This window comes from Lathyrus oleraceus, chromosome 3 (assembly GCF_024323335.1).
Source record: "Lathyrus oleraceus cultivar Zhongwan6 chromosome 3, CAAS_Psat_ZW6_1.0, whole genome shotgun sequence".
In the NCBI taxonomy this organism is placed as follows: domain Eukaryota; kingdom Viridiplantae; phylum Streptophyta; class Magnoliopsida; order Fabales; family Fabaceae; genus Lathyrus; species Lathyrus oleraceus.
Window position 1 is genome coordinate 210813914 of NC_066581.1, and position 72089 is coordinate 210886002.

The following is a 72089-nucleotide window of genomic DNA, read 5'->3' on the forward strand; positions in this document are numbered from 1 at the left end:
CCATATCCCTTTAGAGGTTGAGGTCGCCACAAAAAAATACTAGTCGAGGGAACAATCAAGGTCATAACCATGTTCGCACCCGTTATGGGAGAACTAATCACACCGTTGAATATTGCTTTGCCAAACATGGTTATCCTACCAACTTCCAACAACGATCCAAGATTCCTTCAGTTAAATCTAATTTTACATAAGCTTTATCCCTCCCTCAATCTGCTCAACCTTCAACAAATTCTTTTATTGGGAACCTTCAAGACCAATACAACCAACTCATCAATCTCCTTCAGCAACATTTCATGAGAAACAATCATCAAGCTTTTACACCTCTAGATTTAAATGTCAACTTAGCTTTCTTTTAAAGTGGCAATGTCAATGTTATTTCATCACCTATGTGTATGTATTCTATACCCTGGATTATTGACACTGGTTCTACACACCATATTACCAATTTTAACCAACTTTTATCAATTTAACAATCTCTCACCCTTTACTATGAACACACCCAATGGTAGTACCACCAATGGCACTATTTCTAGAACTCTTATTCTCTCCAAATTTATTATCCTCCAAAATGTTTACTACATACCTGACTTTAACGTGAACTTGATTTATGTCACTCAATTAAGTTCTAATTATACTTGTTATTTCACTATCCAAAATGATAAATGTATGATCTTGCAGAATATGAACTAGAAAAGTATTGGTTTAGCTAAAAAAAATGGTGATCTATATGTTTTTTATGCTTAACCCACATCATGTAACTTTACTTTTGCTTCTACTTTTAATGTTAGATCTACCATAGACAATGATGCCAACATATGGCATATTAACTTAGGCTATGTATCTGATTCTGTTCACAAATATATTTATGTATAATTTCCTTTCATACCTTTTAATAAAACTGGCCCTTGTGATACTTTCGATTTTTCTAAACATAAAAAATTTCCATACCCTATTAGCACTAGTTATACATCTCATATTTTTATTCGGTTCATGGTGACATTTAGGGTACATACTCTACCCATCAATTGATGGTCACAAGTACTTACTAACTCTCATCGATGAATGTGTAAGACCCCAATTTTGACCCTGAGATCCCTCATGCTACATCATCATATGCATTAGCATTGGGATCATACCTTGGCATCCTCCTTAACCCACTTCCATTGGGTTTATTTTGGGAGAGATCACCAAGCACCATATGATTGTATCATACTTATTATTGTGTCCTTTACTAACCAAAATGCTAAAAACATGTCTTTGCATTTGTCTACCTCTTTTGTAGGTAAGGCATGATCACCATTGATCTATCAAGTTCACATCTAGGGTTCAAGAACCTCATTTCTAAAATCTCAATCAAGGAATGATGCAAAATGGATCTAAGCATCATATATGAGTCCCCATGATCTCTACATGTTATATTGATCAAGATTTCTTCAAGAGTTTGGAATTGGTTTGCATTGGAAACCCTAGTTCATCTAGGTATCTTGAGTAACTTCTTCAACAAACTTCCTCACTAATTGATAAAATATATCAAGGGACACTTCAAATTTCATTATCTTATGCATATATGACCTCCCATGAGCCTAAAAAGTCAAGAGAATTGCAAGTTAGCAAGTTGGTTGATGGTAGTTGGCTAGAATAATTCATTTGATCAAAACTGGGTCTCCCTAGACCATATCTCCTACAATGTTCATCATATGAAAATGATTCCAAGAGAAACGTTACTCTAAATGACATTACAAACAACTTTCATGTTGAGGACTAGAGCTAATTTTTCATGGAAAGTCATTTTTAATGTTGAAAGCTTATAGGTCATTTTGTCTAAACCCTAATTTGAAAGTCAACTTCCCAAGGCCATAACTTGCTCAATTTTTATGAGATGAAAGATTTCCAAGTTGCATAATCAAATTTAAGGTGTCTACTTCAACCTTGATGTTTGGAGTGAGGGCTAAATCAACTTTTATGAGCATGTGATATGAGGATATATTATAGATCATTTTGGACCAATACCATTGAACAAGTGATTTTTGTCAACTTCAAAAATTCATAACGCAATCATACCAAATCCAAATAATGTCAAATTGGTGACCATTTTGTAGGTAATTGAAATAGATACAACTTTGATGAAGACACCTTTCTCATTTGGAGTTCACATAAAAAGTTAGCCAAGGTGGAATAATTGAACATATGGCTTGACACTTAGAAAATATTTTGATATGTTGAAATTTCCAATCTTCCACCTCAAAATTCACCATGATACAAATTCCAAATGAAAAAGTGTTCAACTTAAGAGTTGTTCCTCTTGATCTAACCTTTCCAAAGAGTCCAAATTCATGCATTTTGGACACAGTTTGAGGGGTCTGTACATAGCTTGAACAGGGTTCTATCAGTTGGCAAGAATCATGCTTCAAACATTCAAATATTTTTGCCTTGCAATGCAATATTCACTCAGACCTCATTTCAGTTAATCTTCGACCTATTTGAGTTGTTTGATGGGCCTGCACATGCCCATGCAAGTGTGTACCTCACATTGCCAAATTTGGAAGCAATTTCAAATGTGCAAATAACACTAACCATTTGCTATAAATAGAGGTCCAATGCTTTAGTTTCAAGGACCTGGCGCGCCAGATTTGCCTCCAACCATTGAATCCCTCTCAAAATTCAAAGGAAAACCTAATAAACTTCAATTGAAATTTGAGTTTTAATCTCACTATTTGGAGTTTCAAAAACTCCAGGATCCAAAGCTTTACATCATTCTTAATCCAATTCTCCAAGCTCCATAAGCAAGATCAAGCACGAATTAAAGCAAGAGAGATCCAGTTCTGCACAACATTGAAGGTATTTTTCCAGATTTTTCTTTTCTTCGATTCTCTCTCAATTCTCATTAATTCTCTTGGATCCTTGGTTGTCTGAAGTCCTACCAATGTAGGCAAGAAGATTGAGTTGCTTTGAGGTTAAATCGAAGCAACTCAGTCCGACCATTTTTCGTTGATCTACGCCATTTTTTCTTTAAGATCATGTCCTCTTTTTTCATTTTTGTTATGGTGATGAAAGAACAAGTCCGGCCAGGGTCATCGGAGAAGATGGCCGGCCTTTCCATCCAGCGATGAGCTAGTAGTGTCTAGAGCCATTGGATGGATTCAAAATGTTTTAATCAGGGACGTTGCTTATGATGACCAAGTGTGTAGCGCGTTAACTAACACACACTATGGAACACGCGTTTCTCACCACTTGATTTGCCACCTCAATTAATGAGGGAGATCAAGTGGTCCACGGTTTTTTTGATTATCTGATTTTTATTTTTATTTCTCTTATTTTCATTAATTCATATTAAATTTAATATTGATCCAAAAAATATGAGAGTTTCACCAAAAAATCTTAAATAAAATCCTCTTTCATTTTCTGAATTAAAATTATTTTTTGGATCATTATTAATATTTTTCATGATTTAATTGATTTTGAGAATATTTTTAATTGTTTAAAAAGACTTTTAGGTTTCCAAAAATTCTGAAATTTTTTCTCCAAGGTCCTTTGACCATGCTTGACCTATGATAAATCTCATGGCCATTTCTTTGGTGTTTTAATGAGGTTTTAGGAAATTGACCAACCATATTTAATTTAATTTATTATTTTTATTATATTTAATTGATTAAATGCCAAATTAATTGTGTAGAGCTATTTTAATTGATCTTGTGAGTTTGACTTGTGTTGTTGGGCCTTGGTCAAGGTTGATTTGACTTTGCTAGGTTAAGATCATTTGATTTAAGGGATTGATGGAATGTACATTCCATCTCCCAAAATGAATGAATGATCTTAAGTTGGTAAAAGTCCTCCTTTGCCCAATTTGTATTTGATCCATTTCCCACCCCTCTTCATCTCATTATCCTTCTTTATGCATTCATGTCATGGACCTATGATATCTCTATATCCTAAGGCTAGTTGATTGCAAATCAACATAAGTATGGATGAGATTAGGTCCCCCACTTTACATATTCTTTTTGTGTGTGGTATGTTTCTCGAGCGTAGTTAGTCATACTATGTCTCTGACATGCATTAACACCAAAATTCTATTGCCCGGCCTCAAATAGTTATGAATTCTACATAAGTCCAATTACGATTGCTTAACATAGCACTAAATTTTGACACAAAAGGCATAGCATTCTAGTTAGTGAGATTATAAGTCTCCCCTCTTTCATGGTATTGTATGGAAACATGACCTTTTTTCCTTCCTTTGGAAGATGTCTTAGTTCAAGGATCCATGCTTGTGATAGGTCGGTTGGATGTTCTCCAAAGAATGACTTAAAACAAAAGCAAAAGCAATACCAACTTCTAACTCATTAACAACTAACATTAAATTTCAAGTCATTTAATTTCAATGCACTTTAATTTTTAAAGCTTTATTCATTTGCCATTATTCATACCACTCAAGTTGTTTATGTTAATGTCATTTTCACTTTGTCCACTTGGACCATATTTTGTGTATATTCTGATTGTTTTGGTGGTCTTTGACCATTAATGTACATAATTAGAACAAAAACCCTAAAAAATATCTTGTGTGGACTGTTGGTTTGATCTGAGACAACTAGACTTAGAATTTAGGCCACACTCCCTATGTAAAGGAATTGGCCAATGCCAACTTTCATGAAACCAAGTGCTTGTGAATTGAAACTTCATCTGATACATCATTGAAGATCCATTTGAGTTCATCTGCAACATGATCATAGTGAAGTTGTTATTTTGAACCTGTGACTTATGCCATCTTTGAAGTCATCTGACACATGGGGAATCTTGAAGAAGATCACGGGGTTGGTAAGCTTGGATGTCGTTATCTTTATTTGATGCCTTGCTCTTCCACTTGCTGATTGTATATTGATTGTTCTGTGATTCTAAAGTCCAAGGGAAATTGGGGTTTATAATTTACATTCTTGTCTATTGGATTGCAGTCCATTGGTCAGATATTTTCGACTCTTAACTTTTAAATTTATGCTTAGGACTAGTCTCTCCATCTCCTCCCCATTTCTTTAAATTCAAAATCTCTCCCTCCTTTTAAAATCTTCTTTGCTTGTGCTTGTTTTTTTTTCTAAACTTTGGCCATTTTTGCAAGCTATAAACTTTGGCCTTACGCCATTGCATTTTTAAACTCATTTTCTTAAATTAAACTTTGTAAATGAACTTAACCATACTTGACTTTAAATTTCAAAAGACAAAAAGAACTAACACTCATTCAAACCATTTTTTGGCCCTTATGCCTTTCAAACTTAAATTTTTGTTAAAAGCAATACATCCACTTTGAAATTGTTACCACGAACTACGAGGTTTTGATCCCTCATTTTTATGTTGGTACGTAGGGAAAAGTCTGAAGGTCTTGTCAAACACAAAAATATAATCAATAAATTCTTTCCTCATCCGCCCATTCTATTTGTTTGCAAACATCATTTTGTACAAAAATACAGATGCACACAAGAAAGGGATTCCTAGGAGTACCTAGGACACTTTGGGTGCTAACACCTTCCCTCTATGTAACCAACCCCCTTACCTATAATCTCTAGCATTTTATTAGTTTTGATTTGAAAACTTCTTATTTTTGGGTTTTGTTCGTACTTTTCCCTTTTCCCTTGGAAATAATAAAAGCGCGGTGGCGACTCTTATTTTATTGACGTCTAACTTATCCATAGCTTGATGATCATGAATTTACCGCTATAGAAATTAAGTGGCGACTCTGCTGGGGAGTAGTCTCCAGTAGGTTTAGCCTACAATTTTGTGTGTATATAATTGTATCTTTTATGTATGTATGTTTGTTTGTATGATATTATCTTCTTGTTGTGCTTGGTGATCTCTGAGTGGTGAGATAAGTTCTAACTCGAACTTGAGTGCAATTAAGATAGGAGGATGGTATAGTCATGTTCGACTTGTGTGGAGTAGTCCTTAACAAGTCGGCTTGAGACCCATCTACTCAGTGGAGACCCTTTTGGAGTTGGGAATGTCACACAAGTATTTATGGTTAGGCATTACTATCTCTGATTTGGGGTCCGAGAAACTGAGGATCGTAGAACATTTAACCCCTCTTGGCCTATTTAGGCCGTAGTGCGGAGACTGCTCAAGTGTAGACATGATAAGAGTTATTACGCGATACTACACTCAGACGAGTTTCTCTTGAGAATATTATAGGTTGATGAGCCAGTCATCCTAACCTGTAATATCCGATAGATGGAATTAAGACTCTGGGAACTTTTTAGAACATGATCTACATGTTTTTATCCTTAGTTCACTCCTTTGGGAAATTTCTTAACCTAGACTCCATGCTCATGACTCACAATAAACCCTTGATTCTTGGTTGATCCAATCAAGTCTTGTCAATATCAATGGAACTTGGGTGTTAATAAGGTGTCAACCATAATCCACCAAAATGGATGATTGATCTTGAAAATGACTCGATTCATCCCTTGACCTTTGTTTGTTTGCCTTGTGTGTGATCCCTTATTTGTGATTGTTGCAGTCATGCATTCATGCGCATCATAACATTCATCACACAAAAATTTCAAGGAACTGAGGTGTTATTTGCAAATATTTTCAAACCATGGATTGTGGACGAAGGAACACTAAGAAATACAGTTTCAGATGTCTTGAATTGAAGGAGCTAAGGAAGCTAGCATCTTTTGTATTAAATCCCTTAGACTTCAAACAACGCCATGGGAAGCTTCTGTCTATCTTGTCTGTTGATGTAGTTGAAGGACTTCTGAGTGTGTTGGTTCAGTTCTATGATCCTCTCTACCGTTGCTTCACTTTTCCTGATTATCAGCTTGTGCCTACTGTAGCACCTCAAATTTGCACCTATCATTGTACATGCATTTTCATATTAGGTCATAGCATAACATGGTCCATTGCATAGCATTGCATTGTCCCAGTTGCCTCAAATGCAAGCAAGTCAAGAAATTAGGTCAAACTGATCAAGAGATCAGTCAACCAAGCAAGCAAGGGTGTTTCTCAAGGAGCCAAGGCCCTAGGGTTTGTCCATTTTGTTCACATGACTTGGAGGTCCATTTGAAATGTTTAAGTCAAGGGTTGGATGTTCAGAAGGCATCAGTTCATGCACAATCAGTCAAAAACCCTAGAAAGTCAAACCTGGTCAACTGTGGTTGATTTTATGGTTTTGATGGATGGATTTGGTTTGAGAGAGCTTATTCATATCCCAATAGGCCTCATATATCATGGCAAACAACATCATTGAAGAAATTGAAGCCAATCAGAAAATTTCCCAAAATAGAAACTGGACCTGTAATTTTAACTGCCAAAAATGGAAACTTCTTGATCCTCAACTTGCATCATGATACAAGCTTCGAATGAATTTTTGCCCAACATGAAAGTTGAAGATCTTGTTCTCCCATTTCCAAAAAGTCCAAGAACTCTCAATTCTCATGTATGGTTGTCAAGATATGATCAAATCATTTTCACAAAATCTTGAACTTCAAAAGGCCATATCTCTCAAACCATTTGGCCAATTTTGGTGGGGTTTTTTCCTACAAACCACATTTCATCTCCTATTTCCAAAAATGTAAATTTCATGTGCTAAAACCTTGCCAATCAAAATGGCATTTTTGGACTTGTCTTATTTAAATTCAAGTGTGGACCAAAGTTGACTTTTTGAATTAGGCATTTTTACTCACTTTGGCCAATTAGAAATTGTTGGAAATGTTGTTTAAAACTTGCTTGAGGCCCAATTCGTGCAGACCTTCCACACCTCCATGTGCACATGTTCAAAATTAGCAAATTGGCATTTAGCTTCATTTAAGTTAATCTTTGTTAGCACATCATTAACCAAGCTTAAACAGAGATATTTAAAGACATTTTCAGCAAATTGCAACCCTAGCTGCAGCCTCAATCGAACAGAATACTCTCATTCTCTCATTTTTGCATTTTCACACCTTTGCATTTTTCTGCCAAAACTCTCAAAGAGCCCGAGCATCCTTTGGTTCTTTCATCACCTGGCCAACATTTGGAAGCATTGTGAAGCGTCAAATCCCTGCTGGAACAACATTTCAAGTTCTGTTTCTCCATGGCCCCTTCAATGGTGAAAATCGATTTGGACATTTCCAGGCCTTGCTGAGTTAGATTTCTTCAAGAATACATCAACATCAACCACCAGCTTCATCTGTTTGAGCTTGCATCCTCCAGAAAACCACTGTTTCTCAAGTTTCTTCACAACCAAGTAAGATTTCGATTCTCCTTTTTCTCTGATCCATGCCACGTTTCTGGTAGATTTTGCTTTGCTGTTTGTAATGCAACTTGAATCATGTAAAATAGTTGAGAAATGCATGAGATATCTGGATTTAAAATTTGTTGTTCATGATGATTTTTGCTCGATTCATGTTAACTAGATGGTTTCAATGCAAATGAGGTTTAGAATATGCATGCTGGATGTTTGTTGTGTTGATTGCCATGCTTATTTTCTGATTCTGGGCACTTTGATTTTCTTCGATTGATGGAGATGATGAAGCTTTACAGTAATGAAACCCTATGAATCTACCCAGAAAATTCACATGAATCGTGTTTGGTTTGTTGCTGTTTGATGTTGCACGAATATCATTGCCATGCTGTTTGAGTATTTATGTTTGAAATTCGTTTTTATGGTGATAACATGAGGTTGAAGCTGCTGTTTTAAAACCCTAAGTTTCCTTAAACCCTAATGGCCATTTTCCAGAAACACAATTGGCTGTTGTTGTTTGAATTTTCGCATGCTCCACTGTTCCATTGCCTAGGCCGAATTGCTGTTTGACACCTCACCAAATTGATACGCACCGTTTTGATTAATGAGGGTGTTATTACCAGCATGCCACTCGGTCAACCTTGTTGACCTAGTAAACCATGTCCATTTTGTTTATTTGTTCCAAATTGTTACTCAACTTCCAAAATTCACAATTCACTCATTTCAAATCCAAAATTCATGAAATTTTTTTCATCATGTTCACATGAATGTCTACTTTTTTATCATGATTTTTAATGATTTTTTGGATGGCTGGATTTTAATGGCACTAGGGTTCTTGACATGTATGCACATTTTGTACCTTTTGCCAATTCTTTTGTGAAATGATGAGGATTTATCCAATGACCCTGAAATTTTTTGTGGTTAATCTACACTCATTCATGTTTGTTTTGATGTAGAGTTTTTGAATTTATCATGTGTGGTTATTAAGATATGAATTTTTGAAGTAGGGTGTGACAATTTGTGTCACACCAATGTTATGCAATTTCATGATTTTTGTTGACATGCTTCCTGACCTCCAATTGATGTGAAGTTTCGCATGAACCTTATCTTATATGTCTAGTTTGTGTGTGAATTTTCTTGGATTGAATTATGCCATTTCCTATTTGTTTGAGATTTTTCTTCCCTGCCTAGTCAAATGTTGACTTTGTGTGATACATCTTGCCATTTCCTTTGTGAAATTCTCATATCTTATTGGATGATCATGAAATTTTACATGTGCATACTATACATCTTGAGCTTTGCATTGGTGTTGATCCCATTCATTTCTCATCTGTTTTCATTTAGTTATGATTTTTTGAAGTTGATACATGTTTGTTTGACTTCTTTGTGCATACTTGAAATTGTTTTGACTTCCTGATTTTAATTGACCATCTTCCCATGATCCAAATGAGCTGAAATTTTATATGTATGCCATGTTATGGGTTGTGATTGACCATGAATTATTTGATAATTTTTGGAATTGATTATGTTTGGTTTTGAGATAAGTCTTGATGTTGACTTCTATATGCTCTCATTTGCCATGCTTTGCATTCTTTTGTTTGTGAAATGATGATGATGCATGATATGAACATGAAACCAATTGGGTTTGCTCCTTAAATGTTTGAATTTGATTGTGATTGGATATTGCTTGCTGTCTTGGCTTTTATCATTTATTTTTGACCCTAGGCTTGTCCTAGTGGTCCTGTGGCTTATGTTTGAGTTCTTGTTTTCAGGTTAATCTACAAATGCTTCAAAGAGATCATTACAATTTGATTGAGTTCATTTGATTATCATGAGCTAACCTCTTTGTTTTGTAGGTGGCTTGGCTCTCAAGCCTTAAGCCTTGTGCCTTGCACATTCATTTGCTTCTGATTAACTGTTGATCTCTGTTTCCTTTTGTTTTGTTTGTGAACTGTGAACTGATTGGTTTGACTATTTCAGGTACCATTAGTTGCTTAAGTTCTTTGAACTTGCTTTGCTTTGCTATTTAGCAACTTGCTTGAGGTATAATTCCTTTTTCTTCATGTAGTCTGGAAGACCTGGCCTGTTACTTGGCCAGGCAACTGTCTGAAGTCCTCCTTAAGAGGCAATGTTTGTGTATGTTTAATTTGTCCTTGTACAGAGTCAAAGACCTCCTAAGTGAAGAGGCAATTGGCAGAACCAAGGGATAAGCAACCTATCCCCTGCTATTCAGTGTGTCTTCTGTTTTGCTCACACCACTGTGTTGATGCATTACAGATAAAAACCCAAGATCTTGTGCAATTGCACAGTTGAGTCAGTATCAAATGTGTAGAAGGGTTCCCACTTTCTGAACCCACACATTCTTGTCAAATGCTCTCCCTGGCCAGGGATAAGAGCAATGAGGCACACCCCTCATCTCCTTTCATCTGCTTCACCTTAGCCCCTCAATGGCAAGGTTAAGAGCAACACTCACCCCATTCCAGAGGTTTGTTTGTTGAGGTTGATATGACCCCTCGACTAAAACCTAACCCTTGTGTGAGCCCCTTGTGTGTATATAGTGTGTGCTACCTGTGCTTGTATGTTTGTTTGACTTGCTTCCTGTGCAAGTTAGGTTTAGTTTAGACTAATCCTTGTTTGCTTTCGCCCTCGTTGCGATCCTTTCTCTCGCCCTCGTTGCGATCGAGCCTTTTCCTTTCTCTTGCCCTCGTTGCGATCGAGCCTTTTCCTTTCTCTCGCCCTCGTTGCGATCGAGCCTTTTCCTTTCTCTCGCCCTCGTTGCGATCGAGACTTTCCCTTTCTCTTGCCCTAGTTGCAATCGAGACCTTTGTCCCTCCGTAGCCGAACTACGGCAACTCTGATTCTCATGTCCAGATGAGATACGTAGGCACGAGATGCGATGTCTTGTCGAGTTTGACTAACGACTAACAACTAATCCTTGCTTGTTTTCGCCCTCGTTGCGATCCTTTCTCTCGCCCTCGTTGCGATTGAGACCTCCCCTTTCTCTTGCCCTAGTTGCAATTGAGACCCTTGCTTCCTGTGCAAGTTAGGTTAGGTGTGGCTTGCTTCCTGTGCAAGTCATGTCTAGGATAGGTTGGCCCTTGTGCCAGTTAGCTAGAAACCTTAACTTAGGGTTGACTTTGCATGACAACATCTAGGCTCGAGTCGTAGTCTCCCTAGTGTTGTGTCTCCCTCTGTTATCTGGTTAGGCTAGTCCTTTTTCCCTGCGTAGGGGAACTACGTCGCCCTGATCCTCATACCAGATGAGGTACGTAGGCAGGAGATGAGCTGATCTCTCCGGGCGCCCTTTTTTCTTTTTGTGTGTGTTGTTTGACAGTTGCTAGGCTCGAGTGCCTGACTCCTTAGCAATTTGTTGTCTGTTTGTTTGAGTGTGTGTTTGACAGTTATAGGCTCGAGTCCCCGACTCCCTATTAACTTGTTGTGTTGTTGTGTGCTTGGAAGCTGATGTAAGTCCATCGAGTGGCATTCGGGTTCCAGTGTGGGTGTGTTTTTGGTTCGGATGCTGATGTAAGTGCAGCGATTGGCATTCAGGCTCCACGTTTGCCTTTGCCTGTGTTTGTTTGTGTGCGTGTCAGCCGAGCTACGAATGCTCTGATTCTTCTCTCGTCCGAGAAGATACGTATGCATAGGATGCGACATCCTAGCGAGCATGTGTCGTCTCCCCAGTCCGAACTACTTCGACTCTGATGTCTATGCCTGATAGACTAAGTAGGCCCAGGATGCGATATCCTGCCGAGTCAGTTTCAGTCAGTTTTCTTCTGTCTCTTTTCAGCCAGTGTGTGTGAGTGTGAGCAGTGTGTAGCAACCAATTTTCCTTCCTTTTGTGCGTGGATCCCGTCGAGTACGACGGATGCGTAGGGGTGCTAATACCTTCCCTTCGCATAACCGACTCCCGAACCCATCCTCTTTGGTCGCGAGACCATGTTCTTTCCTAGGTTTACTCTGAGCGTTTCCTTTCCCTATTTTGGGATAAATAACGCACGGTGGCGGCTCTGTTGTTTCTTTCTTTTCCCGCCGGTTTTTCGCGTAATGCGACAGCTGGCGACTCTGCTGGGGATTATAGAGAAGTTGACCTGTGCTGGTCCATCTTCCCTGAGCGAGTCTCTCCTAGCGCTCTCTAGGTTAGGGTTTTGGTTGCTTTGTGCTGTGTGTATTTATTGCTTTCATTATTTGTTCATTTCATTTATTGATTGCATTGATTGTGTGCATTAATGTTTGCATTCATATTCATTATTCATTCTGCCTTGCTGGTTGTCTGTTTTTCTTTGTGGGGTGGGAGTCAGTTGAGGTAAAAGGTCCAATACCCGAACTCGAGTGCACTCTAGGATAGGAGAATGGCATAGTCTTGTTGACTGGTGTGGAGTATTCCTTAGCCAGTTGACTTGCGAGACCATTCACTTGGTGGAGGTCATGTTGAACTAATAATGTCACACAAGTTATTTGTGGTTAGGCATTATTCTTTCAATCATGTGCCGCAGAAGCCAAGGACCTTAGTTTACCAAACCCATCTTGGCCTATTTTTTTAGGACCGTAGTGCGGAGGTCGTTCAGATGTCAGTTCTGATACGATTGTTACGCGATACTACACTCATAAGAGTTTCTCTTGAGAATATTCTTGGAATACGAGTATTCGTTCCTCCGATAATATTCGAGAGATGGAACGATGATTATGGGAACCTCTGATAGAACATGTCTGGCAGGTTTAAACCCTAGTACACTCCCTTTGGGTGGTTCTTAACTGAAACTCCATGCTCGTGACTCTCAACAAACCCATGATTCGTGGTTGAGTCGTTCAAACATTGTTAATATCAATGGATCCCGGATCAGGGGTAAAACCTAAAATCCACCAAAGCGGCTGGTTGATATTAAGGATGTTTGAGCTGGTTCATGTACCGTTAATATCAATGGAACTTGGGTGTCGATAAGGTGAAAACCTAAATCCACCAAAATGGATGATTGATATTAGGGATACAATGAGCTTTCCCACGACCTTTGTTTGGCGTGCTTTGCTTGACCCTTGAGTGTGTTTGTTGCATTCACGCATTCATGCATTCATCTGCATCCATATCATCAGAAAAAAAGAAAATTTTCAAGGAACTCAAAGGAGTTTATCTGCAAAAAATTTCAAAACATGAAAAAACCGGGAAAATTTTTTCACCTGATATATCTGATGAGATATTCTCATATATGATCAAAATGCTAAATATTTCAAAGTTTGCAAATAAAACCCTCGAGTTCCTTTGAAATAAAAACAAGCATATGCATAAACACTTCATGCATCATTTGCATCAGCGGGTGTTTTGTTCCGGTCTCCCGTCCTGTGGTCTGACCCTGCGATCTTCATTTATTTTGAGACGCACTTTGCCGGTATTATACCAGAGCCGACTCTGCCAGATTGATGGATCATCCTGAGCAAGAGAATTGTGAACTCGAGGGAGATTTTGCCAGACTTAGTGCTGTTGATGGATTTATTCCTGGTTAACCAATCCCGGGCTGGCATTGGCTACTGTTCTGGGGCACTTAAGGGGCAAGGTTTGTTTGCAAGTGGAGGATTCATCCATGACGATCAACCTGAAGAAGAGGATGCTGCTATCTTGGAAGAGGACGCAGAGGACTTGAACAATTTCATCATTCCTGGTGGTGTCTGTCACAATTGGGTCACTGTGGGCGTTCCTACAGTTGTTCATAAGTCAGAGTAACAATCACTTTGTTTAAAAACCCTTCTCCCATGCCAAAAGGAGAAGTGATGACATTGTTGGCAACATTTTGTGCAATGATATTTTCATTCAAATAATTCATGTTAAAACATTTGTTTTCCATTTGTTTTCCCTTTTTGCTTTTTTGCATGAAATTGGTGATCACAAAAAACCTTAAAAAACAAGAATAAAAGCAATTTTTTTCATCTGCATAACGATTGTCTTGTTTGATTTTCAAAAGCTTTTCATCTCAAAATCTTTATGCAGGTTGTTTCTCAAACCCATTGAACATAGTGATCGGACGTCATCTCCCAATTTTGAATTCCCTGTATTCGAAGCGGAAGAAGATGATGTTGAAGGGATTCCTGACGAGATTTCCCGACTTCTTGAGCGAGAAAAGAAGATCACACTCAGCTGCATCTCGAGAATCAGCAGAACAGCCAACTGGGGCATTATCAAAAAAAAAAAAAAAAAAAAAAAAAGAAAAAAAGAAAAAAGAAAGAGGAGGGTGCAAAATCAAAAGAAATCAAAAGAAAGCAAAATCAAAAGCAAAATCAAAAGAAAAAAAAACAAAAGAAAGATAGCACCCTCAAAGTCCCAAGTTGACTAATGCTGAATTCGACGGAAAGAACGAAAAGATCAACTGCCATGTGTCATGGTCAAGTTATATCAGCAGAGAGTGAAGAAAGCATTCGATAAGAAGATCAAGCCTCGTGTGTTCCGAGGGACCTTGTGCTCAAGAAAGTCTTGTCTTTCGTGCCCGATTCCAGGGGCAAGTGAACTCCAAGCTATGAACGTCCAGCCTCTTCAGGCAATCTTTGGATAATTACAACAATGGATGGAGAAGTTCACTCGTCCTGTGAATTCCAGATGCAGTCAAGAAATACTTCGCCTAAAAACAAAAAAAAGAAGAAGCAAAAGCTCGATAAGTCGAACACGCCAAAGGGCGACTTAGGCAAAAAGGAGCGTCTCGGTGGATTGAAAACCCGAAAGGGCGATCCAGGCAAAAGTTAGAGACATTGAAAAAAGAATTTGCGTCCCGCTAGATTGAACACCTCACACTGGGGCAATCTAGGCAAAAATTAGGGATTTGGCAAGTAACTGCATCTTGACAAGACTGTGCTCTATATCTGTCATCCGCCAGGAATTCTCGATTCGTCGTCGACTGAAGCTCCGAATACATCGAAAATTCGGAATGGTAGAGGAAAGGTCATTATGTTCAATGTAGTCCTCTCCAATATATATCACCGATTTCAAACTTGTACAGATCTATGGAGTCTCGCCCTTTGCAGACTACCATTCCATCACGTTAATTTGAGCTTTTATCCAAATTGTTTGCACTCTTATTTGTTTCAACTCAACGAACGTTTTGCATGTTTTAATTGATAAAGTATCATTGTTTTCAAAATAAACAAATTTTTCAAAAAATAGTTCTTAAACAAAGTGGACATTCACAATGATGGAAGAATACTTAGGAGACCCACAGTGCTCTCCCGGGGGTGGTATGATTACCAACAGGTAAGACAATTGTTCGTATCTCGAGCATGATTGTATCTTTGTCCTACAGAACCTCGTATGGTCTCTCCTCAGTGAAGTTGCCCGATGCAGTGTTGTTTGAAGTTGTTCATCTTCATGTTCCCGGCAGTACAGATTCTTCCTCCAAATCCCTGTTAGCTCTATTGTGGGGCATCCCCAGTAGAGTGCTGTTTGAGCCCTACCGTGGGGCATCCCCAACAAGTTTGCTGTTTCGGACATTATTGTGGGGCAGCTCCCCTAGCAGAGTGTTTACTGAAGACTTCAACTTTCGCCTCTCCAGCAGAGCAGTCTTCATCTCCCCCCAGCATGGGTGTTTTTCTTGGAAGATTCAGTATTTGGTAGATCAATATCCCAGTACTATGTCATGCCCTCAGATGGATCCCCCAGCGGAGTTGTTGGCATGATGAGCCTTATCAATGCCTATGTATCCTCATCAGAGATCTGGTTGCTTCTTGGTATCCCTGATTTCCAGCACAAGTTGTTGCGGCGCATCCGCCTGTATGTTGAACTCTGTTCACCGGTTGTGACTGACGATCCCTCCGGAAGCCTCCGGTGGCCTTCCTCCCCTGCAGGATAAGTGTTCCCTGATACCCCAGTCCCCAGTGGATTTTCTTTGCTCTCTGGTGGCTTTGGTTTTCTCTCCGGACGGTTGATTCCCGGACCTGCGTGTTGAGCATGTCTGTTTGTCAGCATTCATCATACATTCATCATGCATAATGCATACATGCATAATCATAGCATTTGGATACTCATGTTGCAGCTGTCGCCGGGTATCTGTTGATTGTTACCTCCTGCTATTTGTTGATACAGATCTCTCCAGTAGATTTTCCTTAAGCAGATATGGGTGTGTCTGATCTCTCCATGTAGAGCCAACCCTTAAGCAGAAAGTGTCTATCCTTTCCTGCCATTTCCCCACTGAGATACATCCTCGTGGATGACGGTTGTTTCCGTTCCCTCCCAACACACATTGGGATGGGTTTTCCCTATTGAGTTCTTTCCTCATTAGGATGAGTCATGTTTCAGTCTGCCTTTTTGGACCGATCCTAAATTGGCTTCCTGTTGGCTGTCTCCTGTGCTTCCCTGGGGCATAAATGAATAGTCGCTCACTAACCGGCACTCATTCATCTTATCCTCAGTGGAATTTGGTGGCCTCTACCTACAAACCGGTAGTTGTAAGTCCTATCTTTGTGGTTTTCTACCCACTAGCCGGTAGTTGTAAAATCCCACTTTCATCCCCTGGCGGATATGGTTTGTGGGCCTCTACCTACTAACCGGTAGCTGTAAGTCCTATCTTTGTGGTTTTCTACCCACTAGCTGGTAGTTGTAAAATCCCACTTTCATCCCCTTGTTGGAGTTAACCCTTTGTGCTCATCCCGATGATGACTGGTTACTTTTCGGTGGTTTTCTGCCTACAAACCGGTAGATGTAATCCCCTCTTTGTGGTATTAATGGTCTTGTCCCCTTTGGATACTTGCCTTGATCAAGCAGTATTGTCCCCATTGGGCCTTCCCTTTCCTTTTGGATATTTGCTCCGAGTTGGCAACTTCATCTTTTGATTGGTCATCTTTGCATACCTAGTCCTGGTACCGATGCCTTTCTTTTCGGTCGTTTATCCATTTAACAACCTATAACCCGGTTACGGATAATCTTCCATGCGAGGTTATTATCTACGTTTTGACGGCTATAGATAATATATCTCATGCACTCTTTGGTCAATCTTTCGATTGTTATCTCCAGCAGAGTAAGATTCGTATTCCTTGTGGAATCGAATGTCCATCCTTTAACAAGACTGCTTTTCTAGCCCTCTTCAGGATGTTGAGTGTTTTGGAACACAAACCAATTCACGCTTCGGCACTCAAGCCATTTTTCCGGTTTTCAGACCGAAGGAGTTTCCGACGATCAGGTCGATGTACTCATGGCACTCAGGCCAATTTTCCGGTTTTCAGACTGAAGAAGTTTCCGACGATCAGGTCGATGTACTTATGTTTTTTCCGGTATTCAGACCGAAGGAGTTTCCGACGATCAGGTCGATGTACTCATGGCACTCAGGCCGATTTTCCGGTATTCAGACCGAAGGAGTTTCCGACGATCAGGTCGATGTACTCATGGCACTCAGGCCAATTTTCCGGTATTCAGACCGAAGTGGCGTTCAGGCCAATTTCCGATTTTCAAATCGAAGAAGTATTCCTCCTCTCCGTTGGTGTCGGTAAACGCCATTGTTTCGGTGTCGGTAAACATCGAGTCTCACCCAGTCATCGGTAAATGTCTGGTCATTTTTTTGGTGTCGGTAAACGCCATTGTTTCGGTGTCGGTAAACATCGAGTCTCACCCAGTCATCGGTAAATGTCTGGTCATTTTTTTGGTGTCGGTAAACGCCATTGCTTCGGTGTCGGTAAACATCGAGTCTCACCCAGTCATCGGTAAATGTCTGGTCATTTCATTTTTTTGGTGTCGGTAAACGCCATTGCTTCGGTGTCGGTAAACATCGAGTCTTTCCTTCAGTCATCGGTAAATGTCTGATAATTCCCCAACAAAAATCCCCAGTAGAGTCATCGGTAAATGTCCTACCTGGTTTTCAGTGGCAAATATTTGTTTGTCTCTTCCCAATAAATTCCTCATTCCCAGTCATCGGTAAATGTCTGGTCATTCTTTTTGATGTCGGTAAACATCATCTTTCGATGTCGGTAAACATCGAGTCTCATCCCAGTCATCGGTAAATGTCTGGTCATTCTTTGTTCTCTTGTTAATAAAATCAAAATCCCCAGAAGACGTCGGTAAACGGTTTGTCTGGTATCACCACAAAGATTTTGTTCCTCCCCAAGCGGAGATGCCATCGGTAAATGGCCCAGTTTTCTTCGATATCGGTAAATATCGAATTCCCAGTTGCAGCAGCCATCGGTAAATGGCCTTGATATCGGTAAATATCAGGTTTGCTTTGAAGCCACCATCGGTAAATGACCTTGCTTCCTCTCTACATCAATCTGTTTCCCACCAGCCATCGGTAAATGGTCTGGCTGAAGTTGATATCGGTAAATATCAAGTTTTAACCATCGGTAAATGGTTTTGTTTTTCATCAAGTTGTTTCCCAGCAACCATCGGTAAATGGTCTTGCTGAAGTTGATATCGGTAAATATCAGGTTTTTAACCATCGGTAAATGGTTTCACTTTTTCAGAAGTCTGTTTTCCCAGCAGCCATCGGTAAATGGTCTCGCTGAAGTTGATATCGGTAAATATCAAGTTTCCAGTTTTTAACCATCGGTAAATGGTTTTGCTTTTCTGAAGTTGTCGTGCAGTTGTCATCGGTAAATGACGTGGGTCTTATTGTATTATATTCAGTCGGTGCAAATTTCTACGGTTCTTTTGTATTCAATCCCTGTTTACCCTGAAAGTCTGACAGCAATCGCTATCATCCGTTCGGGTCCCCAGCTGATTGAATAGGGGCAGCTGTAGCACCTCAAATTTGCACCTATCATTGTACATGCATTTTCATATTAGGTCATAGCATAACATGGTCCATTGCATAGCATTGCATTGTCCCAGTTGCCTCAAATGCAAGCAAGTCAAGAAATTAGGTCAAACTGATCAGGAGATCAGTCAACCAAGCAAGCAAGGGTGTTTCTCAAGGAGCCAAGGCCCTAGGGTTTGTCCATTTTGTTCACATGACTTGGAGGTCCATTTGAAATGTTTAAGTCAAGGGTTGGATGTTCAGAAGGCATCAGTTCATGCACAATCAGTCAAAAACCCTAGAAAGTCAAACCTGGTCAACTGTGGTTGATTTTATGGTTTTGATGGATGGATTTGGTTTGAGAGAGCTTATTCATGTCCCAATAGGCCTCATATATCATGGCAAACAACATCATTGAAGAAATTGAAGCCAATCAGAAAATTTCCCAAAATAGAAACTGGACCTGTAATTTTAACTGCCAAAAATGGAAACTTCTTGATCCTCAACTTGCATCATGATACAAGCTTCGAATGAATTTTTGCCCAACACGAAAGTTGAAGATCTTGTTCTCCCATTTCCAAAAAGTCCAAGAACTCTCAATTCTCATGTATGGTTGTCAAGATATGATCAAATCATTTTCACAAAATCTTGAACTTCAAAAGGCCATATCTCTCAAACCATTTGGCCAATTTTGGTGGGGTTTTTTCCTACAAACCACATTTCATCTCCTATTTCCAAAAATGTAAATTTCATGTGCTAAAACCTTGCCAATCAAAATGGCATTTTTGGACTTGTCTTATTTAAATTCAAGTGTGGACCAAAGTTGACTTTTTGAATTAGGCATTTTTACTCACTTTGGCCAATTAGAAATTGTTGGAAATGTTGTTTAAAACTTGCTTGAGGCCCAATTCGTGCAGACCTTCCACACCTCCATGTGCACATGTTCAAAATTAGCAAATTGGCATTTAGCTTCATTTAAGTTAATCTTTGTTAGCACATCATTAACCAAGCTTAAACAGAGATATTTAAAGACATTTTCAGCAAATTGCAACCCTAGCTGCAGCCTCAATCGAACAGAATACTCTCATTCTCTCATTTTTGCATTTTCACACCTTTGCATTTTTCTGCCAAAACTCTCAAAGAGCCCGAGCATCCTTTGGTTCTTTCATCACCTGGCCAACATTTGGAAGCATTGTGAAGCGTCAAATCCCTGCTGGAACAACATTTCAAGTTCTGTTTCTCCATGGCCCCTTCAATGGTGAAAATCGATTTGGACATTTCCAGGCCTTGCTGAGTTAGATTTCTTCAAGAATACATCAACATCAACCACCAGCTTCATCTGTTTGAGCTTGCATCCTCCAGAAAACCACTGTTTCTCAAGTTTCTTCACAACCAAGTAAGATTTCGATTCTCCTTTTTCTCTGATCCATGCCACGTTTCTGGTAGATTTTGCTTTGCTGTTTGTAATGCAACTTGAATCATGTAAAATAGTTGAGAAATGCATGAGATATCTGGATTTAAAATTTGTTGTTCATGATGATTTTTGCTCGATTCATGTTAACTAGATGGTTTCAATGCAAATGAGGTTTAGAATATGCATGCTGGATGTTTGTTGTGTTGATTGCCATGCTTATTTTCTGATTCTGGGCACTTTGATTTTCTTCGATTGATGGAGATGATGAAGCTTTACAGTAATGAAACCCTATGAATCTACCCAGAAAATTCACATGAATCGTGTTTGGTTTGTTGCTGTTTGATGTTGCACGAATATCATTGCCATGCTGTTTGAGTATTTATGTTTGAAATTCGTTTTTATGGTGATAACATGAGGTTGAAGCTGCTGTTTTAAAACCCTAAGTTTCCTTAAACCCTAATGGCCATTTTCCAGAAACACAATTGGCTGTTGTTGTTTGAATTTTCGCATGCTCCACTGTTCCATTGCCTAGGCCGAATTGCTGTTTGACACCTCACCAAATTGATACGCACCGTTTTGATTAATGAGGGTGTTATTACCAGCATGCCACTCGGTCAACCTTGTTGACCTAGTAAACCATGTCCATTTTGTTTATTTGTTCCAAATTGTTACTCAACTTCCAAAATTCACAATTCACTCATTTCAAATCCAAAATTCATGAAATTTTTTTCATCATGTTCACATGAATGTCTACTTTTTTATCATGATTTTTAATGATTTTTTGGATGGCTGGATTTTTAATGGCACTAGGGTTCTTGACATGTATGCACATTTTGTACCTTTTGCCAATTCTTTTGTGAAATGATGAGGATTTATCCAATGACCCTGAAATTTTTTGTGGTTAATCTACACTCATTCATGTTTGTTTTGATGTAGAGTTTTTGAATTTATCATGTGTGGTTATTAAGATATGAATTTTTGAAGTAGGGTGTGACAATTTGTGTCACACCAATGTTATGCAATTTCATGATTTTTGTTGACATGCTTCCTGACCTCCAATTGATGTGAAGTTTCGCATGAACCTTCTCTTATATGTCTAGTTTGTGTGTGAATTTTCTTGGATTGAATTATGCCATTTCCTATTTGTTTGAGATTTTTCTTCCCTGCCTAGTCAAATGTTGACTTTGTGTGATACATCTTGCCATTTCCTTTGTGAAATTCTCATATCTTATTGGATGATCATGAAATTTTACATGTGCATACTAGACATCTTGAGCTTTGCATTGGTGTTGATCCCATTCATTTCTCATCTGTTTTAATTTAGTTATGATTTTTTGAAGTTGATACATGTTTGTTTGACTTCTTTGTGCATACTTGAAATTGTTTTGACTTCCTGATTTTAATTGACCATCTTCCCATGATCCAAATGAGCTGAAATTTTATATGTATGCCATGTTATGGGTTGTGATTGACCATGAATTATTTGATAATTTTTGGAATTGATTATGTTTGGTTTTGAGATAAGTCTTGCTGTTGACTTCTATATGCTCTCATTTGCCATGCTTTGCATTCTTTTGTTTGTGAAATGATGATGATGCATGATATGAACATGAAACCAATTGGGTTTGCTCCTTAAATGTTTGAATTTGATTGTGATTGGATATTGCTTGCTGTCTTGGCTTTTATCATTTATTTTTGACCCTAGGCTTGTCCTAGTGGTCCTGTGGCTTATGTTTGAGTTCTTGTTTTCAGGTTAAGCTACAAATGCTTCAAAGAGATCATTACAATTTGATTGAGTTCATTTGATTATCATGAGCTAACCTCTTTGTTTTGTAGGTGGCTTGGCTCTCAAGCCTTAAGCCTTGTGCCTTGCACATTCATTTGCTTCTGATTAACTGTTGATCTCTGTTTCCTTTTGTTTTGTTTGTGAACTGTGAACTGATTGGTTTGACTATTTCAGGTACCATTAGTTGCTTAAGTTCTTTGAACTTGCTTTGCTTTGCTATTTAGCAACTTGCTTGAGGTATAATTCCTTTTTCTTCATGTAGTCTGGAAGACCTGGCCTGTTACTTGGCCAGGCAACTGTCTGAAGTCCTCCTTAAGAGGCAATGTTTGTGTATGTTTAATTTGTCCTTGTACAAAGTCAAAGACCTCCTAAGTGAAGAGGCAATTGGCAGAACCAAGGGATAAGCAACCTATCCCCTGCTATTCAGTGTGTCTTCTGTTTTGCTCACACCACTGTGTTGATGCATTACAGATAAAAACCCAAGATCTTGTGCAATTGCACAGTTGAGTCAGTATCAAATGTGTAGAAGGGTTCCCACTTTCTGAACCCACACATTCTTGTCAAATGCTCTCCCTGGCCAGGGATAAGAGCAATGAGGCACACCCCTCATCTCCTTTCATCTGCTTCACCTTAGCCCCTCAATGGCAAGGTTAAGAGCAACACTCACCCCATTCCAGAGGTTTGTTTGTTGAGGTTGATATGACCCCTCGACTAAAACCTAACCCTTGTGTGAGCCCCTTGTGTGTATATAGTGTGTGCTACCTGTGCTTGTATGTTTGTTTGACTTGCTTCCTGTGCAAGTTAGGTTTAGTTTAGACTAATCCTTGTTTGCTTTCGCCCTCGTTGCGATCCTTTCTCTCGCCCTCGTTGCGATCGAGCCTTTTCCTTTCTCTCGCCCTCGTTGCGATCGAGCCTTTTCCTTTCTCTCGCCCTCGTTGCGATCGAGCCTTTTCCTTTCTCTCGCCCTCGTTGCGATCGAGACTTTCCCTTTCTCTTGCCCTAGTTGCAATCGAGACCTTTGTCCCTCCGTAGCCGAACTACGGCAACTCTGATTCTCATGTCCAGATGAGATACGTAGGCACGAGATGCGATGTCTTGTCGAGTTTGACTAACGACTAACAACTAATCCTTGCTTGTTTTCGCCCTCGTTGCGATCCTTTCTCTCGCCCTCGTTGCGATTGAGACCTCCCCTTTCTCTTGCCCTAGTTGCAATTGAGACCCTTGCTTCCTGTGCAAGTTAGGTTAGGTGTGGCTTGCTTCCTGTGCAAGTCATGTCTAGGATAGGTTGGCCCTTGTGCCAGTTAGCTAGAAACCTTAACTTAGGGTTGACTTTGCATGACAACATCTAGGCTCGAGTCGTAGTCTCCCTAGTGTTGTGTCTCCCTCTGTTATCTGGTTAGGCTAGTCCTTTTTCCCTGCGTAGGGGAGCTACGTCGCCCTGATCCTCATACCAGATGAGGTACGTAGGCAGGAGATGAGCTGATCTCTCCGGGCGCCCTTTTTTCTTTTTGTGTGTGTTGTTTGACAGTTGCTAGGCTCGAGTGCCTGACTCCTTAGCAATTTGTTGTCTGTTTGTTTGAGTGTGTGTTTGACAGTTATAGGCTCGAGTCCCCGACTCCCTATTAACTTGTTGTGTTGTTGTGTGCTTGGAAGCTGATGTAAGTCCATCGAGTGGTATTCGGGTTCCAGTGTGGGTGTGTTTTTGGTTCGGATGCTGATGTAAGTCCAGCGATTGGCATTCAGGCTCCACGTTTGCCTTTGCCTGTGTTTGTTTGTGTGCTTGTCAGCCGAGCTACGAATGCTCTGATTCTTCTCTCGTCCGAGAAGATACGTATGCATAGGATGCGACATCCTAGCGAGCATGTGTCGTCTCCCCAGTCCGAACTACTTCGACTCTGATGTCTATGCCTGATAGACTAAGTAGGCCCAGGATGCGATATCCTGCCGAGTCAGTTTCAGTCAGTTTTCTTCTGTCTCTTTTCAGCCAGTGTGTGTGAGTGTGAGCAGTGTGTAGCAACCAATTTCCTTCCTTTTGTGCGTGGATCCCGTCGAGTACGACGGATGCGTAGGGGTGCTAATACCTTCCCTTCGCATAACCGACTCCCGAACCCATCCTCTTTGGTCGCGAGACCATGTTCTTTCCTAGGTTTACTCTGAGCGTTTCCTTTCCCTATTTTGGGATAAATAACGCACGGTGGCGGCTCTGTTGTTTCTTTCTTTTCCCGCCGGTTTTTCGCGTAATGCGACACCTACTTTGGAGGAGTATGCCCATCTCTTGGGAATACCTGTTTCTAACAAAGTGCCTTTTAGTGGATTGGAAGAGATTCCCAAATCTCATATCATAGCTGAAGCTCTTCATCTGAAGAAGTCTGAGATTGAGGCTCATTGGGTGAAGAAAGGAGGATTATTTGGGTTGACTTTTGAGTTCCTCATCAAGGAAGCTACTGCCTTTGCTCAATCTGGTAGTGTGGACGCTTCTGAAGTCGTCTTTGTGTTGCTCATTTATGGTCTAGCCTTGTTCCCTAACCTTAACGATTTTGTGGATGTTAAAGCCATTAGAATTTTCTTGATTGGAAATCCTATGCCTACATTGTTAGGAGATATGCACTTCTCTTTGCATCTAAGGAATTCTAAGGGTGGTGGAACAATTGTCTGTTGCATTCCCCTTTTGTACAAGTGGTTTATTTCGCACTTGACTTAGACGCCTGCTTTTGTGGAGAACAAACAATGTCTACGGTGGTCTTAGAGACTTATGTCTCTCACTAATGATGATATAGTTTCGTATGATCCTTCATTGAGCAGTTTGGTTATTATTGATTATTGTGGTGAATTCTCTTATGTGTCTCTCATTGGTACACAAGGAGGAATTAACTACAACCCTGCTTTGGCTCGATGTCAACTTGGGTTCCCCTTGAGAGACAAACCTAATAACAATTTGTTAGAAGGTCTTTTCTATCAAGAGGGTAAATATCCCCAACATTTGAAGCAGAAGATTGCGCACTCTTGGCATAATATGCATAGGAAAGGAAGATCCGAGCTTTGTTCGCGCAATTGTGTAGCTTTGGAAGCTTACACTCTTTGGGTGAAGAAGAGAGATTTGGAGTTGAAGATGCCTTATCCTTGTGAGAGACCCATGTCTATGGTTTTGGTTGAGCCATTGACTCTCCCTAACTAAGATGTAGAGGAGTTGGAAGACACGCTCGCCAAGATGAAGTGAGAGAAGGAAATGTGGGAAGAGCGTTTCCATGCTTTGAGCAGAAAGCTTAAGGAGTTGCAGCTTAATTCCAAGGAAAAATAGGCACTTATTGAGCTACTTGAAGACCGGGTGACAAAGAGACAGAGAGATCCAGAGGTTTCATCTTCCTCTAGTATGCCTCAACCTTCCGTCGCTTGTAAAATATTGTTGATCAGTTTGTCCTCGAGAAGACTCAAATGAAGGCCTCTTTTGAGACCGAGATCCGATGCATTTGAAGGAAGTACGTGCCTGCAACCAGATCTTCTGGTGCTGTTGTTAGGGATCCTTAGGATGACTAGTCTCCTTTTCTCTTGTATTTTATGTTTTTGGTTTCTGAAATTGTACTCAGTGTAATCCTTCCAATTATATAAATAAAAGAGATTTTTTATGATCATATCAAATTTTTGCAATTATTGTTAAATATATATATATATTCGCAAATAGTATAGTAAGTTCCTTGAAAACAAAAATAAACAAGCATTGCATTTCATGCATCATTTGCATATGCAGGTTTCTCTTTTGCCAGATGTCTCATTGGTGTTTCTTCTTTGCTTCAACCAAGCTGACTCATTGATACAATACCCGCGCCAATCATTTGAAGATTATGGTGCATCTTGAACAAGAGAACAAAGACCTGAAGGAAGAGATTGCCCGTTTGAATACCATGATGGAGTCAGTCCTAGCTGCTCGAAGTCAGTCTTCTCCAACGCCCGCAACTCTTCCTCCTCAGAGGACTGTCATTTAAGAGGTGGCTACCTCTACCATTCCTGCAACTGCTTCTCATTTTGCACCCAACATGCCCGCTGGATTCCCGTGGAGAATGCCGCCGGACATTGTGCCTGAAGGCTTTGCGCCTACCTTTACTTCCATGCCGACATCTAGCCTGGTCATGTATGTGTCACTGCCTGCTGTGCATACCCTGGCTCGTGTAGAAGACATGATCTATCATTTTGAGCCGTCTGAGGGCCCTGATGTGTATGAGAAGATGGATGAAATGAAGGACCAGTTCCTTGAGCTGCATAAGGAGTTGAAAACTTTGAGGGGTAAGGACTTGTTTGGAAAGAGTGTTGCGGAACTGTGTTTGGTTCCAAATGTGAAGATTCCGGTGAAATTCTAAGTGCCTGACTTTGAAAAGTACAAAGGGAATACTTGTCCACTTAGTCATTTGGTGATGTACGCCCGAAAGATGTCTACGCAAACCGATAATGATCAGATTTTGATCCATTATTTTCAAGACAGTGTGACCGGTGCCGCTCAGAGGTGGTACATCGGATTGGATAGTGCAAGTATCCGCACATTCAATGATTTGGGTGAGGCATTTGTGAAGCAGTATAAGTATAATGTTGATATGGCTCCAGATAGAGGTCAATTGAGGTTGTTGTCTTAAAAAGAAATAGAGACGTTTAAGGAGTATGCGCAATGATGGAGAAAGCTTGTTGCTCAAATTACCCCTCCATTAGAGGAAAAGAAGATGACCAAGATTTTTCTTAAGACCCTGAGCTCATTTTACTATGAGCGAATGATTACCAGTTCCCCTAGTGATTTTTCCGAAATGGTAAACATTGGGATGAGGCTAGAAGAAGGTGTCTGAGAAGGACGGTTGTCTAGAGAGGAGGTGTCATCCAACAAGAGGTATGGCAACAGTTTCAGCAAGAAGAAGGAAAGTGAAGCTAATGCAGTAACCGTTGGGAGGTAGAAGAGGCCTCATGCCCGAAGAAATCAACCACCCCATCAACATCATCATCGAGTCTCATCAGTAATTCCAGTATTTTCATGCCCGAAGAAATCAACAACGTCAACAACAACAACCACCGTAACGAGCAAACACCTACAACAACAATAATACCAATAATCATCAACAACAAAATTTTGAGAGGAAGAAGGTCTCTTTTGACCCAATTCCGATGACATATGCAGAATTATATCCCTATTTGGTTTTCAAGAAACTTTTACAACCAAGAAATCCTCCGCAAATTCCCGAACCACTTCCTTGGTGGTACAAACTAGAACTCCACTATCCTTTTTACCAAGGAGCTCCCGACCATGATATAGAGAACTGCTACCCTCTCAAGTATGAAGTTCAGAAGCTGGTAAAGAATGGAATGGTGTTCTTTGAGGACCGAGCACCGAATGTCAAAGCTAATCCATTGCCTGCCCATGGGAATTCATCTATTAATATGGTGGACGGTTGTCCAGGGGAGTTCAAGGTATTCAATGTACGTTTGATAAGAAGGTCCTTGGTGACGATGCACAAGGATATTTTCTTGGTGAGTGGTTGTGAGCATGTCCATGATGGTTGTGCTATTTGCAGTGTCAATTCCAGAGGTTGTATGGTTATGAAGAGAGACATTCAGAGGTTGATGGATGAAGGTTTAATTCAGATTGTTCAATCCCGTCATATAGATGACAATGTCAATGTAATAGTACCCGTTTTCAAGAATCCTGAGAAAGTAGTTATTCAATATGATAGCAGTAACAATAATAGTGCCAACAAAAGATCGGTATCACCGTTGGTTATACGGTTGGTGGGTCCAGTCCCATACGCATCTGATAAAGTTATTCCATTTCAGTATAATGCAACTATGTCGAAAGATGTTCAAGAGGTGCCATTACCTATAACCAGTTTGGTTGTAAGCATTGCTGATGTTACCAAGGTGACCCGCAGTGGTTGTGTGTTTGGGCCGGTGTTCCCAAAGAACGTAGAAGATTCGACTGTCAGTAAGGAGGTGGATGTGCCTGTTGTAGAATCAGCTAGTGCTCCAAAGTGTCAGTCTAGTGAATCCAGCGGTTTGAAACCTAACGACGATGATGAGGTACTCAGGTTGATTAAGAAAAGTGAGTTCAACATGGTGGGGGAGTTTCTCCAAACCCCCTCGAAGATTTTCGTATTGTCTCTGTTGATGAATTTAGAAGCGCACAGAGAAGCACTACAGAAAGTTCTTGAGCAAGCTTATGTGGAACATGATGTTACGATGGATCAGTTTGATCATATTGTGGCTAACATCACTTCCTGCAACAACCTCAGTTTTTGTGACGAAGAACTCCATCAAGAGGGTAAGAATCATAATTTGGCTCTGCATATCTCGATGAACTACAAAGATGATGCCCTGTCAAATGTGTTGGTAGACACCGGATCCTCATTAAATGTACTTCCAAAGTCGACTTTGTCCAAGCTGTCATACCAAGGAGCGCCTATGAGATATAGTGGTGTTATCGTCAAAGCTTTTGACGGTTCATGCAAAACTGTGATTGGCGAAGTGGACCTTCTGGTGAAGATAGGTCTGAGTGACTTCCAGATTACTTTTCAAGTAATGGATATCCACTCGGCCTATAGCTATCTGTTGGGTAGGCTATGGATCCACGAGGCAGGAGCTGTTACGTCCACAATGCATCAGAAGCTCAAGTTTTTCAAGAATGGGAAGCTAGTTATTGTTGGAGGGAAGAAGGCGTTATTAGTCAGCCACCTGTCATCTTTCTCTTATGTTGAAACAGAGGATGAGGTTGGAACTCCGTTCTAAGCCTTATCTATTGCTGTTGAAAAGAGAGTAGGGGCACCCGTGTCCTCATTTAAAGATGCATTGAAGATTGTTGAAGATAGTCAGTCTGATCAGTGGGGGCGAATGGTAGAGGTCTCTGACAACAAGAGTAAAGTCGGTTTGGGTTTCCAACAAGGTTCGTCAACAGTCAGATCTGAAGATCTACAACTCAGCTTCCGTAGCGGAGGGTTCATTCATGGTAATGAACAACACTTAGATGTCGTGCTAGAGGATGATGAAGAGGAAGACTGCACCAATTTTGTGACGCATGGAAAGGCTTGCAACAATTGGACTGATGTTGATATTCCTGTTATTATGCATCGATCTAAGTAATTACTTTTATTTATTTTTGAAAATCCTTCTCCTATGCCTAAGGGAGAAATGAACATTATTGGGCATTCTCAATTTGATAATCAATAAAATATAATTCTATTGATCCATGATAACGCAAAAATACATCATATATTTTCCTTGATTTACATTCAAAAATCGTACTACTTTTATTTATATTCTGATTATTTCACAAGTGTTCGAGTTATTTTTGCAGGTATTTCAATTCCCATGTTTAAATGGGCAAAGTATAGAAAAGGAAGGAAAAGAAGAAGAAACAGAAGAGAAAACAGCAGAAAAGCAGAAAATACAAATCTTGTGCATGTGACGACTGTCACAAACCCTGTCACGACCATCATGCCCTGGGTGTCACGAACGTCACAGGCCCACCACGACCGTCACAAGGCCAAAAGAAATGTAATGAATTTTTCAACAGAAGTGATCCACACGCCCATTTTTCTCGCTCCTCAGTCCACTTTCCCGTGAATTTCTCACTCAACCAAGTCACCCTTATTTCTCTCAACTACCAAGACCAAATGGAGAATATAAAAGGATGGAAGTTGGAAACCTACAGGAATCCTTGATTTTCCTCCCTAAAGCCAACTTTCAAGATTTTTCTCTGCATTTATTTTCTACAGCAATTCTATTTTCTACTATTCTTTTTCTTCAGCAACATGTTTTCTTTTACCACAATTTGTTTACCGTTCCGTTCAGAGTTTCCGTTTTCCCTTTCCCTTTCCATTTTTCATTTATCCAAAGCAGTAGTTTCCTACATAGGGGAACTACTGCAATTTATTTAATTTAATTTAAGCAATTATTTCGAAGAAGCAGAATCCTACCGACCTGTGGAGGACTGCTTAAGTACTTCAAGATTCGGCATATTCAACTAATCCAATTTCAAGGTTTTTATTCGATTATTATTGTTATTGCTTTATTATTATTGTAATCATGTTTTCTTTATTGTTAATCTATTTATGTTCGTCTGTGTTTGCGTTATTTAACATGTCTGGCTAAACTATCGGTATCGGTATGTAAATTATTTAATTAGACGGGATTTAATAATAATCGGTGTAAAACTTATTTTCTCAAACAATCTTTCTGGATGTGGTTTTTAATTTAAATTTAATTAACTTTGTCATGAGAGTGAGAAGCTATTTAATACGGTTTTGCCACGAGAGTGGGAAATTAACTAAGGTGAGAACCGACAATCGCGAGAGTGTGAGGGTCGAACTGGATGGTAAAAACTAGGCATTGATTTTAAAAACAGCGAGAGCACTTTAAAAGGAATTGGAACTTATTTATTTTCAAAAAATATTTTTAACTTCAAATGGGATAGCGAGAGCGTACATTCTGACTTAAAAGTATAATCCGAGTCAACAATCACGAGAGTGTGAGATAAAGCCTTTTAAATGAGTATTTTCTACTTAAAGATATTTGGTACTTAAAATATACACCGGTGACTTATCGAATCCCTGACGATTAATGTGTTGCATACTGATATCCCTCTATTAATATTTTCTTAAAAACTTAAATTCCTTTTGATCTAATCTTTGTTCAACCAAACCTCTAAAAATCATCTCCTTAGTTAAAACATAGTAACATCGATAACATTAGTTTGACCGTCGGTCCATGTGGGTTCGATATCTTTTAAAACTAAAACGACTGGACTGTGCACTTGCAGTCAAGTACCCAATAGACTATATTTTATATACAGTCACGAGACGTATCAATCCACATCTATGATGTTTTCTTTTTTCTTTTTTGCTGTATTCTGAAAATGGTAATCACAAAAAACATAAATAAATAATATAATTGTCCATCTGCATAATATTTGGTCACAAATTCACTTCTCCAAAATCAAAATATCAAATCATTATGCAGGTTGGTTTCTAACCACATTGAATACAATGATCCTTCTCCTTCTCCATATTTTAAATTCCCTGTGTTCGAGGCTGAGGAGGAAAGTGATGAAGAATTGTCTGATGAATTGTCTCGTCTTCTAGAGCATGAAGGAAAAGCCATTCAGTCGTTCGAAGAGCAGATTGAGTTAGTCAACTTGGGTTCCGAGGATGACGTCAAAGAGGTCAAGATTAGATCTCGGATGTGTCCTGGGGTTAAGAAGGGGTTGGTTGATCTTCTTCGAGAGTATTCAGATGTGTTTTCTTGGTCCTATCAAGACATGTCTGGGTTGGATTCTATGATTGTGGAGCATAGGTTGTTGAAGCCAGAATGCCCGCCGGTCAAGCATAAGTTGAGGAGAACTCATCCTGATATGGAAGTGAAGATTAAGGAAGAAGTGCAGAAGCATATTGATGTTGGTTTCCTTGTTACCGCTGAGTATCCACAGTGGGTGGCCAATATTGTGCATGTGCCGAAGAAGGATGGAAAAGTCCGTATGTGCGTTGATTATAGAGATTTGAATAAAGCCAGTCCAAAAGATGATTTCCCTATACCACACATTGATATGTTGGTAGACAATACAGTTAAATTCAAAGTCTTTTAGTTTATGGATGGATTTTTCGGATATAATCAGATCAAGATGACACCAAAGATATGGAGAAGACCATATTCATTACACCCTGGGGAACATTCTGTTATAGAGTGATTCCTTTCGGTTTGAAGAATACTGGTGCAACCTACCAGAGAGCAATGACTACTATTTTTCATGATATGATACACAAAGTGATTGAAGTCTATGTTGATGATATGATTCCTAAATCCGTCTATGAAGAGGAACATGTTGAGCATTTGTTGAAGTTATTCCAGCGTTTTAGGAAGTATAAACTCCACTTAAATCCCAATAAGTGTACTTTTAGTGTTCGTTCTGGTAAGTTGTTGGGCTTTATTGTCAGCGAGAAGGGTATTGAAGTTGATCCTGCAAAGGTCAAAGCAATACAAGAGATGTTTGCGCCCAAAACTGAAAAGCAAGTCAGAGGTTTTCTCGGCCGCTTGAATTATATCTCAAGATTCATTTCACACATGACTGCCACATGTGCGCTTATATTCAAGCTTTTTCGGAAAGATCAGTCTTTTGATTGGATCGAGGACTGCCAGAAAGCTTTTGATAGTATCAAAGAATATCTGCTTGAGCCTCTGATTCTGTCTCCACCTGTTGAAGGAAGACCGTTGATCATGTATTTGACTGTGCTTGAAGAGAGTATGGGTTGTGTTCTTGGTCAGCAAGATGAGACTGGAAAGAAAGAATTTGCAATATACTACCTCAGTAAGAAGTTCACCGACTGTGAGACTCGGTATTCTATGCTTGAGAAGACTTGTTGCGCATTGGCTTGGGCTGCTAAGCGTCTGCGTCAATATATGATCAATCATACTACTTGGTTGATATCCAAAATGGATTAAATCAAGTACATCTTTGAAAAACCTACTTTAAATGGGAGAATTTCTCGTTGGCAGATGTTGTTATCAGAGTATGATATTGAATACCGATCTCAGAAAGCAATTAAAGGTAGTGTCTTGGCTGACCATTTGGCTCACCAATCGATTGAAGATTACTAGTCATTGCAGTATGATTTTCCTGATGAAGAGATTTTGTACTTGAAAATGAAGGATTGTGATGAACCATTGCTTGAAGAAGGGCCAGAACCTGGTTCCCATTGGGCATGGTATTTGATGGAGCTGTTAATCAGTATGGTAATCGCATTGGGGCAGTAATCATTACTCCTCAAGGCACGCATTTTCCATTTATAGCTAGATTGACTTTCAAGTGTACAACAATATGGCTGAGTATAAAGCTTGCATTATGGGGCTTGAAGAGGCCATTGATCTCAGAATCAAGTATCTAGACGTCAATGGAGATTCAGCTTTGGTCGTGAATCAAATTAAAGGTGAATGGGAGACGAATCAACCCGGTATGATACCATATAGAGATTATATGAGGAGGATCTCAACTTTCTTTACAGAAGTCGAGTTTCATCATATCCCTCGAGATGAGAATCGGATGGCAGATGCTCTAGAAACACTGGCTTCAATGATTGTAGTGAAATATTGGAATGAAGTTCCCAATCTGACTATGATTTGTCTTGATAGGCCAGCTCATGTGTTTGATGTTGAAGAGGTCAAAGACGAAAAGCCATGGTCTTACGACATCAAGTGTTTCCTCCAAAGTCAGATTTACCCGTTTGGGGCGTCTTTGAAGGATAAGAAGACTTTGAGACGATTAGCCGGCAACTTCTACCTGAATGGTGATGTGCTGTACAAGAGAAACTTCAATATGGTTTTGCTCAGATGCGTGTATAGACACGAAGCAGACCTGTTGATGACTGAAGTCCATGAAGGTTCCTTTGGTACTCATTCCAATGGATACGCAATGGAAGAGAAGATGCTACAAGCAGGTCACTATTGGATGATAATGGAATTTGACTGTTGCAAGTTTGTGAAGAAGTTCCACAAATGTCAAATTTATGTTGATAATATTCATGTTCCTCCGACACTATTGAACGTCATTTCCTCTCCATGGCCCTTCTCCATGTGGGGAATTGATATGATTGGCATGATTGAGCCCAAAGCTTCAAACGAACATCATTTCATTTTAATGGCTATTGACTACTTCATAAAATGGGTTGAAGTGACATCATATGCGAGTGTAACCAAGCAAGTTGTTATAAGATTTATCAAGAATCAGATTATATGCCGATATGGTGTGCCAAGTAAGATCATTACCAATAATAGATCGAACTTGAATAACAATATGGTGGAAGCTCTTTGCAAGGACTTCAAGATTGCACACCATAATTCTTCTCCCTACAGACCCAAGATGAATGGGGTTGTTGAAGCTGCGAATAAGAACATCAAGAAGATCATTCAGAAGATGGTTGTGACGTACAAGGATTGACATGAGATGCTCCCATTTTCCTTACATGGGTATCGTACATCCATCCACACTTAAACAAGGGAAACCCCTTTCTCACTTGTTTATGGTATGTGTAGGACCCCAATTTTGTCCCTAAGATCCCTCATGGCATCATATCATACCACATCATTGCCTCAGGGATCATTGTGCACCTTGCCTCCTTCCTTGTGGGTTGGTTATCCTTTTGAGAGTGTTTTTTGATCACCAAGCATGTTTTGCACTTGTATATTATTGCTTTTCTTTTTATCACTAACCAAAAGTACAAAAATGTGTCATATAACCTTGTTACTTGCAGATGAAGCAATCAATAGGTCAAGGCAGTCAAAGGCAGTCATTGAGCAATAGATGGTGGCCATTCTTGAGAATTTGGACACCACAATCATTCACAAGAGTTCATATGAGCTATGATATCATTTTGAGTCAAAATCCCAAGTGGTAGAGGCTTGAATTCATCAGAACATTGCCAGGTCAACTGTAGGCCTAGAAAACTCAACTGCTCAGTCAACTGTGGATTTGGAGGTGGGAAGTGATTATAAATACTTCATTCATGTTCAAACAAGTCTCATTTGACATTTCAAACATCAACATTGAAGAAAATAAAGTCAGGGCAAAACTTTCCAAAAATAGAAAGTGACCTATAATTCAAACTTGCCAAAAATGGAAAGGTTTTCACCTAACTTCAACTTCAAATTACATCCTCAAAAATGCCTCAAATGAAATTTTGTTGAACATGAAAGTTGTAGATCTTTCTCTCCCATTTCCAAAACGTCCAAGATCATCCATTTCTCATGTGTGGTTAAGAAGATATGATCAAAACATGGCAAAGTGTACATTGAACTTCAAATGTGCATAACTTCTCAACCAAAGCTCCAATTCAAGTGGCTCTTTTTTGTACATTCTTCTCTTGACCTCTACTTACCAAATCATGCATTGCATTTCATGAATTATGATCATATGAACATGTGCCAATTCACTTGATTTTTGGAGGGAATTTTTTAAGTTTAAAATTGGTGAATTATTTGAACATTCTATCATTGCCAATAGCTCCAAAATGATGTTTTAAGTGAAATTGAAGCATTTTCGTGTACTGTTCACCATGCATTTTCATGCATTTTCACTAATCCATTTACCATTTGGCTAAGCATGATTAAGAGCATGATTAGGAGGGAGTATATAACACAAACCCTAACTGATTTTCACCAACAACATTCATAATTTTCAGATCTAGAAATTTCTCAAACTTTTTCTCTCACTTTTTTCTTTCAAATTCTTCAAACATATTGCACTTTTCTGGACCAATTCATCATCTAGAAGCATATTTGAGCAAGGTTGAAGGAAGATCCATAGCAATTCGTGCAAGGTTGAGGCATTCTTGAAGTTTTGAATCATCCATGGCAAATCCAAATTCTGGAGGATTCGTGCATAATTAAACTTCCAGCTCTCATCCAATCAACTTCATAAGCACTGTGGAAGATCTGTTGAGCATTGCAAGGCCTTGGATCCACCAATTCCAGTTCTGTTTCTTCAAGAGGTCATTGAATCGATCTCTTTTATTCTTAAATTCATTATGCTATTGTTGTAGATCTTGCATTGCGGAGTAAACTGAGCTTTGAATCATTAAATTCCATGCCAAATTGAGTTAGTTATGCTGATTTGAAGATTCACATATGAAACTTGATTGCTTCGATTTTCTCTTGATAGTTAGAATTAAGTTAAACCATGCATGGATTGCTGATGTATGTTGCAAGATCTACATGATGATATGTTTGATTTTAATTTCTGTGAACTTTTGTTCTTGAGCATGGCACTGTTCATGATGAACATGATGAAGATGATGAGCTTACGTTTCCAGAATTTGTTTTGATCTTCCAAATGTTTTCCTGCGTGTTTGCATGTGTTTATGAAATGAAGCGCATGTACTGGTCCACGTTTGCTTTCGCTTGGCATTTTGATTGGTTGGTAGCGTTTTGACTTGGCCACATGTGCATTGACTGGCCAAGTCATTTAATGAAACGCTGCGTTTGCAGCAGGGCGCGCTAATTCAAATTGCGCTCCACTTCGATTCCAGCTTGTTACTTATTTTCAAATGTGCTTCATGATCTTCTTTTCCCTCCATGTATTCATCCATACTTCATATGCATTTTTTTATTTTTTATCCATCTTCCAAAATTCATAAATAATTGAATATTGCTCCAAAAAATATGTGGTTTTTTGCACGATGTCATATTTTCTGTCTATTATCTTTTGGTTATTTTTCCATAAATTGTGCATGGCTGGAAATTTTTTGCCCTAGGCTTTGTGATTATGTATGCTACTTGTACCTTGCTTTGCCATATCATTTGTGAAATGCTGAGTTTTTATCCAATGAATCTGAAAATTTGCATGATGAAACTAGACACTTTGCTTGACATTTTGGTGTTGATTTGGTATTTTTACCATTTTTCATTTCTGTTTTATGATCATGTGAATGTAGGTGTGACATTTTTTGTCACACCTTTCCTTATTCAACTTATGTGATGTGATTACCCTATCAGATGATCTCCAATTGTCCTGATTTTTTGTGTGATACATATTATGAATGTTGTGAATGAGCATGAATTTTGTTGGAATTATTTGATTGATTTCTGATTTAATTGAGATTTTTCATTCTGGTTGGTCACATTTGAGCTTTAAAATTGTCTTGAACTTCAATTGATCATGAAATGCATTTGGTATATGATATTGATGTGAGACCTTTTGGATTGTTTCAAGATCTGTTTGAAGTTGATTCATGTTAATTTTCAGCTTCTGTTTTGAATTTTTTCTCCATCTTTGACCCTAGGCTTTGACCTAGTGGTTTGCCTCTCATGTTTGAGCTTTGATTTCAGGTTGAACATCCAAGTTATATGGTTCATGATGCTCCATCATTTGAGCATTTGATGTTTGCCTTTGGATACTAACATTGTGTGTTTTGTAGGATTGTTAACTCATTTGAGCTTGACTTGTGGCTTATGCCCTTTGCTTATTGGGTTTGACTGTTGATATTAACTGTTGGTTGTTTGTGTGTATATTTGTACTGATTTGTTTGATGTTTCCACAGGTACATTAGTTGCTTTAAGTTCATTTGAACTTTGCTTTTGGTTGGTTGCTTAACCACTTAGGTATAACCTCTCTTCTTCATGTAGTCTGGAAGACCTTTCCTGTTATGTGGGCAGGCACCTGTCTGAAGTCCTCCTTAAGAGGCAATGCTTGTGATTGTTTATCTTTGTGCCAAGCAGGAAAAGTCCTCTTATGAGGCAATTGGTAGATAAAAGAGATGTGTAGTCCATCTCCTACTATTCAGTGTGTCATCCCTTTGCTCACATCAAATGTTGAGGCATTGTGGATATTAACCCAAGATCTATAGAGTCATTCATTTGTGGAGAAGAGTTCCAACTTTCTGAACTCCCACACATTTTATTATTCAAAGCTCTCCCAGGCCAGGGATAAGAGCTATGAGGCATACTCCTCATCCCCATTTCATCTGCTTCACCCTAAGTCTCAATGTTAGGGTTAAGAGCTCATATTACCCCATTCCAGTTGACTTTAAAGTCTAACCTTGTTTGAGCCTCATTGCTTGTGTATAGTGTGTACTAATTGACTTGTTTGTCTGATTGCCTGATTCATCTGTGCATGATTGTTTGAGTATGCCTTTGTTCATTTATCATCATTAATTGTACATCATTGGATGATCATTGCTCATATCTTTGTGGCACTTTTGTTTGTCCATTGAGGATCCAATTGTAAGTCCATTTATTCGCCATTGTTTCCTATGATCTGGAAGGAGTTGGGACTAAGACCATTTATTGGCATCCTATTTCCTTGGAGTCGAGTGTAAGACCATTCATTGGCAACTTGTTTCCTTTTTGCTTATTGCATTTACTTTGTTTGTTGTATGTGAGGAGTCAATTGTAAGTCCATTTATTGGCATTTGTTTCCCATGATCATTCTTTGGAGATTGGTATAAGTCCATATATTGGCATCTGGTATCCATGTTTTATTTTTGCCTTTGGAGATTGGTATAAGTCCATTGATTGGCATCTGATATCCATGTTTGTTTTAGGAGATTGGTATAAATCTATTGATTGGTATCCGGTATCCAGTTTTGTTTGTGAGATTGGTGTAAGTCCATTGATTGGCCTCCGGTATCCATTGGTTTTATTTATCTGTTATTGCTCATTGCCTATTCCAAAGGAATCACTTGGATCATCTACATATGATATCAAGAGGTGAACACCTAAGAAGTTTTACACTCCCTCACCCTCCCACCTTTTGTTTTCTTTAAACCTCCATTTGCATGGTAACCCAAACCTGAAAACTTTGTGCAAACATTTTTGACATGATTTCAAATTAGAAACCTAGGCCTTAAGCCTTTGATTTTTCAAAACTTCATTTTCATAATACTTCTTTGAATTGAATTCTAATCATACCTTGACCATCTTTTGTGAATAAATCCTAATTGGTTAATTTCACTCATTCAATTGTTTTGTGGCTTTGTCCATTCTTGTTAAGTTTTTCAATACATTAGCCATAGATCTCAATTATCTTAGTGGTTGATGTTAATCTCACCTTTTGTCCTTAGTGATTGAATTGTAAGACTTCCTTGCTTATTATAGGGTTAACCCCTCACTAGCAAGTTGAAGCTTTTCTCACATGGTGGACTTGTTGTTTATATAAGGTTGAGTTTTCTCCCGTGGATAATGAAAGACCTTAGGGCTTTTGTTTAAAATAAACCCACTGATATTTTGGAAATCTTTTAGCTGAACTACGAGGTTTTGATCCTGTAAAGGTACGTAGGCAATGGTTATCCATCCAAACAAAAATAATAACTTGTATATTCTTTTCTCATCCCTTTAATCCATGTTTGCACAACAAATATTTCATAAACAAATAACATTTCATTCAACAAGTGTGAAAAGGGCTCCCTAGGAGTACCTAGGACGTTTTGGGTGCCTAACACCTTCCCATTGCGTAATTTACCCCTTACCCAGTTCTCTGATCTTTTCATTAGTTTTCTACGCGTAAAACTTCTTAGGCTTTTGTTCGCTTTTTAGCCATTCCTTTGGATAAATAAAAGTGTGGTGGCGACTCGATTCTTTGTATACTTTGCTTTTGGTTTAATCAATAAATCATAAAGTGATGAATACACCGCTACAGAAAAGTGGCGACTCTGCTGGGGAAATAGATCTCCTTGGTGGTATTGCCTACTTTTCACCCTTGTTGTATGATATTTGTTTATGTGTTATTTGACATATTTTTGTACAATTTGGGATAACTGTATTGATTGTAATGATTGAATTGCTTGATATACAATTGCTGTTTGCTTGGTGATCTCTGTGAGATGAGTTTTATACCCGAACTCGAGTGCACCTTAGGATAGGAGAATGGCATAGTCTTGTCGACTTGTGTGGAGTATTCCTTAACAAGTTGACTTGCGAGTCCATTCACTTGGTAGAGGTCATGTTGGATTAATAATGTCACACAAGTTATTTGTGGTTAGGCATTATTCTTTCAATCATGTACCTTAGAAGCCAAGGACCTTAGTTTACCAAGCCCATCTTGGCCTATTCTTTAGGACGTAGTGCGGAGGTCGTTCAGATGTCAGATCTGATGCGATTGTTACGCGATACTACACTTATAAGAGTCTCTCTTAAGAATATTTTTGGAATACGAGTATTCGTTCCTCCGATAATATTTGAAAGATGGGATGATGACTATGGGAACCTCTTGTAGAACATGTTTGGCAGGTTTAAACCCTAGTACACTCCCTTTGGGTGGTTCTTAACCGAGACTCCATGCTCGTGACTCTCAACAAACCCGTGATTCATGGTTGAGTCGTTCAGACAACCTTAATATCAATGTAACTTGGGTGTCGATAAGGTGAAAACCATAATCCACCAAAACGGATGATTGAGCCGGTTCAGGTATCGTTAATATCAATGGAACTTGGGTGTTGATAAGGTGAAAATGATAATCCACCAAAATGGATGATTGATACTAAGGATACTGTGAGCTTTCCCATGACCTTTGTCTGGTGTGCTTTGCTTGATCCTTGAGTGTGATTGTTGCATTCATACATTCATGCATTCATCTGCATTCATATCATCAGAAAAATGAGAAAATTTTCAAGGAACTTAAAGGGTTCATTTGCAAAATTTTCAGACATGGAAAGACCAAAAAGGCATACAAAGAAGTACAACTTTAGACAGTCCGATGTGAAAGAGTTAAGGAATCTGACATCCTATGTACTAGATCCCTTGGGTTTCAAAGCTCGTTATGGGAAGCTTCTGCCTCTGTTGACTACTCAGGTTGACGAAGGGTTGATGAGTACCCTGGCTCAGTTCTATGATCCTCTGTATCACTGCTTCTCTTTTCCAGACTTCCAGTTGTTGCCTACATTGGAGGAGTATGCTCATCTTGTGGGTATTCCTATTCTGGATCAGGTGCCGTTCAGTGGCTTAGAGAGTATTCCGACTTCTCGAGAGATCGCAGACTTGTTGCACATAGATGAATCCCTGATTAAAGCTAATATGACTACCAAGGGTGGAATTCAGGGTCTTCCTTCTGAGTTCCTCATCGCTCAAGCTACCGTTTATGGGAAGGCCATGAGTGAGGATGCCTTTGAGGCTTTATTTGTGCTACTCATCGATGGATTGGTATTGTTCCCCAACATCGACAAATTTGTTGATGTGAACGCCATTAGGATCTTCTCTGTTCTTAATCCCGTTCCGACTCTGTTGGGTGATGCCTATTTCTCTTTGCATCTGAGGAATGCGAAGGGTGGAGGAGTTATTGTGTGCTGTTTGCCTCTGTTGTATAAGTGGTTTATTTCTCACTTACCGCATACGGTCGCTTTCAAGGAGAACAAGGGATGTCTACGGTGGTCCCAGAGACTTATGTCTCTCACTAATGATGATATCTCTTGGTATGATCGCGTGTATGATACTGTTCAGATCATTGATTATTGTGGTGAATTCCCTAATGTGCCTCTTCTTGGTACATGTGGTGGGATCAACTACAACCCTATCTTAGCACGTCGTCAACTTGGGTTCCCCCTAAAGGTTAAGCCTCATAACATTCTGTTAGAAGGTGTGTTCTTTCAGGAGGGTAAAGATCCCCAAGGCCTGAAAGCCAGGATGGTCCGCGCTTGGCGCAAGATTCACAAGAAGGGTAGAAATGAGTTGGGTCCGAAGAACTGCATTACTTTGGAGCCTTATACTTCTTGGGTCAGACAGAGAGCTGATGAGTATCTTATGCCGTATGACTATCCGAGACCTACACCATTGGATGTGGCTGCGCCTTCAACCCTCCCTAACCAAGATGTAGAGGAGTTGAGAGAAGAAGACCCTTCAGCAAATCAACGAGAAGGACGCTCTGATCAAGTTTCTCGAGCATCAGGTCATAGATGATCCGAATGATACCTGGACTTCTCTGCTTCCTCAGTCTTCCAAGTTCTGGAAGAGGAAGTATGATCGACTCGCTAAGGAGAAAGCGAATATGGAAGCAGCCTATGAGAGAGAGATCAAGAAGCTTTGTGTTTCTCGTCTTCCAGCATCTCGAGCTTCTAGGGATCCATAGGATGTTCATTTTCCTTTTCCCTTGTAATAATCGACAATGCTGTACTTCTTTGTCTCGAATATATATTTGATGAGATATTTTTCCATATGCAAATTAAATGCTTAAATACTCAGAATTTGCAAATAGAACCCTAAAAGTTCCTTGAAATAAAAAACAAAGCATATGCACAAGCATTACATGCATCATTTTGCATAAACAGGTATTGTTCTGGTCTTCTTGTCTGTGGCCTAACTCTGTGCTCTTCATTTATTTTGAAGACAAGATGACTCATCGGTACTATACCAGAGCCAATTCTGCCAAAGTGATGGATCAACTTGAACAAGAGAACAGAGAACTGAAGGAAGAGGTTGCTAGATTGGGTGCTCTGATGGAGCAATTGTTGGCTGCTCAGCATCAACCTTCTCCACCTCCTGCAACTCCACTCCAGAGGACTGTTATATCAGAAGTTGCTGCATCAACTGTGCCAGCTGCTATGTCTATGGTTATGGTTGAGCCATTAGCTCTCCCTAACCAAGATGTAGAGGAGTTGGAAGACGCGCTCATCAAGTTAAAGCAAGAGAAGGATATGTGGGGAGAGCGTTTCCGCGCTTTGAGCATGAAGCATGAAGAGTTGTAGTTGGAGTCTAAGGACAAAGATTCACTTATTGAGCTACTAGAAGACTGAGTGACGAAGAGACAGAGAGAGCCATAGGTTTCATCTTCTAGCATGCATCAGCCTTCTGTTGCATGGAAGAAGATTGTTGACCAACTTGTCCTCGAGAAGACTCAGATGAAGGCTTCTTTTGAGACCGAGATCTGTCGCATCTGAATGAAGTACGTGCCTACAGCCAGATCTTTTGACATTGTTGTTAGGGATCCTTAGGATGACTAGTCTCCTTTTCTCTTGTATTTTTTATTTGGTTTCTAAAATTGTACTCAGTGTAATCCTTCCAATTTATATAAATAAAAAGAGATTTTTGGTCATATCAAATTGTTGCAATCGCCATTTAAATATATATATATATATATATATATATATATATATATATATATATATATATATAATATTATATATATATATATATATATATATATATATATATATATATATATATATATATTTGCAAATGATATAGTAAGTTCCTTGAAAAAGAAAAATAATCAAGCATTGCATTTCATGCATCATTTGCATAAGCAGGTTTTTGCCAGATGTATGATTGGTGTTTCTTCGGTGCTTTAGCCAAGCTGACTCACCGGTACAATACCCGAGCCAATCATCTCAGAATCATGGAACACCTAGAGCAAGAGAACAGAGAGCTGAAGGACGATATCGCTCGCCTGACTGCCACGATGGAGTCAGTTCTTTCCGCTCAGAGTCAATATTCTCCAACGCCTGCAACTCCTCCTGTGAGGACTATTATTTCAGAGGTGGCTACCTCTACCATGCCTGCTGTTGTCGCCCATTTCGCGCCAACTATACTTGCCGGATTTCCATGGGGAATGTCGTCCAACTTTGTGCCCGAAGGCTTTGCGCCTACCTTTGCTTCCATGCCGGCATCTAGCCCGGTCATGTCCGGGCCATCTCCCGTTGTGCCCACCTTGCCTCACGTAGAGGACACCATCTATCACTCTGAGTCGTCTGAGGGTCCGGATGTCTATGAGAAAATGGATGAAATGAAGGATCAACTTCTTGAGTTGCACAAGGAATTGAAGACGCTGAGAGGTAAGGATTTGTTTGGGAAGAGTGTTGCCGAGTTGTGTTTGGTGCCCAACGTCAAGATCCCAGTGAAGTTCAAAGTGCCTGACTTTGAAAAGTATAAGGGGAACTCTTGTCCGCTCAGTCATCTCGTGATGTATGCTCGCAAGATGTCTACTCAGACCTACAATGATCAATTTCTTATTCACTACTTCCAAGATAGTCTGACCGGCGCTGCGCTTCGTTGGTACATGGGATTGGACAGTGCCAGCATTCGCACTTTCAATGACTTAGGGGAGGCTTTTGTCAAGCAGCATAAGTATAATATGGACATGGCGCCAGATAGAGACTAGTTGAGGTCTATGTCTCAGAATGATAAAGAGACATTCAAAGAGTATGTGCAGCGATGGAGGGAGTTGGCTGCCCAGATCACTCCTCCTTTGGAGGAAAAAAAATGACAAAGATCTTCTTGAAAACCCTGAGTTCATTTTAATATGAACTAATGATTGCTAGTGCCCCCAATGACTTTACTGAAATGGTAAACATGGGGATGAGGCTTGAGGAAGGAGTACGAGAGGGACGTTTGTCAAGAGATGAGGCATCAACAAGTAAGAGGTATGGTAGTAAGAAGAAAGACAGTGAGACGAATGCAATAAGCAGTGGGAGGCAGAAGAGGCCTCAGATCAGAAGGAATCCAACATCCCGTCAACATCATCATCATCAAGTATCTTCTGTTATCCCGGTATTTTCTAATTAACAAGCAAACCAATTCAACAACACCAACGTCAACAACAACAACCACAACAATGAACGAACACCTACAACAATAACAATACCAACAACAATCATCAATAATAAAACTTTGAAAGGAAGAAGGTCTCTTTTGACCCAATTCCTATGTCTTACGCAGAGCTTTATCCATCCTTGGTTGTCAAGAACCAGATCCAACCGAGAAACCCGCCACAGATTCCATAACCACTTCCTTGGTGGTATAAACCTGAGCTCCGTTATATTTTTCATCAAGGAGCACCCAGACATGATATAGAAAATTGTTATCCGCTCAAGTATGAGGTTCAAAAATTGATGAAGAGTGGTATGGTGTCCTTTGAGGACCGTGCGCCGAATGTGAAAGCAAACTCGTTGCCCGCTCATGGGAACTCTTCTGTGAATATGGTGGATGGTTGTCCTGAGGAATTTAAATTTTTTGATGTGCGTTTTATCAGGAGGTCCTTAGTGCAGATGCATAAGGATGTTTGTTTGGTAAGTGAGTGTGACCACGACCATGACGGTTGTGCTATTTGTAGTGTTAACCCGAGGGGTTGCAAAGTAGTGAAAAAGGACATCCAGCGACTGATGGATGAAGGCATGATCCAAATTGTTCAATCCCATCATATAGATGACGATGTTAATGTCATAGTGCCTGTTTTCAAGCAGCCTGAGAAGTTGGTGATTCAGTATGACTCTAGTAACAGCAACAGTCAAAGATCAGTATCACCGTTGGTAATACGGTTAGCGGGCACAGTCCCGTATTCATCTGATAAATCTGTGTCGTATCAGTATAATGCTACAATGATGAAGGATGGTCAAGAGGTCCCGTTACCTACGACTAGTTCAGTGGTGAGCATTGTTGATGTTACTAAGGTGACCCGCAGTGGTCGAGTGTTTGGGCCGGTGTTCCCAAAGGATAAATAAGAAGCAGTTGTGAGTAAGAAAGTGGAAGTGCCTGTTGAAAACCCAGTTGGTTGTTCAAAAGATAAGTCTGGTGAATCCAGCAACTTGAAACCCAATGATGATGATGATGATGAGGTACTTCCGTTAATTAAAAGAAGCGAGTTTAATATGGTGGAGCAGCTGCTCTAAACCCCCTCAAAGATCTCAGTTATGTCTCTCCTCATGATTTCTAAAGCGCACAGAGAAGCACTGCAGAGAGTTCTAGAGCAAGCTTTTGTAGAACATGATGTTATAGTGGATCAATTCGATCATATTGTGGCTAACATCACTTCTTGCAATAATCTTAGCTTCTATGATGAAGAGCTCCCTGAGGAGGGCAGGAATCATATTTTGGTTTTGCACATCTCGATGAATTGCAAAGAGGATGTTTTCTTAAATGTGCTTGTTGACACCGGTTCGTCACTAAATGTGCTTCCGAAGTCAACTTTGTCAAAGCTATCTTACCAAGGAGCACCCATGAGGTATAGCGGTGTAATTGTCAAAGCTTTTCAAGTAATGGATATCCACCCGGTCTACAGTTTCTTGTCGGGAAGGCCATGTATTCATGAGGCAGGAGCTGTTACTTTAACTTTACACCAGAAGCTCAAATTTGTCAAGAATGGAAAGCTAGTGATTGTTGGAGGAGAGAAGTCGTTGTTGGTTAGCCACTTGTCATCTTTCTCTTACATAGAAGCTGAGGATGAGGTTGTAACTCCGTTTCAAGCCTTATCTATTGCTGCTGAAAAGAGAGTTGGGGAACCTATGTCCTCATTGAAAGATGCTCAAAAGATTGTGGAAGAAGGCAACGTTGATCAGTGGGGGCGCATGGTAGAAGTCTCCGACAACAGAGGCAGAACCGGTTTGGGGTTCCAGAAAGGTTCATCAATTGCAAGGTCTGAAGATATGCAACTTAGCTTCTGTAGCAGAGGGTTTATTCATGGTAATGAACAACACTTAGCTTCTATGCTAGAGGATGACGAAGAGGAAGACTGCACCAATTTTGTGACGCATGGAAAGGCTTGCAAAAATTGGATTGATGTTGATATTCATGTTATTTTGCATCAATCTAAGTAATTGCTTTTATATGTTTTCAAAATCCTTCTCCTATGCCTAAGGGAGAAGTGAACATTGTTTGGGCATTTTCAAATTGATCATCAATAAAATTAATTCTATTCATCCACATCTATGATGTTTATTTTCACTTTTTGCTTTATTCTGAAAATGGTAATCACAAAAAACATAAATAAACAATATAATTGTCCATCTATATAATATTTGGTCACAAATTCACTTCTCCAAAATCGAAATATCAAATCATTATGCAGGTTGGTTCATAACCCCATTGAATACAATGATAATTCTCCTTTTCCAAATTTTGAATTCCCTGTGTTTGAGACCGAGGAGGGGAGTGATGAATTATCTCGTCTTCTTGAGCAAGATGAAAAGACCATTCAGTCGTTTGAAGAGCAGGTCGAGTTAGTCAATTTGGGTTCCGAGGATGATGTGAAGGAAGTCAAGATTGGGTCTCGACTGTGTTCAAATGTTAAGAAGGGGTTGATTGATCTTCTTCAAGAGTATTCAGATGTGTTTGCTTGGTCTTATCAAGACATGCCTGGGTTGGATTTTGAGATTGTGGAACATAGATTGTCGTTGAAGCCAGAATGCCCGCCAGTCAAGCAGAAGTTGAGAAGAACGCATTCTGATATGCTGTGAAGATCAAAGAGGAAGTGCAGAAGCAGATTTATGTCGGTTTCCTTGTAACCGCTGAGTATCCGCAATGGGTGGCCAATTTTGTGCCAGTGTCGAAGAAAGATGGAAAAGTCCGCATGTGTGTTGACTATAAAGATTTGAATAAAGCCAGTCTAAAAGATGATTTCCCTCTACCACACATTGATATATTGGTAAACAATATTGCTAAATTGAAAGTCTTTTCATTTATGGATGTATTTTCTGGATATAATCAGATCAAGATGGCACCCGAAGATATGGAGTGATGCCTTTCGGTTTGAAGAATGTTGGTGCGACTTGCCAGAGAGCAATGACTACTCTTTTTCATGATATGATGCATAAAGAGATTGAAGTTTATGTCGATGACGTGATTGCTAAATCAATTAATGAAGAGGAACATTTTGAGCATTTGTTGAAGCTATTCCAGCATTTGAGGAAATATAAACTCCGCTTGAATCCCAATAAGTGTACTTTTGGTGTTCGTTCTGGTAAGTTGTTGGGCTTTATTGTCAGCGAGAAGGGTTTTGAAGTTGATCCTGCCAAGGTCAAAGCAATACAAGAGATGCCCGCGCCTAAAACTGAGAAGCAAGTCAGTGGTTTTCTTGGCCGCTTGAATTATATTTCCAGATTCACTTCCCACATGACTGCCACATGTGTGCCTATATTCAAGCTTCTTCGAAAAGATGAGTCTTGTGATAGGACCAAAGACTGCCATAAAGCTTTTGACAGTATCAAAGAATATTTGCTTGAATCTCCGATTTTGTCTCCACCTATCGAAGGAAGGTCGTTGATCATGTATTTGACTGTGCTTGATGAGAGTATGGGTTGTATTCTTGGTCAGCAAGATGAGACTGGAAAGAAATAATTTGCAATTTACTACCTCAATAAGAAGTTCACCAACTGTGAGACTCGGTATTCTATGCTTGAGAAAACTTGTTGCGCATTGGCTTGGGCTGCTAAGCGTCTGCTTCAGTTTATGTTGAATCATACCACTTGATTGATATCCAAAAATGGAACCAATCAAGTATATATTTGAGAAGCCTGCTTTAACTCGGAGGATTGCCCATTGGCAGAAGTTGTTATCAAAGTATGATATCGAATACCGATCTCAGAAAGCAATCAAGGGTAGTATCATGGATGACCATTTGGTTCACCAACCAATTGAAGATTATTAGTCAGTGCAGTATGATTTTCCTGATGAAAAGATTTTGTACTTGAAAATGAAAGATTGTGATGAACCATTGCTTGAAGAAGGGCCAGAACCTGGTTCCCGTTGGGGCATGGTATTTGATGGAGTTGTTAATCAATATGGAAATGGCATTGGGGCAATGATCATTATGAAGGAGAAGAGCGATCCAAAATGCAACGGAATTTAAAATTTTCTCCTTTAGTGATCCTTACGAATGGGCATGATCAGTGATAGAATCGTTACCTCTTGTGACGATCGAAACCTTTGATGCAGATCTACAGAGCGATCACGAACGTTGAACGATGACAACGCCTCTACTTAGTCCACACGAACGGATTCCTTTAATCATAGTGCTAGCTGCTACGAATGAAGGATTTGAGTGAGAGAGAGAGAGAGAAACGAAATTGCAACTACACAAATGCTTCTACACAAGGGTTCTATTTATAGAATTGTGTAGGCTGCAAGCTAAAAAAAATCCCACTCAAGTGTATGTGGCCCATATCTTATAATATGCCAAAATCACTTAAACGCGGGGTACCTTACCATATTTCGTATTCTACTTAAGTACACCGTACCTTACGATGTTCTACAATTCATTTAAGTGCACCGTACGTTACGGTATTCCTTAGTTACTCTATCTCTCATCAATCTGTCCTTTTGTGTGTGACCCTGTAGGTTTTCGCGGCATTGGCAATTACATTAAATCACGTATTTAACATAATAAATAGTGAGCGGTATCTAGTAACACGTCACTGTACCCAAGACACGAAAATGTCATGTGATCTGACAAATCCTTTTGTGATAATACTTATGTGTACAATTACCCTTTTGCCCTTATGACTATATTGAACACAAGGCATAGACCGTGTCATCCTTGTCCAGTTCAATATTGGGCCCATAGACATTTATCATGTTACGCAGGATGGGCAAATTCCATCTAGGTCACTCATGTCCCTTAGCATGCTTCGTGGAGTACACATCATCTGTCTTTATGGTCATCCAGTTACGGACAATGTTTGATCAACAATAAGGCACCCGACTCTACATCTAGGGTCCATAGTGGTTTCATGTCGATGGGTGGTATACACCACTATCACCATGAGAATAACTTATGACACTTTGCATAACATTCTATATAGTATTCTCATAGCGGGTCAATCCAGTATAAATATAACTCTTAATATTCATACCTATGTTTAAGACTTGATAACTCCTTATCCATGATCCATGAGATGTGATCATCAGTCTATATACATAATAGTCTTAATGCTTTAATGTTATCCCACTTCACAATAAAGCTCGACTATGGATACTTTAAGAATATTGTCCTTATGTTTAATGTGATCTCATGATTAAGTCACACTCGATACATTAAACGGACTATCTATTCTAGGGACTTTATTAGACAAACATAATATAGAAAAAACTTTTTATTATTAATAAATAATTCGATACAAGTACCAAAAGTATTGGCCTCTAGGGCTTACTGTTAATTCCTTAGGATTGGCATTAATTTTAGCTAAAACAAATAATGTAATCATCTCTGTTGTTTTAATATGTTGGATTGAAGAAGTTCAACATCTGGACCAACATGTCATGTACGATGTCACGACATCATGCCTGTGACATCGTACATGTGTAGAAAACTGAATTAATTAATTCAGTATATATTCTGGGATCAGCAAGGATATCTGGTGAATATCCTAACTCCCATGTGGAGGTCTTGAAGACTCAATCAGAAGATATATAGGCTCAAAATATGGAGATATATATGGAGAGATTCTAGGATTGAAGACCTTGTTTGTAGCAGAATTTTTCTGCTGAAGTTGTAACAGCAAAGAACAAGTCTGCTGCGATTTCTGAAGGCCCAAATCCAGTTGGGTGATTAGGTTATAAATAGCTGATTGTAACCTAGTATTTGTAAGCCTCCTAGAATGAAAATTTAGGGGTGTGTGTAAGGTAAACCTCCCAACCTGTGGGATGGTTACCATGTGTTTCTCAGTGGTAAAAGCTGAGAGTAAGTGTAACTCAAAGCCTGTAGGCAAGAGTGATTTTGTTCTTGAATGAAGCTGTGAAGCAAGTTCAAGGTGTGTTAACATTACATTGTATTTGTAGTGATAGGAATGGAAACTGGAGGTTTCTATCTAGGAGTTCCTAGGTATAGATTGCATTGGGTAGGGATTAAGTGAAGAGTTGTAAACGGGTGAGTTTAACTCTGAATTAATACTGCTAATAGTGGATCTTCTTCCTGGCTTGGTAGCCCCCAGATGTAGGTCATGTTGGACTGAACTGGGTTAACAATTTCCTGTGTTTGTTTTCCTTCTGCATGTGTTTGTATTACTGTCATAACTCAGCTGGTATTCCAGTCAAGTTATCAAGATGATAACAAACCTGGTATATAGCCTTCTGTTTGAATGTTAATCAGAATGTTGTAACATTCATCAGTGACAGCGTAAACTGAATAATAAGCAGGTTAATTTCAGTTCAGTATTTATTTAAGTCTGTTCTTTTCAAGGATAACAGACCTGGCTGAAGGATCATTGTGAAACTGTCAAACTGGATGTTTTGACAGTTGATACTGAAGGTTGATACTGAAGTAGAGACTAGTTGGTCTTTTACAGTATTGCAAACTTAGCACAGTACATTTCCAGGAACATAACAGAATCAGCATATGTTCTGGATGTCGAACTGAATGTTGTGACATTCATTCCCAACAGCAGGTGCTAAAGTGTAGGATGATTGGTTATTTCTGGTTCAGTATTTTTCTCAGGCTATTCTTCAGGGATTCAACAGCTTAGAGAAAAACCAAGAAACCAACTACTAACCTACAATTAATGAACATAACAAATAGCCTAGTTGTTAGCAATCTAATAAGTGGAAATTAGATTAACATGTTCAACCTTTAATTCAGGAAATACAAGTAAAAGACAAACACACTGGAACAATGTAACAGATGATGTCCAAAGACAACTGTAAGACATCATGTTGATCACTGTGTAAGAAAACAACAGAAGTGAGTGCTAGGATTGATTTCTGTTGAGTCCTTCTTCCTGATGCACAGAACCAGGTGTTCATCCATTCTAGGGTGACATAGAATGAGATGTCGTGACATCAGTGAACGTGTGCATATTAGTACAGTGGTTAATAACTATCTTGATGTATTAGTTACAATGTTAGATCAGATGTCATGACTTGGAGTAGAACATCTGAATTCTGACTTCACCAGAATTTCAAATGGTATCAGAGCAGGCATCCTGTTCTGTGTCTGGATGAGATCCATGGGTGATACTTTCTAGTATCTTGCAAGGAGTTATGGTAGTACTAATGTTGGAACCCGTGGAAGGTTCTATAATTTCCCTGAATGGTCCCTTGAAGTAGGTGGATGGACTGTTCATGACAGGAATGGTGTGTACCTGTCTCTGGAGGGTGGCAATTGGCCTTTGTGTGGGACAGCTGTGCAAGTATTGAATAATATTCAAACTTGGTATGGACTTTGAGGCTGATCTGGTGAAAAGTGTGTTCTTAGGTTGAGTTGTATTATGATTTCCGCTACATAATACCTGGCAAAACTCAAACTCTGATGTAGTTTCCCCTCATGTGGATGAAAGGCTGCTGTATTCAAGATTTCATCATAACCTCTGAAGATGTCAAAGCTACTTGAGTCCCCTCAAGTCCACTCATCATGATGTTCTCACGTCAGGATGGTAAGAATCACCTGATCACTGATTCTTCTACACTCTTGGGTAGTGTATATGAAGACCTTGAAGTCTTTCAAGGAGGGTTTGTTCCAAGGAGGTGGAACCAATGTTCTATGTGATGTTAGAACATGTTGCTCAACAAGTATGCAGCTGCTGGTTGAAGAACAGATGCTTTTAGGTGTCAAACAAAGGGATACTCTTGTTTGGAACCTACTCCTGACCTGGAAGAGGAGACATCTGTGTGGGCTAAGTTGACAAGGGTAGGGTCAACTGTGTGTATGCTCAAGAAGGTCACATGTAGAGGTCTGGTCTCTAGAAGTGGAGCTGGGTGAGATGTGACATTGCGCAATTTCCTGCTACTTGTCCCACTCCTGTAGATTGATCAGGGCTGGATAGCTGTTCGCTGGAGTACTATGGAGTGTTGGAAGACAAGTCCTCTGGATGTTAGAAGTCAACAACGGGGTAACCTGACTGCTACTTCATTTAAGAGGATTGGGACCATGAATCTTGCTATTCAAGCACCACGATCAGAAGTGGCAGTTCTTTCAAGGAGTGAGAATATGAAGATTCATAGGTTGGTTGATGTAGTACGCTCTGGAAATGCATATCTGCTATTGACTGGTGTCCCTCTAGTACTTATGGTCAGCTAAAAGTCTGATTGGTGTGATAGGAGTATGCGTAGGTATAACTCATAGAGTTAGTTACCACTGGTAGGGATGGAGTATGTCATGTTGAGACATGTCTGTACAATGCATGGATATTGGTGTGAAGTTTCCATGGTTGTTAATTTGAGGGGGAGTTTTGGTTAACCTCCTCACATTTGGTCAGCCTAGGGTCTGGTTGGCTGTTGACCTGTGTCACATGGGTTCTGGTGGTTGTGTGACACATTTGCAAGGAAGAATTCATCTCTCTCATTCCTAAGGGTGAATTTAATCTGGGAAGACTTTCAAAATTGTCTAGGTGCTTGCAAGCAGAAGATGTTGACACAAGAAGAGTACTTTCAAAGTATTCTTATGGTGGAAGTATCTGAAAGGATAATTGGGAAAGGATTTAAGATCAATGTCTACTTGTGCCAAGTACAAGTGTTTAATTGATTATCCTTGGAGTTCAAGATAACTAATGTTCTTAAAGATGTTGGAACATCACTTCTTCAAGACCCTGTGCAGAATCACAGGAAGGATAGTACATTGGCTCATGATCTATCTCTTTGGTGGCAGCAAAAGCATATGATCTCTGAAAAGGTTTCCTGGCAAGAAACATGTTCAGCCTTGGTATGTACAAGAAGAAGAAGACATCATAGTCTTGATGGTGGTTACTTGGATCAGCTTATTCCTGATCTAGGTAAGGAAATGCATTGGCTAATGCATACTATGAAGTTAAGAACAAGTGGCAGCTTTCTTAACATCATGGAAACAGCCTTGCCTTAGGAAGAGGAATCCTTGGCATAGCTGAAGGGATAGTTTCTAACTGTTCCTTCTGAAGACTCATACATCAAAATCTCTGCTGTCTTTGGAGAAGAAGCAGGGATTCATCAAGATGTGAACTTGGATGACTTAACTGCGAACCTGCAGGATGGAGGTTGTTTACTCAAACTTGGTTCCACAATCAAGTCTATGAGAACATTGAACTCTTGTTCTGTGAAGGGAGGAAGTTCTTTCAAGTGGCAGAAGAAGGAGCTGAATTCAACAGCCAGATGTCAAAACACAATGCTGTGACATGTGGTTCAACATCAGATTCTTAGTTGGTGAAGTGGCACATCAACTTGAGATAGAAGGGTCTACAGGGTTGTAGATTGGATACTTCAAAAAGGTCGTTCTCGTTGCAGTTCTTTGGAGTTGCTGGATAGAAAGGATGTTACATGTTCTCGTCTTAGAAAATCTAAGTTTTGTTCAACATGTAGCTTGAAGTTCAAGTCTCACTTGGAAGGTCAGAATATCTTTGGGAGCAGTCTGATAAACTTGGGGAGGTCTAAAAGCAGCATTTGACCTTTTCATATGAGGATTCATGAAGGAGGTAATCAACCAGTGGCAATTGGTCTACCTCAAAAGTGAGTTCGAAGAATCAAGATAATCAACATATGGCAGCTGATTATTCTTGAGGAAAGTCTGAGACAAATTAATTTTGAGCAGAAAAGTATTGAGTTGAAGACAAAAGGAGGTGTCTTCTATTCATCCCTTGGAGCTTGTGGTAGGAGTTCTGAGCTATCTGTGGAAGATTATCTCTTGTAATGGGATGAAAATGTATATGTCCCAATGTATGTCTGGGTTCTTCTTGATCAACCCGGTGACTCAGTGATATCTGAAGACTATCAGATGGTGTGCCTTGTCTTGCTGTGAAGGATGTCCCAGCTGATGTTAGAACATCCTGTGAAGTGGTCGTCTGTTCTGGTTAGAAGAGAGATTGACACAGAGTGTGAATGTGTTCAGCTAAGAGGGTTGAACAGAGGGTGTGCTCTTGAATACATAAAGATGCGTCTTATGTTTTCCATTCATCAAGTGGTCTGGATTCTCTTTGAATCAGGAAGTATGTGAAGGTCCAACTTTGGGATGTTGGATATGCCCATGTGTGATCTCCAAGCTTCAAGAGGAGAATGGGTTGTTCATGACAGGGGGAGCTCTGTCTGTGTGCTGCAAGAAATCATCAAGCTTGTGGTCTACGTATTCTCAGATAACTAGATATGGCACCTTGTCAGTTATCAGGATGCTGTGATGTATGTCAAGGCTGAGTGAGCAGAAGAATGTCTGACCGGATGTCATGACATTGCCCTGAACAATGCTATAAATTCCTTCTGAGTCTTAAAGTCATTAGGAATTATAAGGGTGATGTGTCAAATTCTGATAAATCAGAATAAGCCAGATGGCTACAGCTGTGTGGTACAGGGGGAGTAACCATCTGCTGAAGTGTGGGAATTTGACTGTATCAGTGCCAGATGTCAAGTCTCTACTGGAGGTATGAAAGGAACCTTGGGAAATGTTGAATACTAGCAGAATGCAGGAAAAAGCCGCGTGAAATGTTAAGACATCGCGTGCAACGTGTCTGACTGCATATATGGAATAGTCTCCATGCACTGGAACGGCTGTTTTGGAAAAGAAACAGTCAAGAGCTATAAAAGGTATTCAAAGATAATCTGAGATTTTGTTGGTGATTCTCTGACTGTTTCTCAGCAAAAATAAATGCATCTTGACCAAGCATTTATTTCTACCGGAAATTCCTAAGCACGGGCTGGACTATTTAAAGGATGCAATAGCCCTCTTCCTCTCTCAAGAAAAACACTCCATTCTCAGAATCATGGGGTATGTTAAGGTTTGGGCAAGCTGCGCCTGGATCTGGTTTTGTGAAGGGTGCCTTTACAAATGTTTAGCTAAAAAGGGGGAGAGAAATATAGTCCTAGGGTTGAGAATGTACCAGAAGCAAGCCAACTGTGGATGTGGCAGCAAACAGAAGTTGGCATCAGGCACAAAATCCACCAACTGGGTTTACCACTTTTGTCTTGTGATCTGAGTTAAGAAGACAGTTGTGCCTTGTGATCTGAGTTACATTGTCTATGTACTCAGCATTACATATTCTTCAGGAAGCTCTCCGGTTGAGGGGAAGGGTTCTGGTACAACTGAGTCTTGTTCCTCTTCTTCCCCATGTACACCAACTTTGGTGTTTGTGGTGGTGGAGCCAATGACAGAGATGAAGAGCATTCCCAAATTGGGATGTTTTGTCCAGTGTATTGTTTATTTGTTTTAGCTAAAATTTGCCAAAGGGGGAGATTGTTAATTCCTTAGGATTGGCATTAATTTTAGCTAAAACAAATAATGTAATCATCTCTGTTGTTTTAATATGTTGGATTGAAGAAGTTCAACATCTGGACCAACATGTCATGTACGATGTCACGACATCATGCCTGTGACATCGTACATGTGTAGAAAACTGAATTAATTAATTCAGTATATATTCTGGGATCAGCAAGGATATCTGGTGAATATCCTAACTCCCATGTGGAGGTCTTGAAGACTCAATCAGAAGATATATAGGCTCAAAATATGGAGATATATATGGAGAGATTCTAGGATTGAAGACCTTGTTTGTAGCAGAATTTTTCTGCTGAAGTTGTAACAGCAAAGAACAAGTCTGCTGCGATTTCTGAAGGCCCAAATCCAGTTGGGTGATTAGGTTATAAATAGCTGATTGTAACCTAGTATTTGTAAGCCTCCTAGAATGAAAATTTAGGGGTGTGTGTAAAGTAAACCTCCCAACCTGTGGGATGGTTACCATGTGTTTCTCAGTGGTAAAAGCTGAGAGTAAGTGTAACTCAAAGCCTGTAGGCAAGAGTGATTTTGTTCTTGAATGAAGCTGTGAAGCAAGTTCAAGGTGTGTTAACATTACATTGTATTTGTAGTGATAGGAATGGAAACTGGAGGTTTCTATCTAGGAGTTCCTAGGTATAGATTGCATTGGGTAGGGATTAAGTGAAGAGTTGTAAACGGGTGAGTTTAACTCTGAATTAATACTGCTAATAGTGGATCTTCTTCCTGGCTTGGTAGCCCCCAGATGTAGGTCATGTTGGACTGAACTGGGTTAACAATTTCCTGTGTTTGTTTTCCTTCTGCATGTGTTTGTATTACTGTCATAACTCAGCTGGTATTCCAGTCAGGTTATCAAGATGATAACAAACCTGGTATATAGCCTTCTGTTTGAATGTTAATCAGAATGTTGTAACATTCATCAGTGACAGCGTAAACTGAATAATAAGCAGGTTAATTTCAGTTCAGTATTTATTTAAGTCTGTTCTTTTCAAGGATAACAGACCTGGCTGAAGGATCATTGTGAAACTGTCAAACTGGATGTTTTGACAGTTGATACTGAAGGTTGATACTGAAGTAGAGACTAGTTGGTCTTTTACAATATTGCAAACTTAGCACAGTATATTTCCAGGAACATAACAGAATCAGCATATGTTCTGGATGTCGAACTGAATGTTGTGACATTCATTCCCAACAGCAGGTGCTAAAGTGTAGGATGATTGGTTATTTCTGGTTCAGTATTTTTCTCAGGCTATTCTTCAGGGATTCAACAGCTTAGAGAAAAACCAAGAAACCAACTACTAACCTACAATTAATGAACATAACAAATAGCCTAGTTGTTAGCAATCTAATAAGTGGAAATTAGATTAACGTGTTCAACCTTTAATTCAGGAAATACAAGTAAAAGACAAACACACTGGAACAATGTAACAGATGATGTCCAAAGACAACTGTAAGACATCATGCTGATCACTGTGTAAGAAAACAACAGAAGTGAGTGCTAGGATTGATTTCTGTTGAGTCCTTCTTCCTGATGCACATAACCAGGTGTTCATCCATTCTAGGGTGACATAGAATGAGATGTCGTGACATCAGTGAACGCGTGCATATTAGTACAGTGGTTAATAACTATCTTGCTGTATTAGTTACAATGTTAGATCAGATGTCATGACTTGGAGTAGAACATCTGAATTCTGACTTCACCAGAATTTCACTTACACCAACACATTACTCCTCAAGACACGCATCTACCATTTACAGCTAGATTGACTTTCATGTGTACAGACAACATGGCAGAATATGAAGCTTGCATTATGGGGCTTGAAGAGGCCATGAATCTCAGAATCAAGTATTTGGAGAATGGGAGACAAATCAAATCAAAGGAGAATGGGAGACAAATCAACCCGGTTTAATACCATATAGAGATTATGCGAGGAGGATTTCAACTTTCTTTACAAAGGCTGAGTTTCATCATATCCCTCGAGATGAAAACCAGATGGCAGATGCTCTTGCAACGTTGGCACCAATGATTGTAGTGAAGTATTGGAATGAAGTTCCTAATTTGTCTGTGATGCGTCTTGATAGGCCAGCTCATGTGTTTGTTGTTGAAGAGATTAAAGACGAGAAGTCGTGGTATTATGACATCAAATGTTTCCTCCAAAGTCAGATTTACCCGCCTAGGGCATCTTTCAAATAAAAGAAGACTTTGAGAAGATTAGTTGGTAATTTCTACTTGAATAGTGATATACTATACAAGAGAAACTTCGATATGATTTTGCTCAGATGCATGGATAGACACGAAGCAGACTTGTTGATGACAGAAGTGCGTGAAGGTTCCTTTGGTACTCATTCCAATAGACATGCAACGACGAAGAAGATGTTGTGAGCAGGTTACTATTGGTTGACAATGGAATCTGATTGTTGCAAATTTGTGAAGAAGTACCACAAGTTTCAAATTTATGCTGATAAGATTCATGTTCCTCCGACACTATTGAATGTTATCTCTTCCCCATGGCCTTTCTCCATGTGGGGAATTGATATGATTGGGATGATTGAGCCCAAAGCTTCAAATGGACATCGTTTCATTTTAGTGACAATTGACTACTTCACAAAATGGGTTGAAGCGGCATCGTATGCAAATGTAACCAAGCAAGTTGTTGTAAGGTTTATCAAGAATCAGATTATATGCCGTTATGGTGTGCCAAGTAAGATCATTACTGACAATGGATCGAACTTGAATAACAATATGGTGGAAGCTCTTTGCAAAGACTTCAAGATTACACATCATAATTCTTCTCCCTACAGACCCAAGATGAATGGGGATGTGGAAGTTGAAAACAAGAACATTAAGAAGATTATTCAAAAGATGGTTGTCACATACAAGGATTGGCATGAGATTCTCCCGTTTGCTTTGCATGGGAATCGTACATTTGTCCGCACTCCAACAGGGGCAACCCCCTTCTCTCTTGTTTATGGTATTGAAGCAGTACTTCCTGTAGAGGTTGAGATTCCTTCATTGCGAGTGCTCATGGAAGCCAAGTTGACTGACGCTGAATGGTGTCAGACTAGGTTTGACCAGTTGAATTTGATTGAAGAGAAGAGATTAACGGCCATGTGTCATGGCCAGTTGTATCAGCAAAGGATGAAGAAAGCTTTTGATAAGAAGGTCAGACCTCGTGTATTCAGAGAAGGTGACCTTGTGCTCAAGAAGATTTTATCGTTCAAACTAGATTCTAGATGAAAGTGGACTCCTAATTATGAAGGCCCATATGTTGTTAAGAGAGCCTTTTCAGGTGGTGCATTAATACTTACAACTATGGATGGTGAAGAGTTCACTCGTCCCGTGAATGAAGATGATGTCAAGAAATACTTCACCTAAAAAAAAGAAAAAGAACAGCTCACTAAGTTGAAAACCCGAAAGGGCGGCTTAGGAAAAAAGGAGCGTCTCGGTGGATTGAAAACCCGAAAGGGCGATCCAAGCAAAAGTTGGAGACATAAAAACAGAAATAATTTCCCGATAAGTTGAGTACCCCACCCTGGGGAAACTTATGCAAAAATTAAGGATTATGGTAATTAACTGCATTCTGCTGATCTTCAGTGTGTTGAAATTTTGATTGAGCACAAGGGTTGACATCAATTCATCACCTCGGCGGAGGTAGAGAGCACAGTGGATAGTTGGTAGAAGGATTAAAGATCATTTCTATTTAATGTAACCCTTTTCCATGTAAATTACCATTTTCAACTTTGTAAAAATCTATGGGGTCTTGTCATTTACAGATTACCATTCTATCAAATAAAGTTGAGTTTTTATCCAATTGTTTCTACTCTTATTTATTTCAGCCAATAGTTTGAATTTTATTATGATCATTTTTTGAAAATTTAAAATTTTTAAAGCTTTTTTTCTTAAAAAATATAAAAAGCAAGAATTTTCCAAAGCAATTAAAAGAAATATCAACAACATTCTGATGGATAACAAGTCTTTGAGTGTGAAACATCAAAGGTTCCTCAAGCAGTTAACCCTTCGGGTATCCCTAGACAATTGTGTTGATTCAGTTCCTCAGTGGAATTTTTGATTCCCCAGTAGAGCTTCGTTCCTTTTTCTTAGCTGAGTTGGTTGATTCAGGTACCCTGCGACTTGTCTCCCTCGATAGAGTTTCTGCGTTCCCCAGTGGAGTTTGGTTTCCTTTAGCAGAAATGGTTGATCTCCCTAGTAGATCGCATTGGTTTCCACGCCAATCGCCAGTCAACTTGCTCCCCAGTCATAGTTTCCTCTTGGTTCCTGAGTAGTTTGTTTTCTCTATAGGGTTGTCTCCCCTTTTTATGGTGTTGGCTTAAAATTCCCCACAGGTTCAGTGATATTTCTCTTTCCTCAGCAAATTTCCTCCTTCCCCAGTTAGGGTTGAGCCTTTTTGGATTGTTGATATCCCTGTTCTCCGGAAGTTGTCTCCATATTTTATGGATTGACCAGGGATTGTACCGATGATTCAATTTCTTTGCGACACCTTTGTATCCTTTGTGATCGTCTTTATCAGCATAATCATCATGTATACATATACATTCATATAATTTCATATTTGCATATTCGCATATCTGATTAAATTGTTGGTTTGAGATTCTTATTCCCTGTAGGCGGTACTTTATCCCTATACAAATTTCGGTGTCTGTCCTACCTCAATTGTAGAGTGGCATCCCCTTAGGTAGAAAGACTTTAACCTTTCTCCTCTTCCCCACTGATTTGTTTCCTCGTGGATGATTATTACTTCAGTTTCCTCCCTAGTTGTTTATCTAGATGGAACCACACCCCTTGAGTTATATCCTCATTGGGTTGAGTCTTGATTGTCTGTTTCTTTCTAGCTCCTACCTAGATAGATAATTTGAGTTCCCTAAGAGTATATTGCCCAGTAACTGGTAATATTCTTCTTAGTTTGTAGTTTGTTACTTCTTGCCTAATACCCGACCAAAGTTTCCCAGCAGTAGAGTCCCAGTGGATCTGATTCCCTAGGAAGTATATCCTTGATATGTTCGCCCTAACCGGTGACGGGTATCTTTCTCCCCTCTGCTTGAGTCTATCCTTGATATGTTCATCCTAAACAATGACGGATATTCTCTTTTCGGTATTCTACCCAGTAAAAAGGTAGTTGTAATCCCTATTCTCGTTTCCCAGAGAGTTAATCCTTGATATGTTCATCCTAACCAATGACGGGTTTCCTTATCTCTGCGGTTTTTTACCCAGTAATTGGTAGTTATAAACCCTGCCTTTGTTCCCCCCGCAAAGTTAATCCTTGATATGTTCACTTTAACCAGTTACGGATTCTCTCTCTTTGTATTCTATCCAGTAACTGATAGATGTAATTCCTATTTTATCTCCTCGCAGAGTCTATCCTAGATATGTTCATCTTAACCGGTGACGGATTTTCTCTTTGAAGGTATTATATATAGCATTCGATAGATGTAATTACTACTTTTTGTTAAGTTGGTTTATCCTTGATATGTTCATCTTAACCGATGACGGGTATCCTCGTTGACAATCCCAGGCAAGTCTATCCTTGATATGTTCATCCTAACCGATGACGAATTTTCTTCCCTGTAGAGTTTATCCTTGATATGTTCATCCTAACTGATGATGGATACTCTCACCCATGGTCTTCTACCCAGTAACTGGTAGTTGTAAATCCTATTTTCCACAGTTTTCCCCAGCAAGGCTATTCTTACCCAGTAATCGGTAATGAATTTCCTTTTGTTGCTTCCCAGCGAGTTATCCTTGATATGGTCATCCTAATCGGTGACGGATGTCCTCTCTGTCGGATTTTTTATTATCTCCTTACCCAGTAACAGGTAGTAGATAATAGATTTATGTTCCTCCTGTGTTGAAGTTTATTTCTCCTCAGTTGAGTTGAGTGCGCATTTCCTTAGTGAAATCGCTTTTCCTTGCATGATTCAAGTATTTCAGTTTTATCCTGACTTAATCGTATCCCTTGCAGATGTTGTTGTTTCCCCGACTGAGTCTTTTCCATTTTTGTATGGAATTCCTCGAGTCCCCTAGTAGTTTTAAGTTGTAGCCTGGCCTACGCACAACTCATTTATCCCCCAGAGTCTCTGTCTCCCCAGTGAGTTTTCCTCATGGAATACATTATACTCCTGAAGACCTTCGGTCTCTCTGATTTCTTTTCCTTTTGTGGTCATATTTCCCCACAAAGAATTTACTTTTGTACTCATAACATTTGCATCATGAGGTCTCTTAGGGACCAAAATTTGTTTTTATATGTTGTTATTTACGCCCATTCTACTGAGTTGACATGAAGATTTTAACCTTCGCCTCCTCAGTTAGAATTTCCTTAAATAGGGGCAGCTGTAAGACCCTAATTTTGACCCTAAGATCCCTCATGCAATTTCATTATAATCATTAGCATTTGGATCATACCTTGGCATCCTCATTACCCCTCCTTCATTGGGTTTGTTTTGGGAGAGATCACTAAGTACTTTGTGATTGTATCATACTTGTATATTATCCTTTTACTAACCAAAATACCAAAAATATGTTTTTGCATTTGCCTAACTCATTTGTAGGTAGGGCATGATCTCCATTGATCTATCAAGTTCATATCTAGGGTTTGAGACCGTCATGACAAAGAGCGCATCCATTAATTGATCCAAGAATGGTTATGGGCATCATATATGAGTTCCATTTATTCCTACATGTTATATTGATCATGTTTTGTTCACGAGTTTGAGGGTGATTTGCCTTGGAAACCCTAGTATGATTGGGTATCTTGAGTAACTTCTCCAACAAGCTATCTCACCAATTGATCAAATTTCTCAAGGAGACCTTAAAAATTCATCATCTTAGGCATATATCATCTACCATGAGCCTTGAAAATCAAGAGAATTGAAGATTGGCAAGTTGGTTGATGGTGGTTGGCCAGATGAATTCATCTATTGAAAACTGGGTCTCCCTAGACCTTATTTCCTACAATTTTCACCATATGAAAATGATTTCAAGAGGAAATTTACTCTAAATGACATTACAAACAACTTTCATGTTGAGACCTAGAGCTAGTTTTGCTTGGAAAATCATTTTCTATGTTGAAACATTATAGGTCATTTTGTCTAAACCCTAATTTGAAAGTCAACTTCCCAAGGCCATAACTTGCTCAATTTTTATGAGATGAAATATTTACAAGTTACACAATCAAATTCAAGATTCCTACTTCAACTTTTATGTTTGGAGTGAGAGCAAATTCAACTTTTATGAGTATGTGATATGAGGCTACATTATAGGTCACTTTTGACCTATACTAATGAACAAGTGATTTTTCTAAACTTCAAAAATGCATAACTCTATCATTGCAAATTCAACTTTGATGAAGACACTTTTCTCATTTGAAGCTCACATAAAAAGTTAAGCAAGATGGAATATTGAGATATATGGCTTGACACTTAGAAAAAATTTCAACATGCTGAAAGTTCCAAACTACCACCTCAAAATTATCCATGTTCCAATCTTAAAATGAAAAGGTGTTGAACATGAAATTTGTTCCTCTTGATCTAACCTTTCCAAAAAGTCCAAGTTCATCCAATTTGGACAAGAATTGATAGGGTTGCGCATGGCATGAACATGGTATCATCATGTGGCAAAGAGCAAACTTCAAATCTTCATACACACTTGCCTTGCAATCCAAGTTGATTTCAGACTCTCTCACATTCATTTGTGGACCTTAAGCAATGATCTCATGGGCATGTACACGCCCATGCAACCATGCATCATCATTTGCAAATTTTAGAAAGTGAATTGGAAGGTGCAAATATCATGAGTTGCAGCTATAAATAGAGCCCTTTAGCATCAGAATTAAACAGACATTCGCGTTAGCTTTGATCCTAAACCCCTAACCATTCCATTTGAGAGGATAATCCTGAGAATTTCAACTTGAAATTGAGTTTGAATCTCATTGTTTTGGGATTCAAAACTCCAGGGATCCAAGACCTTTTGTGCATTTCATTCTACTCCTGCAAGCATTTTGAGTAAGATCAAGCACGAGCCAAGGCAAGAACAGTTGAATCTAGACCTACATTGAAGGTATTTTCTAGAAAATTTCATTTCTTCGATTCTCTCTCAATCTTGCTTAATTCTCTTGATTCTTTGGTTGTCTAAAGTCCTACCAATATAGGCAAGAAGATTGAATTGCTTAAAGGTCAAATCGAAGCAACTCAATTGACATACCTCAAATTTCAACTCCTCATATCTTTTTTCTTTCATGATCTACACCATTTTTCCTTTCAGATCATGTTAAAATTGAGGTGATATTCATGATCTACACCATTTTTCCTTTCAGATCATGTCCTTATTTTTCATTTATGATGTGGTGACGAATGGACCAGTCCGGCCAAGGTCGCCTGAGAAGACGACCGGCGCTTTGCTCCGGCAATGATGTGGCGTGGTCTTGAGCCATTAGATGAGTTCAATTAGTTTTAATCATGAGCGTGCGTTTTAATTACCAAGTGTGTGTACGTTTGACTCAGGCGCACCATGGAACGCACGCTGGTGGCCACTTGATCTGCCACCTCAATTAATGAGGGAGATCAAGTGGTCCACGTTTTTTCTGATTATTTGAATTTCATTTTAATTTCTTTATTTTCATTAATTCATATTAATTTTAATATTGATCCAAAAAATATGAGTGTTTCACCAAATATTTTCAAATATTTTCCACTTTCATATTCTGAATTAAAATTATTTTTTGGATCATTATTACTATTTTTCATGATTTAATTGATTTTTCATTTGTTTTTAATTGTTTAAAAATACTTTTAAGTCTTTAAAAAATCTGAAAAATTTTCTTCAAGCTCCTTTGACCTTGTTTGACCTATGATAAATCTTATGGCCATTTATTTGGTATTTTGATGAGGTTTTAGGAATTTGACAAACCATATTTAATTTAAATGCATTATTTTAGTATTTTTAATTGTAGTAAATGCCAAATAATTTTGTTGACCAATTGTGATAACTTGTTTATGTTTGATTCTTAATGTTGGGCCTTGATCAAGGTTGATTTGACTTTGTCAAAATAATATCATTGGATTTAGGGGATTGATGGAATGTATATTCCATCTCCCAAAATGAATGAATGGTATTAATTTGGTAAAAGTCCTCCTTTGATCAATTTGAAATTTTCATCTATTCCCCTCCCACTTCATCTCATTCCCCTTCTTTATGCATTAATCTCATTTGGCCTATGATATCTCAAAGCCCTAAAGTTATTTGATTGAAAAATTAACATGAGTATGGATGAGATTAGGCCACACCTTTTGCATTTTTTTTGTGTGTGGTATGTTTCATGAGCATAGTTCATAATACTATATCTCTAACATGCACTAACACCAAAATTCTATTGCCCGACCTCAAATAGTTGTGACTTCTACATAAGTCCAATTACGATTTCTTAACATAGCGCTAAATTTGTGACATAAAAGGCATAGCATTCTAGTTAGTGAGATTGTAAGTCTCCCCTCTTTCATGGTATTGTGAGGAAGCTTGGCATTTTTTCCTTCCTTTGGAAGATGTCTTGGTTCAAGGATCCATGCTTGTGATAAGTGGGTTGAGTGTTCTCCAAATAATGTCTAAGAATGAAAAGCAAAAACAAAATAATACTAACTTCTAACCTATTAACTACTAACTTTTAATTTCAAGCTCTTTACTTTAATGTCATTTAATTCTAGCTTTTATACATTTTCCATTGTTCATATCATTTTAATTGTTTATGTTAATTCAATTTTCCTTTGTCCACTTGGACCATATTGTGTTATATATTTTGTTTGTGCTTGTTTGTGTGGTCTTTGACCATTAATGTACATAATAACAACAAAAAAACCTAAAAAACTTTTGTGTGGACTGTTGGCTTGAACTTGGACAAATGGACTTAGAACTCAGGCAACATTCATATGCTAAAGGACTTGGCCAATGCCAACTTATTGATAAACCAAGTGCTTGCAATTTGAAACTTCATCTGATACATCATTCAAGACCTCTCTAAATTCATCTGCAACATGATCATTGTGAAGCTGATATTTTGAACCTGTGACTTGTGGAATTCATTTGTTACATGGGCTACCTTGAATAAGATCATGGAATGGATAAACTTGGATGTGGCCATATTTATTTGATGCCTTGCTCTTCAATATAATATACTTGGGCATTTGTGTGTTGCTTAATTCTAAAAGTCCAAGGGAATTCTGGGTTTCTATTGACATTCTTGTCTATTGGATTGCTATCCATTTGGTCAGATCTTTTCAACTCTTAACTTTTAATTTTGTACATAGGATTAGCCTATTCATCTTCTCCCTATTTCTTTAATTTCAAAACATCTCCCTCCTTTTTCAAAACCTTCTTTGATTGAACTTATTTTGTTCTAAACTTTGATCACTTTACAAAAAGGTAGAAACTTTGGCCTTATGCCATTGCATTTTTAAACTTCTTTTCTTAAATCAAACTTGTAAATAAACTTAACTATACTTGACTTAAACTTTCAAAAATCCAAAAACAACCAACTCATTCAAACCATTTTTTTAGGCCTTTGTGCCTTTCAAACTTAATTTTTGTTAAAAAGCAATGCATCCACTTTGAAATTTGTATCACGAACTACGAGGTTTTGATCCCTCATTTTTATGTTGGTACGTAGGCACAAGACCGAAGGTCTTGCCAAACACAGAAATATAATTAATGAATTCTTTTCTCATCCCCCCGTTCTAGTTGTTTGTAAACATCATTTTGTACCAAATACATATGCATACAAAAAGGGCTCCCTAGGAGTACCTAGGACACTTTGGGTGCTAACACCTTCCCTCTGTGTAACCAACCCCCTTACCTGTAATCTCTGACATTTTATTAGTTTTGATTTGAAAACTTCTTACTTTTTGGGTTTTGTTCGTACTTTTCCCCTTTTCCCTTGGAAATAATAAAACCGCAATGGTGACTCTTGTTATTGGATCTCTAGCTTATCCATAGCTTGATGATCATGAATTTACCGCTACAGGGTGCAAAAATGAATTCAATTGCCTATATAAACTAGTCCCTTGCTTCATAAATGACACACACACACACACACCTTTCCCAAGCTTTGCCAAGAGATCTCATAACCTCACACCATAGAATACCTTGGCGATTTCTTAGAAATCGAGTTTGAATTTCACCTTCTCTTTTGAAGTTCAAACTCCAAGGATTCATTGCATTTTCCATCTCAATTGGTCACTGTAAGCAAGAGGAGGAGGAGCCAAGAAAATTCAGATCAAGATCGAGTTGAATTGAAGCTACCCGAAGGTGAAATTTCAGAAACTTCTCTTCTTTGATTCTCCCTCATTTCTCAACTATTTTGGTTGATTTTTGGTTTGCTGAAGTTCTACCAATGTAGGAAACAAGATTGAGTTGCTTTGAGATCAAATCGAAGCAACTCAGATAATGAACCTCAAATTGCAAATCCATGTATATTTCAATATACTTGGAATTGGAAGAAATGAGGTCAGATTCGTGCTCCTGAGCATTTTTCCTTTAAAACCATGTCCTTACTTTTCATTTTTATGGTGGTTTGTGGTGGACCGGTCTGGTGAGGTCCACCGGAGAAGAAGATCGGAGCTAGGGCTCCGGTGGTGTGTTGGCCCCTTCCTAACCACTTGATCATGTTTCAATGTTATAATCAGGACCTTTGATTTGTTTGACTCTGTTTGCAGCGCATTGACCTTGGTGCATCGTGTTCCCCATGCGCGTGGCGATCAGATCTGCCACCTTAATTAATGAGGGAGATCTGATGGCCCTTGATTTTTTCATATTTTTTTATTTTTCATTTAATTGCCTTATTTTGTTTGATTCATAAGAAATCCATTTTTAATCCAAAAATCTTTAAACATTTTTATCTTCCATATTCTGAATTAAAATTATTTTTTGGATTAATATTGGTATTTTTCATGAATTAAATGTTTTTTGCATATTTTTAATTATTTAAAAATACTTCTGAATTTTTAAAAATCATGATATTTTTATCTAAGGTCCTTTGACCTTGTTTGACCTAGGATAAATCCCTTGGCCCTCTATTTGGTGTTTTGAAGGGATTTGAGGTTTTGTCTAAATTAAAATGCATTTAAATTCATTTTTTAATTGATTAAATGTTTAAAAATTGTGTCGAGTCATTTTTATGGTCTTGTGATGTTTGACTTTATGTTTGGGCCTTGGTCATGGTTGATTTGACTTTGGTTGGATCAAAACCATTGAATTTAGGGGATTGATGAAATATACATTTCATCTCCCAAAATGAATGGATGGTTTTGATCAGATGAAATTCCTCTCGTGATCAATTTGTGTTTCTATTTCCCCCTCCCTCTTCATCTTCATCCTATTCTTCCCCATTTCCCTAATTTGACCAATGAAATGTCTAATGTCTAAATGCTAATTGATTCATCAATGACCTTGTGTCAGATGAATCAATACAAGTATGACTGAGATAGGTCCCTCCCTTTTTCTTTTAGTGTGGGGTATGTTTTAGAAGTTTGGTTCTTTGTACCAAATCTCTAACATGCATTAACACCTATATTTTTATTACCCCGCCTCAGATAGTTGTGACTTCTACATAAGTCCAATTAAATTGTATTTTAATGCATTTTTAATTTGATTTTTAATTGATTAAATGTGTAATGTTGAGCTATTTTTATGGTCTTGTGATGTTTGACTATTTGTTTGGACCTTGGTCAAGGTTGATTTGACTTTTGTTTGATTAAAATTATTGGATTTAGGGGATTGATGAAATGTACATTTCATCTCTCAAAATGAATGAATGACTTTAATTTGATAAAATTCCTCCCATGACCAATTTATGTTTCTCTCACTTCCCCTCCCCCTTCATCTGCATTCCTATTCTTTCCCATTCCTTTCATTGACCAATGAAATCTCAAATATCCTAAGGCTAATTGGTTCATCAATGACCTTGTGTCAGATGAACCAATATAAGTATGGATGAGATAGATTTATCCCTCTTGATCTTTTCTTTTAGTGTGTAGTATATTTTAGGAGTTTGGTTCATTATACCAAATCTCAAACATGCATTAACACCTAAATTTTTATTGCCCGACCACAGATAGTTGAGACTTATACATAAGTCCAATTATGATTGCTTAACATAGAGTTAAATTTAACCCTAAAAGGCGTAGCATTCTAGTAAGTGAGATTATAAGTCTCTCATCCTTCATGGTATTGTGTGTAAACTTGGCATTTTTTCCTTCCTATGGAAGATGTCTTGGTTCAAGGACCCATGCTTGTTAATGGATAGTTAAGTGCTCTCCAAAGAATGACTTAATCAATTAAAAACCAAAACACCACTAACACTTAACTAAAATTCACTAACTCTTGTTAATATTGCTTTACTTTCAAGTCATTTACTTTATGCAATTTAATTTTCAGTCATTTATCGTTTATTGACATTTACATTTAATTTAACTTGTTTATGTTTTTATGTCATTTTTACTTTGCTCATTTGAGCCATATCTTTTGATTATGTATATTGTTTATGGATTTTTATTTTATTTGTGGTCTTAGGACCTTAAAATACTTAATAAACAACAAAAACCCTAAAAAATGTTTGGTGGACTGTTGATCTTAATTTGAACTTTTGGACTTAGGATTAGGCAACATTTCCTGTACAAAAAGGACTTGGCCAATGCCAACATTTTGAAACCAAGTTATTGTGAACTGAGCCTTCATTTGATGCAAGCCTGCGGATTTATTTGAATTCATCTGCTACTTTGTCTTAGTGTTAATTGTCACCTTGATCTTATGTCTGATGCTTTGTTCTAAGTTTATCAAGAAATATTCCATCTGATACATGAGAAGACAAAGAAGACTGCTAGCTATGGGATTTGCTTGTTTGGATGTGGCTATCTTTATTTGATGCCTTGCTCTTCTTGATGATTGGATATTTCTATTTGCTTGTTGATTATTGCTTGATTCAAAGTCCAAGGGAAAATGAGTTTCTATATGACATTCTTATCTGTTGGATTGTATCCCATTGGTCAAATCTTTTCAACCCTCAACTTTTAACTTTATGCTTAGGATAGCCTCTTCATCTCCTCCCACTTATTAAATTTAAAAATCTCTCCCTTCTTTTTAAAAAACTTTATTTGCTTGTGATTTCAAACTTAGACCTTATTTTAAATAGAAACTTTGGCCTTATGCCAATGGATTTTCAAACTTTTTTTCTTAAACCAAACTTGTAAATAAATCTAATCATATTAACTTAAAATTTCAAAATAAAAAAAGAACTAACAACTCCATTCAAACCTTACTTTTTGCCCATTCTCAATTAAATTTTTGTTAAAAACAATTCACCAACTTTGAAATTTTTACCACGAACTACGAGGTTTTGATCCCTCATTTTTATGTTGGTACTAGGCATAAGTCTGGAGGTCTTGTCAAACACAAAAATATAATCAATGAATTCTTTTCTCACCCCCACACTCTATTTTTCTCAAATATCTTTTATACCAAAAAACACATACACACATAAAAAAGGGCTCCCTAGGAGTACCTAGGACATTTTGGGTGCTAACACCTTCCCTCTGTCTAACCAATCCCCTTACCTGTAATCTTTGGCATTTTATTAGTTTTGATTTGAAAACTTCTTATCTTTGGGTTTTATTCGTCCTTTTCCCTTTTCCTTTGGAAACAATAAAAGTGCGGTGGCGACTCTGGTTTTATTGATGTTAAGCTTATCCATAGCTTGATGGTCACGAATTTACCGCTACAGCTATCACTTGGCTGATAGTTAGGTAATATTTCTTTTTACCTTTGGTTGGTTACCTTGTTAAGCTATCACTAGGCTGGTAGTTGGTAATTTTTCGTATTAGGCTTATTACCTTTGTTAAGTTATCACGTGGCTAATAGTTAGGTAATATTTCTTTTTACCTTTGACTTATTACCTTTATTAAGCTATCACTTGGCTGATAGTTAGGTTATATTTCTTTTTACCTTTGGCTTATTACCTTTGTTAAGTTATCACTTGGCTGATAGTTAGGTAATATTTCTTTTTACCTTTGGTTGGTTACCTTGTTAAGCTATCACTCGGCTGGTAGTTGGTAATCTTTCATGTTAGGCTTATTACCGTTGTTAAGATATCACTTGGTTGGTAGTTGGTAAGTTTTTCCTCTTGAGCTTATTACCTTTGTTAATCTATCACTTGGCTGATAGTGAGGTAATTTCTACTGCTAGTGGAGTTAGGCATCCCCTTTGATTAATCTTTTCCCCGACGAAGTCTTGCTTTGCTAAGTCTTCCCCCGTTGGGTCTTTGGTTTGTTTGTTTTCTAATTGTGGATTGGTTTCTTTCTAATATAATACTTATTCCCGAGTCAAGTTATTTCTCGATGCTTTATTTTCCTGGATGACATCCTTTTATCTCCAGCAGTTTCGTGTCGTAGTTTTGTCTGCGTGTCTTTCCTTGTCCCCTATGGAACTTTTTTTCCCCACCTTGGTCCCCCTTGGGAATATGTTATTCCCCTGCGGATTTTCAGTGTTCTCTTTCTCCATCAGTTCTTTGTCTCTCGTGGTGCTATATTACCCTTAGAGATCCCTTTTTGCATTTATATCATATCTTTGAAAAGCAAAAAATTTCAATCTCGTCAATACGAAGATTTCAATCTTCATATATTTGAATTGAAGAAACTTAAATATGGGCATCTGTCATACCCTAATTTTCAACTCTAAGATCCCACATATCATTTGTATCCTTGCATACAAACAATGTCACATCTTTGTCTTCTCTCTCTCATCTTTGGGTTTGCCTTTTGTAGGGATCATCAAGTACCTCTTTAATGGTGTTTTACCTTTGTATTTATATGTCCATTGCTTATCTAACCACTAATCAAAATAGAAAAAATATGTCTTGTTTTCTTTAAGTTTATTGTGTAAGGTGGGGCTTTTCATCAAGAGCATCAAGCATGGTTCTTCAGCTAGGGTTTTTGTTGATTCCTCAAGTAAAAATGTGTTCAACCATTGATTATCAAGGGGCCTATTTCTCAAAACATGATCTATAAGGTTCTCAAGCATCTTTCAATCTCATTTTCATTAAGAGCATCTCAAATTTTTGTTTCTTATTTCTCAAGAAAAAGTCAAACTTTCATGTGTTTACTTTCATGCCTTCTTCAACAAGTTACCTCATAATTTAACCAATTTAATCAAAATAAATTCAATTAAACCTTATTTTGAGTTCATGTGATCATCCATGTATCTTGAAATTCAAGAAAAGTCCAAGTACACAAGTTTATTCCAAGAGGTTTGACAAAAAAGTTAACATTTGAAGTCAAAGTTCAAAGGATCATAACTCCTTCAATCATCAACAGTTTTGAATGATTCTTTTTTCATATGACTCTTCTCAACATCCTCTACAACTTATCTTTACATGACATGAGCCAATTATGCTTGGAGTATCATCAAAAGTTTGGATACATTATAGGTCATTTGTGGACTTAGTGAAATTTGACCTATTTTCAAGTGATTTTTTCACAACTTTCAAGGATTATGACTTCTTCAACTTTCAACATTATAACTTTGTTTTTCAAAATATCATTTTTCATTCCCTCTACAAGTTTTCTTCAAGGATCGAATTTAA